At 35.9% G+C, this 70,269-nt stretch overlaps 3 protein-coding genes across 11 annotated transcripts; all 3 read left to right on the plus strand.

Moving 5' to 3' along the window:
* The first annotated feature begins 7,893 nt into the window (after nucleotides 1-7,893).
* LOC140772907 (peroxidase 16-like) lies at nucleotides 7,894-8,671 on the plus strand. Its single transcript, XM_073115160.1, has 3 exons — nucleotides 7,894-7,962; nucleotides 8,083-8,163; nucleotides 8,399-8,671. Exons 1-3 carry the CDS (start codon nucleotides 7,894-7,896, stop codon nucleotides 8,669-8,671), a joined length of 423 nt encoding a protein of 140 aa, XP_072971261.1.
* A 10,630-nt stretch (nucleotides 8,672-19,301) lies between these two features.
* On the plus strand, nucleotides 19,302-27,940 carry LOC140773643 (uncharacterized). 8 transcript variants are annotated; one of them, XM_073116310.1, is made up of 6 exons: nucleotides 19,302-19,462; nucleotides 20,794-20,960; nucleotides 22,337-22,608; nucleotides 23,395-23,510; nucleotides 23,592-23,697; nucleotides 26,933-27,940. In XM_073116310.1, exons 4-6 carry the CDS (start codon nucleotides 23,449-23,451, stop codon nucleotides 27,398-27,400), a joined length of 636 nt encoding a protein of 211 aa, XP_072972411.1. In that variant the 5' UTR covers nucleotides 19,302-19,462; nucleotides 20,794-20,960; nucleotides 22,337-22,608; nucleotides 23,395-23,448; the 3' UTR covers nucleotides 27,401-27,940. The 8 variants fall into 8 exon arrangements, with proteins under 8 accessions (XP_072972411.1, XP_072972412.1, XP_072972410.1 ...); XM_073116311.1 differs by lacking the exon at nucleotides 19,302-19,462 and adding an exon at nucleotides 19,840-19,914; XM_073116309.1 differs by lacking the exon at nucleotides 19,302-19,462 and adding an exon at nucleotides 20,197-20,473.
* Nucleotides 27,941-46,503: 18,563 nt separating this feature from the next.
* On the plus strand, nucleotides 46,504-55,116 carry LOC140773917 (uncharacterized). 2 transcript variants are annotated; one of them, XM_073116702.1, is made up of 10 exons: nucleotides 46,504-46,802; nucleotides 46,901-47,264; nucleotides 50,672-51,134; nucleotides 51,229-51,362; nucleotides 51,451-51,554; nucleotides 51,641-51,868; nucleotides 51,956-52,450; nucleotides 52,965-53,341; nucleotides 54,355-54,448; nucleotides 54,527-55,116. In XM_073116702.1, the coding sequence occupies exons 2-10, from the start codon at nucleotides 47,082-47,084 to the stop codon at nucleotides 54,636-54,638; spliced, it is 2,190 nt and encodes a 729-aa protein (XP_072972803.1). In that variant the 5' UTR covers nucleotides 46,504-46,802; nucleotides 46,901-47,081; the 3' UTR covers nucleotides 54,639-55,116. The 2 variants fall into 2 exon arrangements, with proteins under 2 accessions (XP_072972803.1, XP_072972802.1); XM_073116701.1 differs by having other exon boundaries at nucleotides 50,672-51,130; nucleotides 51,225-51,362.
* Nucleotides 55,117-70,269: the final 15,153 nt, after the last annotated feature.

Raw genomic sequence — 70,269 nt, forward strand, 5'->3', positions numbered from 1 at the left:
TGCAATGGACAAAGCATAGGCTAGTTGGTCCTGATCTAGCTCATTATCATAGCTCAAGATCCATGCTTCGAGAGTCAGGTTGTTAGAATCTAGCCTTAGGCCGAGAGGACCTAAGAACCAAGTAGCTCAAGCAACATGGCAGAAAAACAGCATGTGCTCTACGGTTTCCTAATGTGCGAGATAAACTCGGCATAGCGGGTCAAGGTGGCGCAGCTTGCATTTGAGCATTGCTTGAACTAGGATGGCATGGGACAAACGGTAAGTTAATTATACTATTTAATCATGACTATCTTAGGAGTAAGAGAAAGATAATCTAGGAGAATAAATAAGTTAATTATATTATTTATTTTCCTAGGAGTAGATCTAAGTTAGGAACCATAATTCTATCTCCAACTTATAGTCACCATCACCTCCAACAGCCTCCTTATTATACGGTCGTCCACCACCACCATCGGTTGTCCACCACTCTCCAGTAATCATTGCAATGTCAGATATTTATCAATGTGTCCGATTCTGACCTTTCTCTACTATTTTATTTATATGTTTTCATCTCAACATTCGATTTATATAAAACTAAAACCATTATAAGCTAACTTCCGAGGCTAGGACCATCAAAATTTTTTTATAATTTTTTATGTCATAATTGGTCCAAACCTGATTCGTAATAGTTTCATCTAAATTAAATATCGAAATAAAAAGATATAAATAAAAGAGTGGAACAAGATCAGTTAGGGGCAAAATAGTAAATATTTAACATTGTGGTGATCGTCGGAGGTAGGCGGATGGCCAAGGGTGCTGGTGAATGGTCATAAGATAGGGTGGCTCATAGAGGTGATGACAGTTATGGATTGGAGATAGAATTAGAGCTTCTAACTTAAATCTACTCTTAGAAAAATAAACGATTATGATTAATTTACTACTCTTAGATTATCTTACTCCAAAAATAGTATAAGGATAAAATATAATTCTTAATTCTTCATTAGATGCTTGGATGAATAAATAAAGAAGCTCTGTCACTCTATATATAGAGGTTGGGTACTAAAGACTTATACGACTTAAATTAAGACTTACTTTAGAGGTTTATATAAGTTAATTAAACTTATAATGTGATTCGATCTAATTAGATTCACATCAAAGATGGAGTTCACCGTTATTTAATAGGTGATAAGCTAGCGCTTCTCTAGATACTAGCTTGCCAGCAAGCTCATGCCTATCATTAAATGATTTAACTTCATGAAATCACTATAACATTTTAGTCTCTTTGGCGAGGAAATTGGGAGCGGCGCCGCATGTGACAAACTCAAACCTGAGAAGGAAGGAGAAGCAAACCGCAGAGGCAGAAATATCCAAACCTTACTAGTCAAATGATATATAGTTGAAATAATCTCCTAAAATTTTGTGCATGTCATATATCTGAACATGCTATAACTATGAATATATATACTGGGTTTCTCTAGAATTCACCATGTATCTGACAAAACACATCCCAAAATTAATGCAACTTGTATTTCTGAACATCCTGTAGCTATGAATATATACACATTTGAGTTAAAGCATTGAATTGTTCTATTGGTGCAATTGCTAGCCATACATATACGTTCTGACGTCGAACAACAACAAAATATAAAATTTGGTAGGTGACATTGCAGCCGATGTAGTACGTCTATTCTTCCATCTGCGCCGGGAGAGCGAACCGGCAAAGCGGGCACTGATGGCTCTGCTCCAACCACTTGGACAGGCAAATCTGATGGAAGGCATGGGAACAGGGCATCTTGCTGAGCTCCACTCCGGTCTCGAAATCCTCCAAGCAGATAATGCACTCTGTCTCGCGACACCCCTCTCCGGTACTCCCATATATCACTTTCTCCAGCTTACTGATTGCCGAACTCGTCGCCGGCATTCCTCGGAAACCGGATTCTGTGAACGAAACAGCCAACGCCCGATTGGCCTCCTCTGATTCCTGCGACAGTCGTTGTGGTAATTGGATCCCGAGGAGCTGGGAATCCAAGACCCACCAGGGCTGGGCGTTCATGTAGATCTTTATGTTGGCAACCACCTTGACCTGGCCGCCAGGAGAACGCCGAATATATTGCCAGATCGAATTGCTGATATATTCACAGTAAGGCTCCAGATTGATGCGGGTTGAATCACTGATGTTAGAGAGCATTTGAAAGATGATTTCGCTGACGTTTTGACGGTTGTAAAGACACTCAACGTGTGTGAGGACGAGGAAGCCCCCGACGAGGTAATCGATTGAGGGGTTTGCAGTCCAAACCATTGAGACGATTAGTCGTAGCTCCGAGAAACGCGGCCAGGTTTCCGAGGAAGAGTTGAGAGAGAGTTCGATGCGCTCACCTGGAGGAGAGATGTCTTGCTCCATTGCTCTCAACCTTCGTTCTTCTTTGCTCGAGAGTATGAGAGTTAGGAAGAGAAGGAGAAGAAATTAGCTAGGATCAAACGATACTATTGTCAGTTGCAAAGCTACAGCACATATACCCTTCAGACGCAAGAAATAGTAAATGACTAATTAATCTGACTCCTAATACAATACGGGTTCCTAATTTGATGCGGATTACGATTCTGGCTAGGACTAAGCAGAGATTTCCTTCTTGGGCACAAAGCCATTGTAGAACCGTTCCGATTTTAAGGGTCGACCGATTGAAAGAAATTGCAGCTTATCTAAACAGCATGTGCTCTCTCTCATCGCTTCTCTTTCTATCTTCTTGCAGGATCAAGAAAGCACATAATAACTATAAGCAAAATAGGTATTACAGGTTACCTAAAGAAATATATTAATCATATTAAATAGTGTGGAGTATTTTTTTCGAAGAAAATTATGATTAGCGAATTCTTCTATTTTATTTTATTTTTTTATCTCATATAATGGGATGATAATACGATTTTCTAATTTTTCATCGCTCTATTATTCGTAATTAAAGTTAGTAGCTCGAAGTATTTTTTTGACAACAATAACAATAATTAAATAGAAGCATTAACTCTGTGAAGAAAATTAAATAATTTCCTGATTAAGTGTTTTGATTTGTTGTTGTTGCTTGTATTAAGTTCATAATAATTCAAAATTATACCTAAATATCATTAATATCTCCTATGGCCAATTAGTCATTAATATTATAGGCCCTAACAAGCTTCTAGAGATACATGTCTATATACAAAACTCAAATCATAGAATCTCTCGTAAAGATTAAGTCCAACAAGAAAAAATAGAACAAATAAACTCTAGTAGATTAATAAATCAACTATTCATTGATATCTACGTCATTCTCTTCTAACTCTGAAATATTTTCATCAAAAGGTGGTCAGCATATAGCCTAACGAGTATAATCCAATAATAGTCTAAAAATTTATATAAATTCATGATAAATATACTAATGCATACTTGTAACTATCAATATATTAAAATAAACATGTCCAAATATAATTTGCAATGAACTTTCATATAATCATAAATTGCATAATAGTATCATCACTTAAATCAACTTCTCATTTGACCAAAATAAGCTCACATAGAGTCATAAATAATTATATCTCAAAAAACTTATATAAAGCTATAATCCATATAACAAATATACAAACAAGGAGGAATAGTCAATTAGCGATAATATCATTCGCACATGCTTGACGACGTTGCATATAAACTATTGTCTATGGCTATCAAATTAAGGATCATAATTATAAGCCCATAACTTATCTCCATCATCGTCACTGCTCTAGTAAATTATCGTGCACTTCAAAATCATTGTATACAACAGTAAAAGAGCACATAGCTCAGTGAACACTCGGACTATGCATCATCAGGTACCGTTAGAGCTAAATCCTATATTAGAATTATCTTTCAACTATCATTATAGTCTATTCTTCAAATAAGACAGTGTGATCACATGAATACCACATAGGCTAACAATCCAAGGTGTTGATTGCTAATATAACAATACTATATAATGCATTCCACTCACTCTATATAATATTATATAACACAAACTTTGTTATGCTATATTGAATTATCGAAATTATAATCAAGAGATTGATGATACAAATATGGTCAAATTGGATCGCATTATGAGAATATTGGGCTGGATGGATAGGGCCTATTAATCTATTAATTGATTCATACTTATATAAGCCCTTAAGAAAAATTTAGTTAAGTCATATAAGCTAATAACTAAGTTTAATTAAGTCATGTAAGTCACTAAGGTAATTAAGTCATGTAAGCCTCTAAGGCAAGTACTAATTCGAGTTTTATAAGCCTTTAGGGCTGAGTCTGAATATGACTCACTGTACCCGACCTCTATATATAGAGAGGATAGGCTTTATTCATCTAATCATCTAAGTATCCAAGCATTGAGAAATTATTTTAGTCTTGAATTATCTTAGGAGTAAGAGTAAGATAATCTAAGAATAAAAGTTAATTATAGTCGTTTATTTTCCTACGAGTATATCTAAGTTAGAAACCCTAATTCTACCTCCAACCCAGAGCCACCATTATCTCCAATAGCCACCCAACCTACAGCCGTGCACTACTATCCTTCGACAATCGTCACAATCTTGGATATTTACCATTCTGCCCCGTTATGGTTTTGCTCCACTATTTTAATTATATCTTTTTATCTAGACATCCAATTTTATTGAAGCTAGAGCCATTAGAACCTTTGCTCACGAAAGTACCACCACTTAAATTTTCATAATTTTCTTATGTTCAAATCAGCCCAAATCTGGTTTGTAACATTGATATCAGAGTTGATCCTCTCACCTTCATCCACTTTTCTAAAGATATCTTCTAATGTAGCCATCTAATATATATGAAATTAGATTAATTAGAAAGAATGTTTTTAGAGCTACAACCTATCAAAATTTCATATAAATCCAATGACCAGATCTATTAAAAAGTCTTTTAAAATTCTATATAAACTGTTTAGAAACTGATTTAAATTGGGTCAAACCGGTTCGTATTAAATTAGTATTAGGTCAACATTCCTGGACAATGGTTATCACACTATCCAAGACGAACAAGGAAGGAGTGACCATGGAGGGCTTGGAACTCATATCCTTTCCTATAAGAGTTTCTCCGGCACCCCCTCCACCACTAACAACTATCAACGACAAGCCACTAGCATGGGCAAAAGCATTTTTAAAGAATTTTTGGTCTAGTCGAGTCGAAGGAGTGCTATGAAAGGATCGAGAAGGTGATCCAAACCTTGACAGTAGCTATCCCGGCCCATTACGGCCACCCTGCACAGCCAGCACCACCAGCCATGGTGGAAATAGCCCAACCACAGCCATCAACTTCAAACCACAAAGGAGGTGGAGAGGAGATCCAACTATCAGGCAAAACCCTTCCTTTGGTTGAGGAGGAGCTCCTTCCATCCCAATAGGCCGAGCCTGTTGTCGCAGCAATGTCAAAGCAGCCGACAAAGACGGCCCTCAAGTCGTCTTCCCCATTTGCGATGGGAGTTAAGGCCAAAAACCCTAGCTTCCCACTGATGGCCATCCAGCCACTCTTGGACCTTGCCGCCACATTCGGTTCCTTCCACGGGACCCGCACTTGAGCTAGGCCAGTAGCAGCCGTAGTAGAAGACTATAAGAGCATTGTCGACAACCCTCCTTGCTACACATCAAAATTGTGGCATGTGGCTGCGGGACTGGCATTCTAGTGACCATCGACGCTCACGGCATTATGGGCCGAGCAAGGCCACGTCGGGGGGGGGGGAGGGCTTCAACAGGCCTCGCCACCGCTACGGTTCCACGATAGTGGGACTATGGCCACCAATCATAGCCATCGGGGGTTGAGGAACCGTCGGCAATGCACCATGGTCAACAATGGGCTTCCACCGCCGTCGCATGGATCCGCGGGACGCCGGCCAACACCCTTGCCTAGCCACTACTAGAGCTTATGCTGCCCACAACGGTGCCTCTAGGCTAAAATCTAATTTTAGCCATCGAGTTAGGTTTTGGTCATTAAGTGGGAGAGATGAGGTGCACATATCTCAAGGCATGCTAAATTTTGGCGATCAAATTCGATCAACTTGTGTGAAATAGTTGGGAGGCCATGAACATAACTTGGAGCTCAAGGATAACTAGTGGAATGAACAGGTGGGCCTACGCTATCGAACTAAATCGTATCTACATGTAGACATATGGGCATACAAGCACAACATAAACCGAAAGATCTAGCTCACATATTAGTTACCTTGAGTACAAGATGGTTGGAAGTGTAGTAGATTGATGCAAATTGAGTCAGATTGGATCGCATTATAAGAATATTGGGCTCGATAGATCAATCTTACTTATCTTTTAATTGATTCATACTTATGTAAACCCTTAAGACAAGTCTAATTAAATCATGTAAGTTACTAAGGCAAATTAAATTAAGTTATGTAAGCTACCAAAGCAAGTTTAATTAAGTCATATAAGCATCTAAGATAAGTCATAGTTTTAGTCGTATAATCTATTAGGGCTAGTCCGAGTATAACTCATTGTACCCGACCTCTATATTTAGAGGGCCTAGGCTTTATTCATCCAAGCATCCAAGTAGAAGTAAGTTAATTACAACTATTTATTTTCCTACAAGTTGATACAAGTTAGAAACCCTAATTCTATCTCTAACCCATAACCACCATCGCCTCCAGCAACCACCCTGCCTTACGGCAGTTTACCACCACCCTTCGTCGTCCACCACCCTCCGACGATCGCCGCAACGTTGGATATTTACTGTTCTGCCCCATTTTAGCATTGCTATATTATTTTAATTATATCTTTTTATCTAGACCTCCGATTTAGATGAAATTAGAGAGAGCTATTATAATACTTACGAGGCTACCACTATCCAAATTTTCATAATTTTCTTACGTCTAAATTAATCCAAATCTCATTCGTAATAATTGACTAGTTATTTTGTATTGTTTTTGATATTTTGTTGGTCTAGTAAGTTATTTGAAGTATGAGTTGTTTTATCCTACTCATATATTTATTTTTATTATTTAAAAAGGTCTCAAAATATTTTCATAGTTTGTCTATATGCTAGCCAAATAACACATGCCTATATTTCTATGTGCCGTCATATAGACCTTCTACGGCATATAAACATGACGTAAAAAGCATGTTTACCGTAGTTTAATACGTCGAACGATAATAGTTGCTGGCATATCTAAATGTCAAAATATTAACCTTTTGCAGTATATAAATCTATCGGTTGAAGTAATGCTTCCGACATTTTGTAAATACTGGTACATATATTTTACCTGGCGTGTATCCCAATACCGGTAGATTTATGTTGTCTAGCATCTATAAATATTGTCCATCCAACTTAAACTGATTTAGCTAATCGACAATAAAAATATTAATTGACATTTATAATTGTTGGCTAAAGTATTTGTGCCTCTTATTATTTATGTCATTTAAACCGTCAGAAAAAAAATTTATGGTCGGCGTGTATAAACATTGGAACCAAGTTTTTGGCTAGCGTTTACAATTAAATGCAAGCCAAAACCTTTCCTCACTATGGTTATGGCGTTTGCGTATGCGCTAAGTAAAATTATTACCTGATGTTTGATCAGTTTGTTGTAGCATATAAAACGCTAATAAAATCGTATTATAGCATAGTGTGGTAGGAAGATGGCGGGAGGGCCTAAGGAGCTATTGGACATTTTGTATCTCGTCTATCTGGTTTTTCAGCTCTTTCAATCAAAAAATAAAAATGAAAAAACCTTAAAACCACACACCTCAATCTTTTTCCAGCTGTATATATAGAAACAGCTTTGGTCATCAGGCCTATCTTTCCTCATCTTATCACCCACAGCAAGTACGCAACTGAGTCCGAATTACTATGCCAATATCTGTCCCAATCTCGAGAAAATCGTGCACACCGTCTGCACCCAAATGGCCAACGACAGTGCCATCGTCGCCCCAGGCGTCCTCCGGCTCTTCTTCCTTGATTGCTTCGCTAATGTGAGTCTTGTGATATATATATATATACTTGTATATTACCAATATACCATAGTGCAGTCCTTACAGCTACCTACTTTTTGACGTTTTTCTTATTATTATTCGATCGTTTTATGCATGCAGGGGTGCGATACATCGATGATGTTCAAATCGCCAAATGAAGATGACAGATGGCACCACCCTGACGACAGGTCGCTCACAATTGTGAGGGTCTCAATACCATCATGAGGGCGATGATCGTCGTTGATATTGATCCGCAGTGCACTGACAAGGTGTTTGCGCCGATATACTGGCCATTGCCACTAGAGATGTTGTAAACTAAGTCAGTATAAGCTAAAGAGTGAAACATTAAGTTGTTCACATTCTTCAAGATTTGAAGGACGTTAAAGACGCTTTATGACCTTTGGATTCGTCGTTGACATTCTTACGGTTGCTGCAGACAAGCGGTCCACGATACACAGTTGAGCTCGGGAGACTTGACGGCACAAAAGCCAGTGTCGATCTCCGGCATCCGAAATCCGATTTGGATAAGCTGGGCTCCGGCCAAGTCCTCTACAAGGACTCCAGTTCGAGAACTACCGTCGACTTGTTCGCCTCCGATCAGGCTGCCTTCTTTGACGCATTTGTCACTGCCGTAACGAAGCTTGGGAGGATGGTGATAAAGAATAGCACGGATGAAGAGATCCGGCACGACTGCAGCAAGGTGAACTAGATCTGGATGAGATCAAAGATGATTTCTTGCAAACAGGAATGAGTTGGGGTTCTTGGGATTTCCCTGTTTCCGTTTCTTTTCTTTTTTTTAAATTAAAGGAGAGTACAGTTTTGAGTTGTGTGTGTTAGATATGGTTATATGATCTAGGAATTATTTATTCATTTTTCGGATTTATTTTTGTAAATTAATTTATTTGACCGTATTTGGGAATGGACTTTTTATTTGAAGTTGGAAGGGTACAATTTATCCATCTTATCATTTTTCTTACAAAAGAGAAAAAGAACCATTAATTATTCTGGTGACAAAAAAGAAAAACTTTGCTCATGCACTAATTGCTAGCCACTCCTCTATTCTTATTCTTCACCAAACTTTCTTTATGGGGTTTGGTTGCTAGAAAACTAGGGATAAAGTTAGTTACCGTTAAAAGTATTTCTACTTTTCTAAGAGAAAAGAAAAGAAAAGAAGAGGAAAGGAGTGAATATAATCATATTTGGATACAATAAAATTAAGAAAAGAGAAAGCAAATCTATTTTATTTGGTTTAATGAGAAAAAAGAAGAGAAAATAATATGTTCACTCATTAAAAATAAACCAGTCAAACTATAATATCCATAAGATTAATAAATAAGAGTAACATAAATAATTGTCATTTAATAATTAAACATTATGCATCATTTGTTGTAAGATCTGCTTTTCTTTTTCAGTTAGACAATCTCAAAAGATCAAATAAATAGTATAATAAAATATGGACATATTTAAAATAGTACAAAATAAAAAGATAAAAAAGATCATGAATTGTGTTTCATTAAATTTCATCTTAATCCCAAAAAATAAGGTAAATAGTGTAATAGAATATTGATATATCTAAAATATTAAATTTAAAAGAGAACTTTATAAATAACACTTTATTTTATCCTTTTTAGGGTTCACAACACATCTTTAATGATTTTATACCTAATCCTTCAGTTTTCTACAAAATTTTCACATATCACCTTAGATTAACCTAACAGTAACTAAATAAAATGATACCAGCAATGAAATATTTTATATAATAACTGAGTAATTTATAGAATACATAAGTTATCTATGTTTTTGATACACTTAGTTAGGATTTTATCTAATTAGTTAAATCCAGCTCTGCGTAGTTTCAAAAAACTATTTGTAGAATATTTGACACATATTCAAATAATATCAAACTAATTAGATAAGGTCGACAATCTCTAGATCTACAACTTTGATATTCATGACTTTTCCAGATTCGGAATATATCTATGACAAAACAAAAGCTTAATCCAAAAGATATTGGAAGAAGATAAAGAATACTGGTTTAGTTGGTTTGTTAGGGTTTCATATTGTTTTAGGACTTGTTGGCTAACCTCTACAAATATGTGGATGGCACCCAACTTCATATTGCTATTGGATTATTAATTTCTTGCCTCCTATCTTCTCTCTAGACTTCTCCCTCCTCCCTCTTCACCATCCTTCCACCTCTATCATTGGCAAGGTTTCTCCTCACTTCTAATCTCCCTCGTCTATTGAGTCACCCCTCTTCTTTGGGATCTTGACCACTTTGTTCCTTTCGTATACTTCCCTTAAATACAAAAGTTGTAGATTTGAAAGATACGGATCCAACCTAATTGGTTTCATAATTTTCTAACTACCGAAGAATATCTGACGAATATTTTTCCACGGTTGCGCGGACTGCTTCCTGTAATAAATTCAGATCTGAAGGAATTGTTCCGTAGTCGATCTTTTAGTTCTAGATCCCATCAATTTGGTATCCGAGCTTTAACAAATTGGTATCAGAGTCTAACAGTTCTCTACTATTTTTCTTCAGCCCTTAGAGATAATATATATATATATATATAGAAACCCTCCTACTGAGCTAGCTCCTTCTTCTTCCTCGATCAAGCCAACGCCTCTCACTAGCATTATTCACCGTCTTTCTCGTACAGCCAAAGAAAAATAAAAAACCTAGAAACCCACCACCAAGCTTCACCTTTCTTAGCCACCAAGCTCCATCTCCTCCTCCCCGACTAAGGGAAGATCATATAGCTCTATTAGATAGGATAGAGTGGGGAGAGGGTATTGTAACAATTTAGTAACTAGAATTATATAAATAATATAATAGGGTTAATGTTAGTTCGTCAAAATAATATCAGAATATTAAATAAAAATTATAGAAAAAAAAATCAAGTTACAAAATTTTTAAGGTATAATTTATAAAATTCCCAATATAAAAGGAGTCAATTTGTCTTCTTCCTCTGCTTCGCTTTCTCTCAACTTTTGGAAAAAGGGTGAGCATTAGGACCAATTTTTTTTTATCTCCTTTTCTCTCCCTTTCTCTACTAAATATTCAATTCAAACAAAGAAAATATTATTTTCTCTCTACACAATTTATTTTATCTCTTATTCTCTCTATTTCAAACAGGGTGTTAAAGTTTGGTTCTAGATATTAAATCAAAGAAATGACTTCTAAACCTACCAAAAATATATCTATGTATTTATTTTATTTTTCTTAAAAAAAGAAAGTCATTTGATTGAAGCCTAATTATTTAGCATAATTTTTATATGGAGCTAATTACACTAAGACCTTTAAATTATTATTCATTTTCACATATACTTTATAATTTATTTTTGAGATATATTTATTTTATTTTAGTTATGCCTAAAATTATTTTATCTCGTATAACTTTTTGTACCAAATCAGTGTTTGTACTTTTGATTAAAATGAGATAGTTATATTTTCCATCCAACTTAATGGTACCTGCTCGAATTACTAAAATATCCCTTCATATCAAATATAACAAATAAAATTATCATAATACCCAAATTACCCTTCTCCTTAGTCAGTTTGTCTAACAAATAGAAAGTGAAAGTTCATGGTTTGTTAACTAGATTGGGTCAGCAGTTGATTCAAACATGGGTAATTAATTTACAATATGCTAATGATACTATTATTTTATTGAGAGCTGATCCTTAAGATAAACTTTGAGAAAAGCTCTATTGTGTGTCTACGGAGTAGAAATGAAGAGGGGGATTACTATGGAGCATTATTGGACTACAAGAAGGAATTTTTATCTATTAGGTACCTAGGTTGCCTTCGCACAATAACTAAATTAGAAAACAGGAATGAAAATTAGTGATTGAGAAAGTAAAAAATATAAAACATTGATGGGGTGGAAAAGAAAGCTATTGTCTTTTGAGAGGCAGAATTACCTTACTAAATTGTGTTCTCAGTGTAATCTCTCTGTGCTATATATGTGTCATTTCTATTAAGCCAGTATGGGTGAGTTTGTAGAAAAAGGAGTTTGGGGGATCGATCGAGTATTGTGGATATTGGGGAACTGAACATATTAACATCAATGATCTAATAGTATTAGTAAGGTACCTCGTACCCAGGGAGAATATTGACATCACTAAGTACCCTTGGCTCCCTGGTGATGATCTTCACAATATCACTCTTCCTAACAATATTAGTAAGATTAAAGATCTTATTGATGGTCAAAGTTGGAACTGGGACCTTATCAATGATCTACTTCCCTCTCGGGTTTTGCCTTTATCTCGCAGATCCACTTGAATGACTTTTCTCCCGAAGATCAAGACACCCTTGCTTGGATTGCTGCCAAATTGAGTGTCTTCAGTTGCAAATTTGCCTACTCTACACTCTCAAATGGACATTGGTCTAGCTCAACCTCCTTGAGTAATTCTATGGCATTGTGGAAAGTGATGGAAAACTCATTTGCCATTCCTTGAATCAAAACTTTTATTATCTAGCATTATATCTTGGATGCTCTCCCAATCCTCGGAAGGATTAGTAGGTTTTGTCCAAACGATGGAAGACCCATGCCCTCTTTGTAGAGCTTGTGGAGAAAGAAACTTTGGATCACCTCTTCCTCCACTATCCCTTTTCTGGAGCGGTTTGGCTCGCTTGTCAATTGAGCTTTAAAACTAATCTCTTCCTAGGTTCTTTGGATACCTAGATTACCTTCTTTTATTTGAATACCTCTTAGGAAGATGCAATATATCGCTTCTTGGTTGTTTGGGAAATCTAGAAATCTAGGAACAAAGCTATCTTCAAGTCAAAATCTCCCACTCCAACTTTTGTTATATCAAAAGCAAATGAAGCATCTAGGAAAAATCGTCACCTTGTGCTCCCTTTGTCTGATTTGGATCTAGTTAAATACTCCTTGCAAAGCTCCGTCCCCTTCCAGCACCTCGATACAAGCGATGTAGATGGCCAAAGTTTGAATAGTTACACGAGTGGGATCTCACAATATCATATTCATTATTTTGGGTAGATGCAAGTTGGGAGTTTGGCTATACAAGCGGTATTGGTCTCTTGTGTCAGAGTTAGGAAGGGTATATCTAGGGGTGGCGATCAGATTGGATTAAGCGAGTTACAGCGAGTCAGATTTGGGGTGGATTAACTTTATCCGAACATAAATACGACTTGATTGAAAAACGAGTTGCATTTAGTAAACACAAACACGACCCGATTATTAAATGCGTAACACGACACGATTTATTTAACCCATTTAATACTAACCTATTTAATAAATGGGTCATGTTTAACACGACTCCGTCTAACCCGTTTAACACGACACAAATAATACAATAATATTAACCCAATATAAAATTCAATATTTATTAATTTATTATATATAAATAGTATATTATACAAACAAAATAACATATTTTCAACTTAAAACTCATACAACATAAAAAATATAATTCTAATAATTCACCATAATACAAATCTATATAACGAAGTTTAGAGATTAGGACAAAATTTCAGCTTTATTATATAGAACAAAATTTAGAAAATATCCATACAACAAGTTTTAGTTCTAACTTCAAATCTAACAATCTCATGACAATTAGAGCAAAGCTTAAAACTTACAATTCATTACAAATTATAAATAGTTTTGAAATAAATAAATAATAACATTAAGCTCTCCATTTTATTGTCCAAATATCATGACCTGTTAAAAAAAATAAAAAAGAACATAAATAACTAAGATAAAAGATAGAGAGAAAAGACAATATCATCCATAACTAATATGAGAGCAAGAAAAACAATATCATGACATAGAAATGAAACCCACATATCAATGCATAAAAATTGTAGTAAATCATTGCAGTAATTAAAAAGATATAACAAGTAAACAGTAAATCATTTCGGTCATTATATTGACAATGGCAACATTCTTCCAAATATTTTTGATACTGGCCAGCATGCTTGCTGTACATGATTAACAATAATAGTAGAGTGTAAATTGATCATTGTTCCATGAGTTACAATCAAAGTTAGATGAGTTTGTGTTGATATATCATGTTTAAAATAAGCCACAAACATCTAGTTCATTTTTAATGTAGGTTTCACATGTTCTACACTATCGTATGTTTTAGAAACACCACATACAATTCTCCTAACAGATTCTTGGATTGTACCCCCATGCAAGACCAACTCCTAAACTAGACCAAACCTTAAGATCACATAGAAAAAAGGTTCCTTCTATAAGTTCAACGCATATAACATATGAAAATATAAACTAATAAATCATTAGTAAAGATGTAAAATTCTATCCCTTTAACTATTAGAAATTGTTCTCAATGATAAAAAGCATTAGTATTTACAAAAAAGATTGGAAAAATTGAAATGATTCTTTCTAATAGACAAGGCATTTAAAAAACAGATCACTAACTAAACAAGCTAAAACTATAAGTTGCAAATTCAGCATTTACAAGACTAATAAAGAACAAAGTTAAATTAAGTGGTTCTAAAATATACCATGAATTCAGCTTCAAAACATGATCTAATCAAAGAATTCATCATACAAGCAACAAGTTTCCTTGGTTGCCTCCTCTTGATTATAACATCACTTTCATCTTTTCCTCTACCACCACCAACGGTGTCATTTCTCCAATCTTTTTGTACATTACTTCTATGATGATCTCCCAATTCACTCTCAACCTTCAAGCCATAGAAAATGATAGATTTCCTAGGCTTAGGGCGGGAGATCACCACCTTGCGGACCCTCCATTTTGTGAGACCGACGAGGTTGGTGGCTGTGATGATGGCTTTCTTTAGGGTTCTAGTGAGGTCCTTTCTCTTGATAGCGTTAAGGGAGCAGGATCACTTGGCAATCTTGAGGGTGATGAGAGCTATGCCATTGGCGAGGCTAGGAAGATATTAAAAAAAAAGACTAATGATCTTAGTTTTAGAAAAATATAGAGCTCAAAGTAGACTTTTATTTATTTATTCTAGTATTGCTAGCCTTTGATCCAATACCATTATTATACCTGCTATTAAATACACATGTCCTCATGTGGGTGGAACTTACATGATATTCACATGACCCGTTGGTCAATATTTTAACATAATAAATAGAAGAAAAGCTCATATTTCTATAAATAATATAAATAAAAAGAAGCCCATAACACCATACATCATAATAAGCCCTAAAATTCATATACATAGACAGATGCAATTGTCCATGCAAGGGCTATAAATAAGAAAAAAATAAATGACAATTCTTGGCTAGCTCATCCACAAATTTTGACTCATCTACTAATTTAAAAATATTTTTACTAAAAGATGGTGAGCATAAAGCCTCGCAAGTAATTACTTCTATAGTCTAAAAGTAGTGAAAAGCAAGATGCAATAATTGAGTAAAATTAGTATGCACATCATGATTATAATCAATTCAGTAGTACCACACACTAATTAAGTTTATTTAATGTGCAACTATATTAGCAATCCATAATATGACATGCATCAATTCGGACTATTATGACATCAACTTAAGCTCACATCGAGTTCTGCCTATAGACCATGTCAATACTATACAATTAGATATATATTAGTTCAGAATCTAAAGTGTTTCACTTAGACTCATGCAAAATCACACCAGTAGGCTACCGACAACCCTAGCCAACTCCACCAAAGCCATCCCATAAGCTAATAGAGGCCAACTAAAGGGAGACCTACAACTAGAGGTGGGCAACGATAAGAATGCCCCTCATCGAGGGCAACATCCAAGATGAGATGTTGCTCGGCAACTCTAGACACGAGGGCATTGCTGGATGACACCAAAATATTGGCCACAAGAAAAGGAGACGCCAATGAAAATGGTCAAAAAAACACTAAGACATTGGCAATAGGATGCTATGGGGTATAGCCTCCATTGAGAGTCTAGAATACCCTAGAAGGGTACCCAGTGAAAGAGGATAACAATGGGTAGCTCAACGGATTGGCGTGGTGATGCATGAGGGCACCGACCGGCCAAATTCCTAGAGAGACCGAGAGAAGGAAGATGCGAGAGGAAAAACACTAAATACTTAATTAAACTAAAATTAATTTCAAGAGGTTGAAGGGGACTCACCAATAGCATAAGCCATGGGGGGATCAGCAAGTCTAGGAGCACCTCGACACGTGAGAAAAACGAGCTACTGCTGGCAAGAGGGAGGAAGGAAAAGAAAATAAAAGAAAAAAAGGAAAGAGAGAAAAGAAGAGAAAGGGAGAGAAGGAAAGGGGCTCGCGGTGTGCATGCCTCGCATGTGGCATCCTTGAGTTCAGTGCGCATGTCGATCATGTGCATTCAACATCATGATCATAATCAATATAGTAGTACCACATACTCATCAAGTTCATCTAATATGCAACTACATTAACAATTCTTAACATGACATGCATCATCATGTCCTCAACTACATTAGCAATTTTTTATAAATCACACTCTACATTTTACCTATTTTGTGATTCACACTCTATTTTTAAGAATTTTATAATTTGACCCCTTTTTTATTTCTATAATTCTCATTTAACATCTGACGTTATTTTTACTAACATCCATCAAATTACTAAAATATCCCTAATATTTCACCTTATTTTTTAATATCCCTCCACTATTTATTTCAGCTATCTTCTCCACTATCACTATCGTCATCGCCGTCGCCGCCACCTTTCCCATCTACCTCCCTCCCGCTCCTCCTCTTCCTCTTCTTCTTCTTCTTTGGGAAGGATGAAGAAGAAGCAATTTAGGTATTTAGAAATTTTTTTGTATATTATAACATAATATTTTTTTTAGTACCGTCCAAGTTAATTCAGGGTGTTAAATGATAATTATAAAGAAAAATGAGGGGTTGGGTTATAAAATCCTCAAATACGAGGTGCGAATCACAAAATAGGTAAAATGTAGGGTATAACTTGTAAAAGGCCCTCGTTTATTTTATACAAATTTCATGTCAATTTCAAGGATACTTAGTGCAAATAAATCTAAATAATTATTGTGATCGGAAGTGTGGTTAATTTGCATTAGGATCCAAAGCAAAGCAAGAGGCTTTATTTGGTTGGACCAAGAAACATACCATGAGCACTAAGAGTGTTTTAACCTAACACGGTAATCCGACAAACAATTTAAAATTTTTAAATGAGTTTAAGTTTAGTGTAATCATATCTAGGAATTGATTCACCTGACTTGATTTAATAAAATCATGTTCTAATTTAATATCTTAACATGTTTAACCAACTTAAGTTCGACGTGTTCACAGCCCGCTTATTCAATTTTTGAATCGCTAACTTGACTTGAATATCTCTTTTATTATCTAAGTAACTTATTTATAACGGAAATAAATTTATGTATAATTTAAATAATCGATATAAATTTGAATAGCTCTTGTAATCTTGTTTAAATATAAATGATGATTCTCATAATAAATAGGCCGTTTTCCCTATGTTTAACTTAAATTTGAACCCTGATAAGCATCAGTAACATGCTCAAATCTAGAATAGTCCATAGAAGGAAATAAGTCTTCTAAATGAAGCCCTTAATAAAGTTTCATATAAAAAATTGGTTGAACAAATTTGGTTAACTTTCAGCAGAATGGGATCTTAGTGCAAAATTAATACTGCCAGAAAAAAGGACAAAGCAAGGGAATTATTACAATATTTGATAATATCTAGTAGAAGCTTTGCCAATTAAATCATATTATATGAGTATCTTCCAATTCAAATTTCAATGAGACTAGTTTCTTTAGGACATCGCTGAGTTACAGCTTCTCTAATTATATATTTTATATAATCATTAAAGTCCACATACTTTTCATTGATGTAATAATTTACTAGCTTTATGTGGAAAAAGATAAAAAAATATAAGAAAATATAATAAGCACTAAAGTTTGGCTTGATGAGAAAATATAATAATCATGCCGGCTCGAGCGCGGATCGTATTTGAAATGAGATCGAACTTAGAAAATTATTAATCTTTTTAAAAAATATTATTTTTTAAATCTAAGTAATCACAGTTACATATAAAATTAGATATTAAAAAGATAAGGTTAAATATATTTTGCTCATCTAGATTTATGCCTTAAATTACTATACTATCATGTACTTTAAAAAGCCCCAAATTAATCCATGTATTTACGACTACAACTAGAATGGTAGTTTTTCTATCTAAGTTAAGCGAGCATGCTCAGATAACATCTAAAATTAAATAACAGGTTGAATTTTCTTTATTTTAAATTTTTTTAATAAACTAAAAATACTATTTCCTTTTTATGTATGTGTCAAAGAATACTATTATATTTTGTTCTCTTACTTTTCCCCACATAGCCTCTTCTCAACCATTAATTGTAGATAGTCCCTTCCAAGGTTCTCATATTTAAAAAGCTCCGAACATATGGTAACATGGGGGAGAAAGTGTCAAAGTTGTGCTAGCTATATGATAATTATTATTAAACTTAAGTTTCTATAATGTCTACATCTAGGAAGAAGATAAATAAATAAAAATCAAATCAAAAGCCTTTTTTGTTTTATCTAACAGCACGACTAGTTAATTTGATCATTTGGAACCCGCTCGGTTAATTTAAATAAAAAAATTAATAGTTTCACTTTAATCGTCAGTACATAGATTATCTTTATATTTTTTTAAATATAGAGAATAAAATATATTTAATTTAAAAAGATAATTTAGTCTGCGTAGAAAAGTTACTTAAAGTGATAGATACTATCTAATGTGATTTTCAGTGACAAATATTTTACACGATGAAATATAAACTCCATGAAAGAAGGTATTTGCTTATTCATATGTGTATATATTTGCTAATATTTAACATTCATCTGTTATGAATATTCAAGCATTCTTTTAAAAAATTAAATCTAATGATAATTCCAATGAAATCTTAGGCTGAATTTGAAAATCCTTGTAGATACATCATCTCTTCTATTATGTTTTTATCAATTAATATTGTTTTATATAAACTAAAAAGTTTATTTAATTTTATACAATTTTGTCGAATAGAGTAACTTTGGAAGTAAAATATAATTTCTCCTTTTTTTAAGGAAAAAAAAAAGTGTGTTAATATGTTACAAACCTTTGAAAAATAATTGAGTGAACCCCCCCACTTAGGAAGGAAAAGACGATCCAATCTCAACCTCAGCTATGATCTTTAGTTTTCTTATGCATTTCTTCTGGTTCTTCGCTTGAGCCAGGACAAAAGTCCCAATAGATTCCGCCTCCTCATAACATCCCATGTTACTCGTGCACGAAATAAATGTGTCCATTCCTCGTAGTAAATTGGGATTTCCCCAGAAAAAGAAGAAGAGGGAGAGGGGAGGACAAAAGAGGTGGGGTCTTCCACAAACATGAACAGGGAGAGATGGGTACCATTAAACTAAGACCCCTGACCCATGCGATCCAGTTGTTTGATGTTGGGACCTCACCGAGACGAGGCCTTGGGGATCTGTGGACTTCTTTATGGTGCTCAAAATGCATCTCGAAGACAGGTATGTGAAATGTATGTCAGCTTCCGGAGGGAAGTGATGATAAGTGTTGGTAGTGAGTGGCCTAGTAGGCGCTGTTGCTTCTTCTGTTCCAACTTTTTTCTTTCTTTCCTTTTATTTCTTCTTCTTGTATTTGTATATTTTTTAGTGAATTATACTTTCTTCCCGTGAACTATATAAGTCATTATCTGTTATGTGATGGTGCAGATTGTTTAGTTTTAGTTAATTCAGAGCAGTTTGTGTAATAGATATTGGGTCCATATATTTAGAGGTGAAAGGATTGATTCCAACTCATATTTTTCTGAGGACGCTGGTGCAAAAGTTGACATTTGTGAAAAAAAGATCACTCGTTTCGCAGGAGGAGCTTGTTGGATGGCAGAGTAAGATAGATAATGCTGGAAGAATAAGAATTATTCCAAGTTGCAATTCGGTGTATTGTGGGGTGAAATCTGGAGGTGGGTCCTGAGTTTGGTGCGGTAAAAATTGATTATTCGTTGTCAACATCGCTTCTTTCTTCGAGGAACTAGTACTGCATTGTCCAAAGTCCAAACTTGAGGGAATGATTCCTTCTTTTGATGAGAAAGAAACCCAATCACGCAATACGGGAACCAATGATTCCTTATAGCAAGATATCTTAAAGGAATGATAGGAAGTGACATGTCAATTTTAGATGTTCCACCTTTGGTGTTATCCTTTCCTATTTAATGCAGTTACCATGTACTCCTTTTGATATACTCATCACAGGGGGAAAAAAAATCTCAACTCCTTTAACCCAAATTAGGACTTGCGTCAGGCTTAAAATGACAATTCTACGATATCCACTAACCTGATTGAACGAAAACAGTTGTCCAAAGAGCAGTTTACTTGGTTCTGATGTTAGGAACTCTGGAAAGGGGTGTGAGGACAGTTTTGGATTATGCATCAGTATCTTTAGATATATGGAAGGACATATGTAAGGACTGAACAAGAAGGTAGAAGGGGAAAGAGAAAGCATCAGCTCTCCATGGCATCTTGGTGTCTTCATATCCTCCAATAACTTTCTTTAATATTTTGTTTACATGGCTTACGTAAAGGAGTTAGATTCTCAATGTGTTTTTTAGAGTTTGATATTCTACTTTGATCCTTCCCTGTGGATAGAATATTATAACCATCTGATTCATCATAGGCTTTCCCCCTCCCTTTTACTTGCCTCCTCCCACCTCACAGCCTGTCAACTTGCATTATTTTGTCCTTCGTTTGTTCTTCTCATATCCATTTGATTAGCTATTTATGTGTGAAAAAGAAGCTTTCTAGTATCTGACTATTCTCTGAATCTATCATTTCCTGTTGGTCAGATTTCTCCAATGATTAGGTCCCCGCATCTGCACGATTGTTTGAAATAATTCATTGAAGCAGAAGAGTGGGTGCTAGCTTTGTTTTGCTACTCATAGCCATGACAGATGGAGGAAGAAGGCCCCGTCTGAAGAAAAGATCCGCTAAGCAATGGAGATGGAGCTTGTAGGTGAATAACCTTCTTTTCCTCTTGATCTGTCTTTACTTTGAATCATTTCTCTTGCCCCCCCTTCTGTTTCAGGCCTTATCTAAAACCTGATTACTTGGAAAGTTACAGTTTGTTGCTGCTGTTGTATCCATGTTAACATAGAGGAGTTGTGCTTCTGTGTCTGATTTCGACCATGAGAAAATCTTCTGAAAATTAAGATAAGCTGGACTAAATGTTTGATTCATGTGCTTATGCATTGACACTGTTTTATCAGTAGCATAACTCTAAATTACATTGTGATTTTCCATCAGAATTCTTGGAATCAACAAAAGCTATAACAGTGTATTAATCACGATTTGGACATCTATGAAATCGTTAGTTGCAGATCACATGTTCTCCTGTTGCTATTGTACCTAGATAGGAAAACTTTTATGGGGTTGGTAAGCATCAGAACCAAAAATGGTTTTCTATTATACATCTAAAGTTTGTCTGCAAAAGAGTAACCTAGATTGCCATAGCAATCAGTGACTCTAGGGTTTGTACATTAATGTTAGCTATCAGATCTATATTAACTATAGAGAAAGTATTATAATGGTTATCCCTTCTGATTCTTTACTTTAAAACTTCATTTTATAGAGTTCCTATGTAGATTTCGAAGTATAATTTAATTGGAAATATCCTACTAGAATATCTGATTGATCTTCCTAATCTTTTCATTTCCTATCACTTAAAAGAGAAATTGACACCTTTTATCTTTTAGTTTTTCTAATGTGTTAAGTTTGCAAGAAAATTTCTCTTCTAGTCATTTAAATTTCAAACTGTAGGCTAGAAAGAAAAACCATGGTAGAAAAATTAAAATAAAAAAAATATTATGGCATCTGGAGAGAGCTTGGTCAGTATCTTTTTCATTCCTTGAGCATTTCCTCTTTGAAATAAGATGACTCTGAAAAAAACTTGATGATAGATATGCTCATAGAAAATACTTTCAAACAAAATTTCTCTGTTGCCTTTCCATGTTAAAATAACAAGATGAATGGTTAAACAAAATTCTTCTACTACATCTTTTGGCACTTCCTTCCAAATACATGCAGAGGTAGTTCTTTTATTGAATCCTCTGTCAACTTCCTCACAGAACAAGCTAGTGCAAGTTTGACTGTTTCTGCAGATATGACTTTTGTGATTATGCAGTTATAACTGATCAGGAACCCTAATGGATCAATTACCTTGACCCCAAATAGTTGAAATTACTTATAAAGCCAATGTATAGAATGATTGTCATGCTGTGGCAACAGCATGACATTCACAAGAAATTTATTACATAACAGAAGCAGAATTGCTTTCGCGTTGTCAATTGATGGTCTCAGCTTTCTGACCATATTTTCTCTGATGCACCTCAGGATAAGTTATAAGCAATATCACCTCACTCAGCAAAATTAAGGACTCCACCAACACATTAGCGTAATAGTTTGAAGGTTGAGCTGCAGTACGTGGGGCTTCACCCAGATTCCAGGTGCCAATGTGTCAACTGAGCTAAATCTTGCAGTTGACCGAGGAAAAGGATATATAAGGAGAAATATTGTTCTTCATAACCAAGTCTGCTGAGACTATCATGCTTGCCTACCTTTGTCATCTAAAAGAAGATACATTTCCCATGGGCTCTTCATATCAGGTAGGCAGATTAAGCTAAATATCTTTAACTTAGTGTCCAAGCTCACTAATTCACCCTGTTTTGCAAATTTTTTGTGCTTATATATTCCAATGTAGTTCTACTTCTAATCATAGCTGATAGATTAACATCTGGAACAGATTGTTTTGTCTTAGCAAGAAATAATTTTATCGATGTACTTGAAAATATTGATTATAGTATCATTGATGTATCTCTGATGGTTATTTAGATGTGTATTAATGTAGAACCCACTACAAAAAATCTGGCTCTGACAGTTGAAGATTGATAATAGACAGTTGACCTGCATGCAACAAGTGGACAACAAAAGGTACTATGGGAGTAGTACTATACCATAAACCCTAGAACCCACTATGAAAATCTAGCTCTGACAGAGTCAAGGAGTTATAATAGAGCAATTGACTTACATAAGCAACAGCTGGGGAACAGGAAATACTATGGAAATACTGCTATACTATCCTTAACAGAACATGAATTTAATAAGTTATATGCACTATGCAACCACGAAGTAACTTCTTTGTAGATTCCAACTTTTTCTGGTTTCAAGTTAGCCTTCCAAATTGATTTTCTTGACATAAAACCAGATGGATCATTCTGTATTGTCTGACAGTCAATTTTTTTATAGTTCTCTTCTCTAGTGTTATGTTGCATACCTTCTTTACTTTCACAAGTGAGCAATTAAATATTCAATGTAAGGATTTCTACAAATTAAGTACTTTTACGCTTCTCCCTGCTTATCTGTATGCACAACATGTGTTTTGTACTTCTCAGCAGAAATTATGTAGAGATAAACAAAAAATGTAACGAGGAATCATACATGATGCTATGTCTTCCAGGATTGGAAGGAACAGTACATGGGCTACGCAAGTTTTTCACCTCCTTGAAGAGTAAACATTATATAACAAATATATGCTTAAAAGACTCCAAATTCTTGGGGCTACTCTACAACTATTTAATATTGTGTTCAGGTTTGTTCCTACCAGCTTGGGATCAATGGATAGGTTTCTCAAGCAATATGACAGAGAATCTGCCCGACATACTATTCTGAAGCATGAAGAGATCTTCAGACAACAGGTACGTTGCTCACATATCTATCATTGGTTTTTTTTTTTTTTCTTCTTCCCCATAATTGCCAAATTTCAAAAAGAGAACAGTTTCCTACAAAAAGTACTAATAAATTATGTCACAGAATTCAAATCTGATCCTTTACTTTCAATCTTCAAGTAGTTGAGATTCTAGCTCGATATATTTTCCGTTTTTTTCTTTTGAAAACTCTTGGCTTAAATGTAACCAATCAACCAACCTAAATGGATTGGATGTGTCTATCGGTCAGATTATGATCCTTGTCACTATATAATGGCTAAACAATGTATTATTATATTGGACATGGAAAAAGCATGTGAGCAGTTGAGCTGGGAGGCTATCCACCATAATACTCGCTCCTTCATGAGTTTCCTCCTGAGTAGTGCAGATAGGTTCATGCCTATGCATCCTCACCAAAGTTTTTGTTACTCATTCATGGCCAAACTATCCAATGGACCTCTTAAGAGAGGAATAAGATAAGGTGACCCCTTATCCCCTTATTTATTTATCCTTTTCGTTTAGGTCCTGTCTTATTTAATGAACCGTGGTGCATCATCTGTGCTGATTGGGGTTTCTTTCCTTTTATGATGGTCTCCCTGATCTAACCCATCTGTTGTAACTTTTTCTTCGAAGCCTCGCGCACCAATGCAAAACAGATCCACAAAATCTTTGACCAATATTGTTCCTTGACTAGTGAGAAAGTGGAAATTGAGAAATTTTGTGGGTATTTCCCACCTTGTTTAGATCATCATGTCAAAGATAGAATCTATAGGAAAGTGAGCATCTGTGGACAATTTTCCTTTCACCTACCTTGGTACCAACATATCCTGTATCATATTAAAGTTGATTCCCATAAAGATTGATCCATCACGTGGAGAGTAACTTGGCTAGGCAGAAGCGCGACAATCAATCTATGGATAGGAGGCCTACCCTTAATAATGCTACACTGCAATCCCCAGTTTTTGGCTAGCCTCATCTTGGATCCCTCAATAGGTCTCACATTTTCTATAGTTAGGTTATCAGCTTAGTTGGTAGATTGTAAAAGAATGTTTTACTTTTAATTTAGAGACACAAACAGGCACATGGTAGTTATCTATATACCCTCTTTCATGGTAAAGTCTACTTGTATTCTCATGTCTCTTGAGTTTGCCTTCAACAAATAAAAGCTATCATGATTTAATAGGTATTATCTAGGATAACTATATGCACAATGAATATCATATCAGAAGAAAATCTGGATAACATTCATCATGAAAATCTGCTATTCTAGTGTGTATACCACACACAATTTCAATCAAATATTTGACCAACCTGAATACAAAACGAATTTTGGATGAGGACATGATAACGATGAAGGACACAAGAAGTATAATTATTTTAAAGGATGAAAAGGAAGAGACTTTCGGTTGTTAGAAGTATGGGAATCTAATGTGGCTCGTAAGAGACCTAAAGAAATTTGAATTTTGATCATGGAAGTTTCTAAACTAACCAAACACTTATTAAGTTACTCAGATCTTTCTTTTGTAATTTCGTAATCTTCTAAAGAAAGAATCTGATATACAAATCAAACAAGATTGCTAATCAGATATGATCAATTAAAAGTCTACAGTAAAATTTCACTGTTCTGGCCAAGGTTTGAAAATTCGAGATTAGGATCAGAATCGGCTTTCCGGAAAACTGATATGTATCGGTTGTATCAGTACCCCAGATCGGATTGGACTTTTTTAATTACATAAAATTCTAAACATTATTTAAAAATGTAGAAAAATTCCTAAAAATTTAGAAAATATGACAAAATAATAATAATAATAATAATTACTCACGTATGAACGCTAAAAATTAAACAATAAAATAAAAGTACTAATTTACTCAAAAATTAAAATTTCGATGAATACCGAGCTGGCTCTCATAAATCTCTATAGTCACCATCATTATAATTACCATAAGTTTGTAAATAATGATGTCTAGGATTTGGTGTTCTAAAGAGTGATTGTATTATATAATTCATATTAAATGAATCTAATTTTTCTTTGAGAAAGATAATAATTAATATATGAATCTTATGTTTGAGGATACTAAGGATATTAAGGAGAATAATAATCAGCATATAGATCATGTGATAATTCCAAATAATAAATACTTGATGAACCATAATTCATCAGAGTTCGTTGGAGCCCATTGGAGCTAGATCTCTTCATAATGGATCTGGCCTGGTTTAATTAAAACCGACCAATCCTAGCCAATCCTAGCAAATTGACTTTGATCAGGCCTAGATCGGCTGATCCGACGAACCTTGGTTCTAGCATTTCGTAGTTTTGTTCTTAGATATATTTTGAAGTTCTAGACACTCTGAGGAGTCCTTACATTACTCTTGATTTAAAGGCTTGTTCTTAAAAACATGTATATCATAATGTCTTAGCAAAGTATTTCTGATCTGCCTTTTCATTATTTCTAATTTGACCGTGCAATTTTTGATAAATCCTCAAAATGCCTCAGAGTTTGCTCAAGGTGTATTTGATTACTGAAAGCTACAAGTGTCAAATAAAAAATAGTTACATTTTTCGCAGCCTATAATACCTATTTCTGCACAGCATAGCTAAAAGATTACTAATCTCTATAAATAACTCTAACCAATCTCCTTATTCAATGTTGTTGATGTTTGCATGAAATAGCTGTATAGATTTTGTTCTTTTTTCCGTTCATGTGTATTAGCGCATGTACACATTGTATGATTCTTAAATATTGTTAGATAATTAGTTTACTCAAAAGTTAGGTTGTTAAGTATCAGACCAATAATGTATGTCATATTATAAGATGCCCTCTCATGTGCTATACACCATATAAGAACAGATAATAGAAATATACATATACATATACATTAATACATATCATATCTTTAAGAAGCATAACTAGAACAATGGAACCATTTGATTGCCTATTTGTCCTTTCACACTTTCACTTGACTCCTCATGTCCCAATTATACCTAATAAAAATTACATCCAATGAAGCTTATCAAGTCCTATCTTTTAATTTCCATTTATGCTCAGTTTGACCTCCCAATAGGACCTCATATGAGTAAAATTAAATACATACTTGCTAGGTTGTCCACTGATATGCCTTTTTCTGTAAAATTCTATGCCAAGCCATTGTTTTCTTTCTACATCTTCCTAGATTTTGGGGTTCCTTGATTGCGCTCTGTTGCACCCACTGTGGGTTTGATATCAGGTGCATGAACTCCATCGGATATACAGAGTGCAGAAAATGCTGATGGCTGAATTCAGCAATAAGCACAGTATACTCCACTCTGTTTCAGATGTAACTCATAGACTGGCTACAAGTTCAAGGCCTGACTTTTGGACAAGTGCAGCTACCTCCGAAACCAGCCATGCGTCTCATATCAGTCCCCTAGTGATTTCTGAGTACCATAATTTGCATCTGTATAGTGCAAGCATCTGTTCTGAAGATCCATGGGTTGCCCGGAAGGGCTTTGATCATCAACATCATGCAGATGATGAGTTTACTTCCAGATTTGAAGACAACCAAGATCAGACCAGTGTCTCCAGAAACCACTTGAAAGAAAAGATGTGCAAGGAAGGGTCAGAGTTCTGTACTGATAATAAGAGTGAAATTGATTTGACGTTAAGCATTGGCTATGGTGAAGATAAGAATAAATCAAAGTGTTGGCTCCGATAGAGAAATGCAGAATGCAACTGGTGCATTCGACCAAGAAATTTCACAAAGTCCTCATCTATTGAAGCTTCTGAGTTAAAAGACGGCATGAACTTTGAGGATCTTTCAGGGGAATTATCTTGCCCAGCTTCCATTGCCAAAATGTGATGGATTAAGCTTTGTACCAACACTCTCAACCACCACTCTGCTTGCTTGAAGGATACTGTGTTCTTTGGTTACGGAGCCATGGTGGATCCTATTTACCTTTCTCACTCATTGAGAGGCAAATATCAGTGGTATCAAGTTCTTGAGATTGATTCTCGCTTGCTGAAGCTTAATGAATCAAACAAAAGATTAGATATTGTTTTAATTGGCATTAGTTAGATCACCTCATAATTTTGTTCAAGTTGTTAAAAGTGGTTCTCATTCACAATACTTATTAAAGAGGATAAATTATATGTAGTGGCAAACAGTTTCACAATCGGTTAGAACTTAGAAGATAAGGGTGATTCTGTAAATTAAGTCTCGAATAAATTGCTGTATCTTCCTTACTTTTCATGAAAATGGATGATTTATTTATAGAAAAAGAACATATGACGTTTTGCTTATTTCTTTCCTTAACTATAGAGCTCGTCGGCACTCCTCCTAATAACTTTGCTACTTGCTATCGATCTTGTCGTCGCTCACTGAGTGGCCATTGTTGCTTGCACCCCCATCGGGTGCTCTAGCATGAGAGAAATAGGTCAAGAGAGAGGGTTGTTGCTCGCACCACGTGCTCTAGCATAAAGAGGGAAAAAGGTCGAGAGAGAAAGGATCAGGGCAGTTTGGATTGGGTTGGGTTAGTTGATTAAAAACTTAATGAATTGTGCCGGTCGGTGGTCGGTACGATTCATTCTGTGGCACGGCCATCATTGCCTACAGTGTTGTGTTTTTTTTTTTTTATTTCAATTGCCCTGAAATCTTTCATCTGTGCACGTTCAATAGTATCTAAACCATTAGTAATAGGATTTACTTGAATTCCAAGGAAATAATGTATTTGTTCCGAGATCCTCCATATCTAATTCGAGGTGAAATGCATGCATGAATAAATTCATGAAGCAAGGTGTTACTGAAACCGTTAATTTTATATCAGCAACATAAAGTAGTAAAATTAGGGAATCATGATGCAATGACAAAAAGAGAGGGATCTCAAATACTACAAAAAAAATTCATAGGTTATTAAAAAAACTATCGAATTAATCGATCAAACCTGCAGGCTCTAGGAGTTTGTTTTAAATCTTAAAAAGCTATATTTATTTTGCAAACATGCTTTGGAAGAGAATCATAGAACCATGAAAAAGACGAATCTCCCATTTACGAACTAAGGCAAGGGGGAGGACTGTCCTAATAGTACCAGGTTTGATGGTATCCTTTTGCATTAAACATGCCTTCAATCGATTGAGGGACCCCTCAGCATTGAGTTTTGCTTGAAGACCCATTTACATTTAATAGGAACGGAGCTATTCCTAGTTATTTATTGACGCAGACAACGCCGTGCAATGACCGGAGGACAAGCAGAAGATGTAGCAAATAGCGCAAGGCTCTCAGGAATCAGTGTTCAAATAATCTTTACTGCGTTTGAATGACTGAACCTAAGAGCAAAATAGCCTTCGGAGGCATTTGAACGGGCCTACTTGGTATTCGGACGCCCAATAGCTAAATAGCCCACCCTTCCAGGCCATTTGAATGCTCGACGGATGCGAGTTAAGTTAATTTTCGTGTTTGATTAGTTTTTAGTTTGTTTTCTTTTCTTAAATGACTAGTTTTGCTTTTGCTGACTTGATAAGGAATATATTTTCTTCTTTTCTCTCTTTTCTCTCTAGATCAGCCAAAGTGACCTTTTTCACCTTTATTCTCACTGTGATATTGCTTGATAAGGCTCCGTTGGACAGGAACCTATCAACATTCTATAATATGCATGTCAGGTTGGCGAGGAACTAAGAGTCCAAGTGTTGTTTTGGTGGAGCGCCTCCCAAATCCTCATGCATTGCTTGAGTCCATCCTGCATCCATGTATCAAGGCTGCTCGTAGACTCTTATTAAAGATGAGCATATCTAGGATTTGGTTTTATATCCACTTGCTTTAGCTCGTGTCATTATGCACTGAATAGGACCCTGCCGAAGTATATGAGAGTGGAATAGTTGAATTATGAGATGGAAAAGCTTCTAAGTTGGGGTTAGTGGACCCAGAAGAGGAATGAGATGACTCTGGATCAATACCATGTAGTGAGATAGACTCAAGAGAAGTTGAGGGTGTTGGCATATCTGGAGGCATGTTTTATGCTGGGGTGGTGTCAAGAGAAACTTGTGGTGTATTATCAGTGTCGGGTATATCGAAAACTACAGGCGACATTGGAGACATGGTTGCATTATCCTGCATCGTAGAGGTGTTAAACATAGCTGAAATAAGAAGTGTGAGTGAGTCACCAGAAGAGCTGGCATCTTACCATTCTGTGAAAAGTAGAAGAAAACCCAATAGGTGATGAGTGAGAATGCAAGGTTGCAGGATTCTTGAAGGGAAAGTTTTCTTCATAAAAAACATGTCGTGAGATACATATAGGAGAGTTATTGGGCTAAACTTCAAAGATATGGATAATATTTTTCATCAAGGAAGTATAATCTGAATGCCTACAATAGAGCTTGAAAAATGGTGAGTACTCATTGCTTTGTGTGACTGAGGGTAAGCGATTGATTAGAAAAATTATAGTTGAGAATGCTACGACCCAAAAACGTTTAGGCATGCCACTATGAAATAACATAGTGAGACCTAATGCACAAATTGGTAGGATGACGATGCACTGGGGACACCATTTTGTTGTGGCATTTGAGTACAGGAAACTTGAATATCTTGATTCTGTAGAAATTTCTGAAAAGCATTGCTAGTAAACTCTTCACCACCATTAGATTAAAACACTTTAATTTTCTTTGAGAATTGACGGTCAATAAATTTAGCAAATGAATAGAAGGAAGTAAAATATATAGATTTACAGGTATATATAAACCACATATATCTACTAAAACCATTAACTAGAATAGCATAATTAGAGAATTTGTCAACGGAATTGATTGGTGCTAGACCTAGAGATTACAATGAAAATTTTAGAGTAAATCATAGTTTTTATTAGATGAATTAAGAAAAGGAAGGCCACTAAATTTCTCAAGTTGACATCTTTCACATATCGATGAGTTTTTCATTTTGCCAAGAACTTTAAAGTTTGAACAGCAATAGCTTGTGAGTAACCTAGCCTTTGGTGCCAAATATTGTGGCAGGCAAACTGAAATGGCACTAAAAGGTCAGCCTCTGGCGAGATTGAGATGGTGTAGAGGTTATCCCTCTTGTGCCCTTTCAGTGGTATTTGACTTGTGGCCTTGTCCTTTATAGTGAAACCAGCACCAAAAGATTCACAATTAATGCGATAATCTCTACTTATTGACCTACCGATAAAAGATTTTTTCAAGATTAGGGACTAATAAAACATTATCAAGTTTAATAATATTAGAATTATTGCATATTAGTGCTTCACCAATATGTATAATTGGCAATAAATTATCGTTATTTACTATTACATTATCAAAACCTTTATATAAATGTATATCATTTAGCATACCTGGGTTAGATGTCATGTGTGCAGTGCACCAGTGTAAGTCATCCACTCTTAATCAGCAATATTATAATTGAGTGTTAACACAGCTAGTGCTTAAGGCATATCATTGGGTTGATATGCATTGTTAAATCAATGCTAATATTTTGATGCTTCATATCCATGCTTTTCACATATTTGACATATGATATATGATTTCATTCTTTGTTTTGTGGTTGCTGTGATTTGAATTGTAGAAAGAGCAGCATGATTGTTTTGGTTTGTTGGATGAAATATCTTACCTTTTGAGAAAACATCATTGTGTTTGGAGCATTCTCCTTGTTGGTTAGGCTGATTAGAGCTCTTGAATTTTTGACCATAAGATGCAAAATATTTACTCGGCTCAATGCTATGAAGATTTGTACGAGTTTCATAGGAGGGCATTAGTGGTTTGAGCATGCTTATAGTAAATAGTTCATACTTGGTGGTAAGACTATTGAGGAGTGAGATAATCTTCATTTTATCATGCTCTATACTTCCAATTACAGCCAAGTTATCACACACACTTTTAAATTGTCTTAGATAATTACTAAGTAGAGTTGACGAATCCTTATGCATGTACCTAAGCTGTAGTTGAAGCTGAAATTCCTATTCCTGCAACACCTGCACACATTGAGAGCCATCCATACTTCGACAGATGTCTCTAAGGCAATTATCAAGCTTGGAGCCTCTTCTGTGAGGGTTCTAATAATCCATCCACGTAATAATTGATTTGATTTTCTCCATCTGACATATTTTAGGTTTGCCTCTTTGGGCTCATCATTAGATATATGCTTCAGGACAAGAGATATATGGAGAAAGCATGAGGTTTTCACTAGTGAGGCACCCCACAAGATTTTGGCTGTCAGCCAGACCAAGCACTTGCTCACGCCATAATGGATAATTGCCATGCTTTAACTGAAGAGTGACAAAATTTTCCATATAGAAAGAGGATAAAGAAATATAAGTAATGTTAGATCTTTCATATTTGTTTGATATATATATATATATAGCTTCTTGGAAAAGTGTAGGTTTTTAATGTTGATTGATTCTTGATGTACTTAATCTACTTTTCGAACCATTCTACTCCAAAGTGATCAAGTTTTTGACTTTTTTAAGTTTACCGCCAATTTTTTTTTAAGTGTCTAATTCACTTCAAACTAAAATGTGAGACAATGTGAGTTCGCCACATTAGCAAAACCTAGCAGCTATCTTTAAATATAAGTTGCTTTCCGATTCAATGACTTGTATAGAAATTTAAAAAAGTAAATTGCTAATGATTCTGTAGTATGATTTAGTGATTTTGTCAACATGATAAAACCCACATAGTTTCATACTTAAATTTTAAAGTGTAATAAACATGTAGAAAAAGTTTGGGAGTTCTAATTTGGTCTGGATGATTAGCTCCAGTATTATGACTTGCATTGTTAGGTAAGATGATTGATAGGGATGTGTTACAAACTAAATTTGAATTGATCCGAACGTATAAAAATTTAGGTGGAGGTAGCCTCGTGAGTTAGGATTTTAATAGCTTTGATTTCACCTAAATCGGATGTCAAGATGAAAAGTTAAAAATAAAATAGTGGAAATAAGTCAGAGAGGGTAGAACGGTAAATATCCGACGTTGTTGCGATCGTTGGAGGGTGGTGGACGGCTAAGGGTAGTGATGGATGGCCGTATTGTAGGGTGGCTGTTGGAGGTAGGAGGCGGCTAGGATTTGGAAGGTTGAAATATTTCTACGACTATGATATACTTCTAGAAAGATTAAGCGACCTAACAACTAAATAAAAGATAAAGACAAAAATAATAACTGGCTAAATTCAGATTTCTTCCAATGATAATTACCGACGTATATCCACACCTATTTATAGGAGTAAAATATCTAACAGATCGGATCTATATGTAGATTATCCGATTTATTTAAATTCAAAATAATAAGATAAAGCTAAGTAACTAAATTAACTCGGCTCGACTTGACTCAACTTAACCAATTTGGCCGGATTGTAACAATCTACAACATTTCGTCATTTCCGACAACATATCTTTAAGGTGACTAGTCTCTTATGTCCTTGTACTCATACAACTTGTCGTGCCAATTAGTGGATTTGGGTTCGTCTTCCTCGAGTCCGCCTAGGAACATGATGTGAGCTAGTTGTCGCTTGCATTTATGATCCGAGGCTAATCGGTCATTACAGTAAAAATACAAGTTTTTTTCTCAGCACTCTTCCAAGTCATTGGGTACAAAACGGCACGTGATTATCTGTCGATTAGGCTAAGCCGTTGGTGAAGGCTAAGTCAGGGTAGATGTCATCTTTAGTGGACCGTGGGCTTGCGCCGTCTTTCTTCTCTCGTCTTTACGAATCTAGTTCATCTGATCCAACTTAGACTCTATCAGAACAGCTAAGGAGAAGGTCTCGTTAGAAGTAGTGAGCTTCAAAGCCTTGACCTTAGCCTGAATGTCAGGCCTGAGCCCACTAATGAAGATACTCTTCAAGGCCGAATTAGACCAATTAGTGACTCGATTGCATATCCGCTCGAACTCCTCCTAGTAAGCTCAAACTATTGTTGACTAGGTCAACTTAGTCATCATGGCCTGAAAGTTTTCATACTAGGTCGGACCAAACCAAGCACAGATCGCATCTACAAAGTCCTGCCAAGACTCAAATAAGAGTGTAAATGAGCCGAGCCTGAGTGAGCCGGCTTAGGCACAGGCTCAGCTCGAAATTACTTTCGAGTCTCATAATTTTGCTGGCGAGGAGGAGGCTGACGGAGAGGAGGATGTGGCGCCATGGTGGTGGCTTGCCGATGGAGGCCGATGGAGAGGGAGGAGGTGGTGGCGCGTGGGGTGAGGCTATGAGTGATGATCGGGTGGATGAGGGTGAAGGTGAAGGTGAGGGTAGGGTGGGTGAGGATAAGGAAGGTGACGCGATGGGGAGGGTGACGTGATGGGTGATGGTGGGCGAGCATGATGGATGGGTTACGGGTGAGGGTGAGGATGGGTTAGTGACAAACACGTGACAATATTTCTTTATGCCACATATCCTTAGTTATAGCTAGTCAGGCTATTGAGCCTATCAAGCCGAGCCTGAGCGAGCTGGCTCCAGCTTTGGCTTGGCTCGATATTAATTTCGAGCCTATTACAGCGGCTCGGGCTTGGCTTAGCTCTGACCGAGTCGAGCCAGACTCGAGCTTCACTTGAGCCAAGCCCAAGCTGTTCGTCAAGCCCAACATCCCTAGACTCAAATGGTCGAGTCTGCTCAACCAATTGGTACAACCTAATTGCCATGCCCTCTAAGTGGAATGAGACTAGCTCGACCTTCTAGTGGTCAAGCGTGCCATGGTAGGTGAAAAACTGCTCCGCTAGATAGGTCCAGCCTAGCGAGTTTCCTCTAAATTTTTTTGAAAAATCAAGTTTGATGGTCCAAGCTTGGATCCCAAAATGTGGTTTGTCATCACGAGCGAAGTGACCTTGGGGCCGAGGCTGGTCTCATGGGTCATAGGCCCACGGGTTCAGCTCATGTCGCCTCTGCCCTACATGTAGGTTCAACTCAATCTGATGACATGGGCCCACTGGTTCATTTCACCATTCTTCTTTAGACTCATAGTCATGCTCGAGGTCTTGTTCATGGGTTCCAAATTAGTTCACACGAGTTGGTCGAACCAATTCGCGAAAATTTGGCCTTCCTCAAAAATCATGCGCTTCATCTCCTTCGTTCCAATAACCTAACCCTAACCCTAAGGTTGAATTTGGAATTCATCCAAGGGGCGCCACCACAGGGTGCATGGGGGGCGGTGGCAGCTAGGTTCGGTCGGGGGTTGCCGCTAGCTGGTCCTCGCGGCGGTGGAGGGCCGAACTCGAGGTCGGGCTTGAGATAGTGCAATGACGGCCATTAGTGTGTTTGGCAGGTCCATTGGCCCCTGACTGCTACGGAAGGGACTAGTAGCCCCACTACAGGGGAGCAGCTACAACGGTAAGCCACAGCAAAGCCACCCTGACATAAGGGTAGCTTCCCGTAGCTGTGGCTATCGGATTCGGCCACCTTACTATCTTTGGTGGCTGTGGTGGCCACTATTGGCCGGTAGTTGGTCCGGGGAAGTCAGCCGTGGGCGTGGGAGCGTCGAACCCGTAGCCACCATCTTCGAGTTTGCTACAGCGTGAACTACCGTCGTTGGCGATCTTCCAATCGATGCCGGTATGAACGATGACCTAGACTCAAGAGCGGGGGTCCTATGGGAGGGATCGGACGTGGCGATGGGGGCCGTGAGCGTCTGGCTAGCCGCTAGTGGGAAGCTAGGGTTTTCGGTCCTAACTTCCACAACTAGTGGGGAAGACAACTCGGGGGCGATCTCTATCGGCTGCTCCAGCGTCACCACGGCGGCTGTCGTGGAGGGACCTACACCGCTGGTGAAGAAGTCATAGTTGTCGTGGTTTGGGGCTTCTCTCGACCACCCTCACGGTATGAGTTTTCTAGCCACGATTGAGCAAATTTCGTCGTGGCCGATAGTGCTACGTCATAGGTTGGTGGAGGGCGACTAGTAAGGCCTTCGTCAAGGCCTAGATTGAGTCATTGAGGGCGGTTTGGATCTCCTTCGTGTTCTCCTTCGACTCGACCAAAAATGCTTTAAAAAAAGCTTTTGCCCATGTTGGTGGCTCGTCATCGATAGTTGCTGGGGTTGGATAGGCGCTAGATCAACTCCCACATGAATGGAGATGAGATCATAGTCCTCCATGGTCAATCCCTCCTTGTTGGCCTTGGAACGCGTGTTAACTATCTTTCAAGAAACGTCGGCTCTAATACCAATGTTACAAACCAGATCTGACTATTCGGACATAAGAAAATTTTGAAAATTTAGATGGAGGTAGCTTCGTGACCTAGGGTTCTAAAGGCTCTCGTTTCACCTAAATCGGAGGTTAGGATGAAAAGTTAAAAATAAAATAGCGGAGATAGGTCAAAGAGGGCAAACAGTAAATATCCGACATTGTGACGGCCGTCGGAGGGTGATGGACGGCCAAGGGTGGTCGTGGATGGCCGTATTATGGGGTGGCTGCTGGAGGTAGGAGGTGGTTAAGGTTTGAAAGGTTGGGATGTTTTTACGCCTTTGATCTACTCCTAGAAAGATAAAATGATCTAACGGTTAGATAAAAGATAAGGACGAAAATAATAACTGGCTAAATTTAGATTTCTTCTAATGATAATTATTAGCACATGTCCACCCCTATTTATAGGTATAAAATTTCTAGCAGATCGGATCCACATGTGAATTATCCGATTTATTTAAAATTCAAAATATTAAGATAAAACTAAGTAATCAACTTGACTCGACTTAACCAATATGGTCAGATTGTAAAAAAATGTGAGTATATTGTTTAATATCCATTACTTATGGGGAAGATGGCCACCTAAGAGAAAAATTAATAAAGAGACAGATTTACCGTTACAAAGTGAAAGAGTAATATGTACTATCATATTAGTAGATACTTCTAATTAATTTTAGAGATAATTCTGCATAAACCCTTTAAACTATATATCATTATTTTCACAATTTTCTAAATTTTTATATAACCCACATAAACTCCCCTAAACTAAGAAAAATATCTATGTATATCCTCTTGAACTAAGAGAAAAAAAGGATTGGGATGAAGATGAAGATCTTAAAGGGGGAAACAATATTACAATTGAACCTGAGCAATAGTTAGGAATATGAAGATGTTTTTACAATCCAGTCTTGTATTAATTGAATAGGGACCTCATATTTATAATTGACCATGTTACGAACCAGATCTGGATTGATCTAGATGTAAGAAAATTATGAAAATTATAAAAATTTAGATTCTGATAGGCTCAGAAGTTAGAGTTCTAATGGTTTTGGTTTCATATAAATTAAAAGTCGATATGAAAAGATATAAATAAAATAGTAGAGGAAGGTCAGAACGGGACAGATTGATAAATATCTAATGTTATGGCAGTTGTTGAAGGCTGACAGATAGCCAAGGGTGGTGATAGACAACCGTATAATAGGGTGGCTACTGGAGGAAAGCGATGGTTATGATTTAAATGTAAAATTATGATTCTATGTTAGATCTACTTCTAGGCAAATAAACGACTATGATTTATTTTAGTCTACTCAGATTATCTTACATTTACTCATAAGATAGTCTAAGGCTAAAACATAATTCTTAATTCTTCATTGTATGTTTGGATACTTGGATGAATAAACAAAGAAGCCCACCCAACCCTCTATACATAGAGATTGGGTATAATGAGTCATACTCGAATTTAGCCTTAAAAACTTATACAACTCGAGCTAAAACTTACCTTATAGGCTTACATGAATTAATTGAATTTGTCATAGTGGCTTACATGACTTGATTGAATTTATCTTAATAGCTTACATGACTTAATTAGACTTGTTTTAAAGACTTACATGACAAAACTAGACTTATCTTAAGGGCTTGCATAAGAGATAAACATAAATCAATGAAAAGATAAATAGACTCGATCCATTGAGCTTAATGTCCTCATGATTCGATTTGATCTGGTTCGTATAATCCACTACGCTTTCAACTACCTTGTCCTTAAGGTGTCTGGTAGTTTCTATACCTTTCGTCGCTCTCGAACTACATGTCCTCGATCTCCATGTGAGTCTTGTCTATCATATAGAGGATGGCCCACACGATGGGTTCTGCTCTAGGGCTCACTTGTTTGAGCAATAGTCTATCCTAATCATAGGTGGCTTGTGACAAATTCTAACCACTGGTGGTTCGAGCTAGGGTCTTAGTGCATGCAGTTTAGGCCATGGTTTGAATGCAATTGGTCTAAGAAAAATGCTTATAGTAGTAGCTTGGATCGAAAGTGCTTGGATCACCAAATGTGGACAGTTAGAGTTTTTTGCCCTAGCTTCCACTGTGGGCGGGGAAGACAATGTTGCAACCATTGCTGGGGCTTGCCCCGGTACTGCTACGATGGAGGGTTCGATCTGTAAAGATGGAGGGTGTCCACTACAACTGGAGGAGGGATAATTGCCACGGTTTGGATGGTTTTCACGATTTCACCATTATTAGTACTTGAAGGTGGAGGTGGCACCTATTCCACGGTGGTCGGTGGTTGGTGGCTGTTGCAACACAGGGTGGTGGTAACAAGCCTAGATAGCTATTATCAAGGCTTGGAGAGCCTTCCCGATCCTTTTGGAGCTCTTCCTGATGGATCCAACGACATCGTTAAAAAATTCCCACAGGCTTGGAGAGACTCCAGTAGCTCGTAGTCGACTGTTGGTGATGGTGGCAAGGGCGCCAGAGAAATTTTCACAAGAATGGAGATGAGTTCCTGGTCCTCTATGGTCAATCCCTCCTCGTTCGTCTTGGATTGTGTAAACTATCATTCGAGCAGCGTCGGCTTTGATATGAATGTTACAGACCAGATTTGAATCGAGTCAGAGGTAAAAAAATTATGAAAATTTAAGTAGTGGTAGCCTTAGAAGTTAGGGTTCTAATGTGTTTGATTTCACATAAATTGGAGGTCAAGATGAAAAGATATAAATAAAATAGTAGAGGAATGTCAAAACAAGACAGATTAATAAATATCCAATGTTGCGGAGGTTGTCAGAAGGTGGCGAACGACCAAAGGTGATTGTAGACATCTGTATAGTAGGGTAGCTACTGAAGGAAGATAGTGGCTATGAGTTGAATGTAGAATTAGGGCTCTATGTTAGATCTACTCCTAGGCAAATAAACGACTATGATTTATTTAGTTCTACTCATAAATTATCTTGCTCTTACTGATAAGATAGTCTAAGGCTAAAACATAATTCTTAATTCTTCATTGCATGTTTGGATACTTGGATGAATAAACAAAGAAGTCCAACCCCCCATATATAGAGATCGGATATAATAAGTCATACTCGAATTTAACCCTAAAAACTTATACGATTTGAACTAAAACTTACCTTAGAAACTTATATGACTTAATTGAACTTATCATAGTGACTTACATGATTTGATTAAACTTGTCTTAGTGTCTTACATAACTTAAGTAAACTTATCTTAAGGACTTACATGACATAAGCTTTAGAGATAAATATATATAAATCAATTATAAAATAAATAGAGTCAATTCATTGAGCCTAATATTTTCATGATTCAATTCAATTTGACCCGGTTCGTATCAAACAATGCGTATAGGGGTGAAGACAGGTCGGATTAACTCCGACCCAACCCGCTATCCGACCCGACTCGGATCGGATTCGGATAAAAAATTTCTATCCGATTCGGATTCGGATTCGGATTCGGATAAGGATAGAATTTTTGAAAAAAAATCGGATACGGGTCGGATATATTTTTCGGATTCGAATACGGATATCGGATATCCGTTTACCTGCATATTTTTTAAAATGATTTACAGTTTTTAGTTTGCTTATTTAAATAGTAAATATTAATATTATTACTAATAATACGTTATATATTATTTTTAGAGATTAATTTCTCTAATTTTATATATTTGACATACAAAAAAATTATTTGTTGTAAAACTCTTAATAATTTTGAAAAATCCCCTAGACACACGTATGTATCTAAATACTAGGCAATGATATCGCTCATTCGCTTAAGTAAAAGTCCGAAGAAATATTAAGAATGAAAGCAAAGATGAACGCCAAGATTTTAACGTGGAAAAACCCAAAACAGAAAAAAAAGGCCACGGATCCAAACTCGGATCAAAATCAATCACTATGATAGTAGTAGTTACAAGATTGACTCACAAAACAACCCGTCGATCCAAACGACTTTGTTCCTCTCAGTCTTGATCACTAGAACCCACGATTCACTGCTTCTCGTGATTGAAGTTTAATCTCAGTAGCCCTCAAAATTGATCTTTCGTCTAGATAGCCCTTAAGACGAAAGATTAAATTCTTGTAAATGAGTAGAACCTTGTTCGTTGAAGAACCGATGTAGCCTCAAGAAGTCTCTTTCAATAATGCTTCTTCAACTACCCTAGAGATAGGGCATCACAATCCTTATAAATGATCTTCAAGATAGAGCCAAATCTAAGTCTTATCTGTACTCACGAAAATCCAATAAATTGCAAACTTCATAGGTGCGTTTGAACGCGGCCTGAGTTCGTTCGAACGGCCTGACTTAATCTCAGGTGCGTTCGAACGGGCCCAACTACGTTCGAACGCGACAACTTGAATCCTTCAGGTTGCGTTCGAACGCGTTTGTGAACGCTGCTCTCGGTCTGTGTAAACGCAGTACCCGCGTTCGAACGCGTTTGTGAATGCACCGCGTTCGAACGCGTTTGTGAACGCGGTGTGAACTCAACAGCTTTTCTCCACTAATCTTGCAATTCTTCAAACCAGAGATATTCTAGACTTGTGTAAAGCTTATATACATGAAAAAATATACTTAAAATATTTTGTACACAATTGCCAACAAATAAAAACCTAACAATCTCCCCCTTTGGCAATTTGTGACAAAACACCTAACATCGCATGAAGAAGGAATGCACGATCCAGACTAATACTAGAATCTCGAGTCTTAGGGGTGACATTGTACAGACAAAAAAGGTGAAGCATGCGAGCCACGGATGTCAGCTTCGCATACGGCATCATGTTTCCCTTTCAACGTTCCCCTTTGATCAGTACAGTACCAGCATATTGATTGACATCAGGAAGTGGAGCAGACGTTGGATACTGGAACCCACCATCAGGAAGACGAAGTTCAGCGCGAATAACATCTGAGTCCAAGTATACAGACACACCACGAACAGTAGAACGTATACAGTGATCTAAAACCGTGGCATTACTATAAAATTCCCAAACAACTTCCACATAAGCAGTCCCGCTCATCCGACACACAGATAACCATCCACGCTCAGTAAAGATCTGTTCAATCCCCAATTCAGAAAAATCTGAAATAACCACAGGTCTTTTATAGATAACAGGACGAGTGTCAAAATTGTGTTTGTAGCGTCCGGTAGCCGTTGATGAAGAAAATTTTGGAGCCAAAGACGGTGACGAATGCGGCCTTGGTTTCTTGGTCCCTGTCACTTTTTTAGGCATTTTTGAGAAAGAAACAAGTTGCAAAATTCAATACAAGCCCAAAGCAACCAAAAAAAAAAAGCAAGAATTTCAAAAAAATTTAGAAACCATGAAGGCCCTAAATGAAACCCATCTTTCTCTTGAAAACTCAAAGATATCACGTTCAATCTCACAAGAAACATCAAGGTGTTAACATTATCAAAACGTGAAAACGCACAAAATCAATCAAGATCAATAGACTTTGGAAATGCACTTCTAGAAATTCAAAATATATTCAAGACATAAAATATGACAATCAAATGAAATAAGTCATATACAGATCAATCAAGTCATCAAAAGTATATTATAATCAATTCTAATGCATCACTCAAATTTAAATTAATCTTGATTGATCATAACGATACGCATATGCAAGATGAGCATAGATAACATGAACTAATCTTCTTAAACAACTTTCCTATATAAACAATGAAGCAACACAGTAGTCAAACCGACTTAGTATTAAAATTTTGCACTTTTCGACTTATTCTCCATAATATAACAGGAATTTTTCCTATATTTTTTTTAAAAAAATAGGTGCAATGATGGCTTTCACACATGAGTAGATAGCCCTTTTCTTGTAGTACAAATCAAACAAAGTGCAAGAAGAAATTCACATCTATTATTTTTTTGAATTTGCAAATAATGTACTGAGTCAAACTGGACTCTAAACAAGACGGTTTTCACACTAACTCATTGTAGCCATTTTCATTGATCTTTTATGAACAAATTTTTGATGACTAAGCATGAGGTCAAACTATGCAAATCAAGGTTAATATGAGCTATTTAAAAAAATAATTCATGATATCATGCTCACTCAAGAATACACATACGTTATGAGTGCATTAAGTTTAGTTTCATTATAATAGAAGTCGAAGAAGTGACAAAATCAAAATTGATACAATATATTACAAGATGACAAAATTGACTATAATAACTCATAATCAAGAGAAAAATCATATTTTTATGTCAAGAGTATATTATTGAACCTAGGAGTACATCAATTTTTTTTTTATGACAAAAACTCTCGGCAAATTTGAAACTTAAAACCAAGGAAAATTTCAGAGTAAAAGAAAACCTAAAAAAACGAAACGAAAGAAACTCACAAACTAAAAAGAACACAAATCCCAATAAAATCAGTCTAAAGCACAAATCCCTAAAGAAGTACGAAGATACTCAAATCTCTGTAAATCCAAAGGTTTTGTAAATAAATCACCCAACTGTTTCTCTGTCTCAACATGTTCTAGTGCTATTGTTTTGTCTTCAACTAACTCGCGTATAAAATGATGTCGGATATCAATATGTTTTGTACGCGAGTGTTGAACATGATTTTTCGATATATTAATAGCACTCATGTTGTCACAATAAAGCACCATAGTATCTTTTTCAATGCCATAATCCTTGACCATCTATTTCATCTATAGTAACTGAGAACAACAACTCCCTGCTGCAATGTACTCGACCTCCGCAGTAAATAAATATATCGAGTTTTGTTTCTTACTGTACTAAGCAACCAGATTGTTTCCAACATAAAAACATCCACCTGAAGTACCTTTTCTATCATCACATGAACCTGCCCAATCAGAATCCGTGTATCCTGATATGATAGCACCCAAATCATAAGTAAACCAGATACCTAAATCAACTGTGCCACTAATATATTTTATAATACGTTTCACAGCAAACAAATGTGTCTCCTTAGGTTCAGACTGAAACTTAGCACACACATCGACACTAAATGCAATGTCAGGTCTACTAGTAGTTAAGTACAAAAGACTATCAATCATGCTCCTATATAGTGTCTAATCAACAATTTTTCTGAAGTGTCTTTTTCTAGTTTGGTAGTTATACTCATAGGAGTTCTAGCATGTTTTGCATTGTTACATTTCAGATTATATGAAGTTCTAACAACATAGCAATTATCAGATGTTCTAGATCTAAAACATATAACATTACCATCATGATCTAGAATAGTACAATCATTTTTGGAGAATTTTACCTCATAACCTTCATCACAAAATTGACTGATGCTTAGTAGATTTGTTTTCAAGCCCTTAACATAAAAAACATTTTCAAGAATACGAATCCCTAGAGTACTTACCTTTCCTTTACCTATTACCTTGGATGAGTTACCATCTCCAAATGTCACAACTCCCCCTTCATGTTCTTCGAGATTAGAAAATAAGGATTTGCCGCCTGACATATGTCTTGAACAGCCACTGTCTAAATACCACAAATCAGAATTTAAAGCTTTCAAGGTAGTATGTACAATATAACATTTCAAGTCACTTTTCTTGATCCATATGGCATTTGTTTTCATCCCATAAATGAAAGCACTTCTAGGTTTTTGCAAAAATTTGCAATGGGGTCGAATATGCCCTAGAATGCAGCAATGATAGCATATCGGAACAAACCCTTTTCTACTCACCTTTCGTCGAGGAGTGTGACTAGAGTTTACCTTTGGTACCGTTGAAGATTCACTAGTTTGTAGATTCAACTTCAGTTTAGAAAGATTCATCCAGGATTGCTTTGAAAATGCGATTGATGGCTTCAGGTATTCTTCCTTTTGTATACCTGCAGAAACAAAAACAGTTTTATTATTATTTGAATTACCAGTATATCCAACACCATACCTGTCTTTTCCAGAGATTTGAGCTTTTAGAATTTCATCCAGTTTGTTCTTCCCTTTTAGAAATGTAACTTCCTTATGCAATCGCTCTAGTTCAATTTCATCAGTCTTCATTTTATTTTTCGCATTGTCAAGTTGTTCAGAAAGGTCTTTGACACGTTCAAGCTCCAATTTGTACTTCTCCTCAAATTGAATTCTTTCTGGTTCCATTACCTTGAGTCGTTGAAGTAGTCTAAGATTGCTTTTCTTGAGTTTAAACGACTCCAGGTACAAGTCATTATATGCCTTTTGAATTTCAGATTCATCTTCCTTAGCTGGTAGCATATCAAAATCATCTGTACTATCAGTATCAATAACAGAGTAAGTATTAAGTAGAGAAGAGGCAAAGGCTACAAAGTTTTCTTCGTTCTTTTCAGAATCATTATTAGATTCATCTGAGTCATCCCAAGTAACTTTCATAGTTTTGCCCTTCCTCTTAAGATGATTAGGGCATTCCTGTGTGATGTGTCCAAAACCAGAACATTCAAAACATTGAACTTTATTCTCAGAATTCTTATTTTTCTGTTTGACATTGTTGTTGCTCACACCTGTATTCGAACTCACAGAATTCTTCTTTTTCACAAAAGCTTTGCTTTTTTCAAATTTTTCAGCATTCAACTTGTTTGGCTTCTGAAAGAATTTATTGAACTTTTTGACAAACATAGCCAACATCTCAACATCTAAATCACCTTCATCATCATATTCCTCTAAATTTTGTTCAACAGTGGATAGAGCCATCCCTTTGGACTTCCTCGGTTTTGAAAGACTAGACTCAAATGTTTGTAGATTTCCTACCAATTGTTTAACTTTCATAGAGTTAATGTCCTTACTTTCCTCAATAGCTATAACTTTTGCTTGAAACCTTTCTGGAAGAGACCTAAGGATCTTACGGACAATTCTGTTTTTAAGAATTTTCTCTCGTAGGTTGAAACTGGAGTTGACTATATCACTCAGCTTTGCATAGAACTCATCAAATGTTTCATTCTCCTCCATACGTAGGGTTTCAAAACTAGTAGTCAACCTCTGAAGTTTTGAAAGTTTTACGGCCATAGTTTCTTCATGAGTTGTTTCTAAGATCGGCCAGGCTTCTCTTGCTATTTCACAAGTAGAAATTCTTCTAAATTCTTCCGAGGAAACACAACTAAAAATTACATTTATTATTTTGCTATTCCAATCAACTTTTTCATAATCTGTCTTATCCCATGATTCAATCAGTTTCTCAATAAACTCATCATTCACCATGTATATTGGTGGACTCCAACCGTTCACAATGGCCATCCATACTCGCTTTTCTATAGACTTCAAATAAGCTCTCATCCTAGCTTTCCAATATCCATAATTTGATCCATCTAGAATAGGAGGTCTAATAGATGAGGGTCCATCTCTATGAAAACCCATGCCTATATGATCTCTCTCAAAGGGTGAGAGAACCTGCTCTGATACCAATTGAAAAAACCCCTAGACACACATATGTATCTAAACACTAGGCAATGATATTGCTCGTTCGCTTAAGTAAAAGTCCGAAGAAATATTAAGAATGAAAGCAAAGATGAACGCCAAGATTTTAACATGGAAAAACCCAAAACGGGAAAAGAAAACCACAGATCCAAACTCGGATCAAAACCAATCACTATGATAGTAGCAGTTACAAGACTGACTCACAAAATAACCCGTCGATTCAAACGACTTTGTTCCTCTCAATCTTGATCGCTAGAACCCATGATTCACTGCTTCTCGTGATTGAAGTTTAATCTCAGTAGCCCTCGAGATTGATCTTTCGTCTAGATAGCCCTTAAGACGAAAGATTAAATTCTTATAGATGAGTAGAACCTTGTTCGTTGAAGAACCGATGTAGCCTCAAGAAATCTCCTTCAATAATGCTTCTTCAACTACCCTATAGATAGGGCATCACAATTCTTATATATGATCTTCAAGATAGAGCCAAATCCAAGTCTTATCCGTACTCACGAAAATCCAATAAATTGCAAACTTCATAGGTGCGTTCGAACGCGGCCTGGGTTCGTTCGAACGGCCTGACTTAATCTCAGGTGCGTTCGAACGCAACAGCTTGAATTCTTCAGGTTGCGTTCGAACACGTTTGTGAACGTTGCTATCGGTCTGTGTGAACGCAGTACCCGCGTTCGGACGCGTTTGTGAATGCACCGCGTTCGAACGCTTTTGTGAACACACCGCGTTCGAACGCGGTGTGAACTCAACAGCTTTTCTCCACTAATCTTGCAATTCTTCAAACCAGAGATATTCTAGACTTGTGTAAAGCTCATATACATGAAAAAATACACTTAGAATATTTTGTACACAATTGCCAACAAATAAAAACCTAACAATTTTGTATTAATTATATTTAAATAAAATATTATAATTATTTTAAATTCAATCAATATCCGTTTAAGATCCGATCATTTATCCGAAAATTATCCGTATCCGTTTAGTTAGGATATGGTTTTAAATTTTGCTATCCGTCCAATATCCGTATCCGAATTAAAAATACGGATCCGGATATGAGTTGAGCACTATCCGATCCGTATCCGATCCGTTTTCACCCATACACGCATATCATCTCATCTCCTTTCGACCTATCCCATAAGTCAGCGTGTGCTACACACGTGATGATAGTTGATGTCTGATTCTGATCAATCAGGCATGAGAACGATATCCTCGATATATATAAATACTGCAATTTTTGTTCTGCTAGAACACCCTCACCAAATCTCTATTAAATGAGCTTTGACCAATCTAGTAGGATTGGATGGTTATCTTACTTGATTTCCTCATTAATTTCTGCTATTTTAGTTTTCCAGCTTTCCATTCTGCGGTGATTCTGATCATTACACTCGGAGACGGCAATCGATATGTCAACTCAGGAATCAGAGAGCTTCACATTCAGGTAGAAACGGGGGTGAGGAAGGCTGCTCCCATAGAATTAATCAAGGCCAAGGTGACCACCATTGTTCACGCGTAAGAGACATGGGAAATAAGGAAGGAGATGGGGAATTGTTGGATAATTTCAAGTGAGAGAACAACTACAAGTATCCCTGTTAATTTTTGTTTTGTATTAATTGAATCTCAATAACTCTATTACGTCTAACTTTATTTATGAGTTAATTAGGGACATGAGTAATTGTGGGCAATCTAACTCCCCCGAGCCATACAGACTGTGGCTAGGCTAGCCTCCTCTCCGCTTCGCTGCTCCTTCGTTTCCCTCTTTTCGATCTCACCCAGATTGGCTTATAATTTCTCGAGCCTCCCCTTCAAGATTCGTTCTTCTTCTTGGTCCGGATCTTCCAAGGATGACTCACAGGAAGAAATGCAGGATTTGGTGGCCAGACAAGCTTGCTCGTGTCGAACCCTCTTCGGATCTTTTACTGTTCGGGTGGTACATGACATGCGGGAGCTCCGTTGATGCCGTTGTTGCTACCGCAGTTCCTATGCTAAAGATCTCGGCTTGTTTTCCACGATGCGAAGATCTTAAGGTAATTTGAATGCTTAGATTCGTATCCGCGATAACAATGTTTATGGTTAGAGTATTTTTCTGTTATGTGTGAAGAGTCTGACAGTAAGCTGGCTCGTATTGGCATTAGATCATTTCTTGCGTTTAGGAGGGAGACGATGTAGCCCACTCGTATAGAATTTACAGTAGTAGAAGGGAGGAAGCTAGGGCTCGGTCTTCTAGTCAGTTTTGATGATTCATTTGCCAAAGAACCAAGTTTTGAACACTCTTCGATGATTTGTAGCCTTCCTTGTCATAGTAAGAGAGCTTGAAGACTTCGAAAATTTGATAAATTACTTTTCAACCTTTTCCTTTTTATAATTTGAATTCTGTTTTAATTCTTTCTTTTCAGCTTTTGTCAATTCTATAATCATTTAAGCTAGAAGACTAGGAGCAGAGGCTGTAAATTAGTCTGCGATTGAGAGATGTTGAGTGATTAGTCTAAATTTTCTAGTTTTTGTGCTTAATAGATTGGTCCACATGTTAATGTCAACCAATTGGCATCAATGTTCATTTAGTCACTTGAATTTTATTTACTATAGGTGAGCGTCCGCGGTAATCTGCTAATTTGATTCTGGTCTCTTTACTAATTCAACAGATAAACGGCAGCACTGTGCCATGTATAGTACATCTTGAGGGCTTTTATGGCATTATCATCTTATAGCCTGGAGGATATAGATATCTCGAGAGTATATGGACCTTATGAAATTATTTGATCCTTTCCTTGCTGCTCATAGTTTTATACTGCATATATTTTGTATATGTTATTATATGCTTGGCTTCTTTATCATTTCTGAACAACAAAAGAAATATATAGAACTTCAAATTTATGGAATAGAGTGACTGTAGTAGCAAAGATTGAAGGTGAGATAGGTCCCAAAAGACATACTATTTTCTGTTTAAGATAATTTGAAGAAAAATCCTTCGGTCAATGACCTTAGGGTTGCATTTGTTTACCATTATTTTGAAATGGTTGGCATGTTAAGCTACCTATCTTACACCTTTGACCTATCAAAAGATAGTCCTGTCATTTCACCATCATTTGACATTGATTCCAATTAATGAAGTCCTTACTTCTAATATGGAATCCAGTTCAATGGCTCTTGTGTTTACCTGACTTTAACATTTGGATGTTAAGAAAAGGAGTCCTCATTCCATGGCAGGAATGGTGTGCCTTGGCACTGAACTGTTCCCAAGCCAAGGACAAGAGGTTAGACATTTGTTTCTATTTACCTACAATAGATTGAACTGATCCAATATATTTCTATTGCAAAAATGGTGTTTGCAACAGCCAATGAAAATCTTCTTAGAGATCAGGCTACCGATTGAGAACGTGTAGTGCTTGCGAGACTCATTTTCTTCTCCATATTGATCATGGAATTTCTGAGGTGTGGTAGTTCCTTTACCCTAGCATAATATTTTCAATGTTCCATTATCCTTCTTGATGGATGAATATAATTAGTGTACTGCAGCAGTCTGGTCTCATGAGGTTAATACCATTCCTATACTCTTAGGTATGATTTATTCCTTTAATAGTGGTTCAATCAAAGCCATTTGTCATTATTAGACTAGATAGACATATAGACTTTGCGCTTCAAGTTCAGAATTTGGGGTTTGAGTACAAGATCGATTTGGTTTATCTTGGCACTTATACTTTAATACAATGTTTGGTGTTTGTTTATGCTTCGACTACAGGCTTATTGAATTGGTACATAGCATCTTTGTCATATTTTCTTTATGCATTGCAAGTTTGCAACCTCTAGATTGCCTTGTTATTCATAGAAGTTGATAAGTGCCATGTATAGGTTCACAGTTTTATTTTTTAGATCTTCCGTGTCCTTGTAACCTTCACTTCAATCTCATGTTTATTATACTTGATAACTTCTGCTTTTTTACAAGGACATATAACGTTAAGTTTTCATATACCAGTGTTGTAGTAGAAGTTGATATTGGCTTTTCTGTTTAATGTATTTATCTTTTTAAGTCTGATTTTGTAATTGTTTACCTCTTTGATCTTTCTTTTTTCTTGTTATTCTCAGTTTAATTTTCCCAAGTTGCATCTTATTGTTTTCTTTCCTCTTTGAATGCTTGTATTATAAGCTCTACTTATGGATTTAAAATGTAGTAGTCATAATTATCTATGATGGATGCCAGCCTTGCTGTTTAATCATATTATAATCATGGTTTTGAGTTTTGGGCCAAAATCGTTCAGTTTCAGCCAAAATGTATCAGCTTTGCCATGACTGACCAGAAACTCAACCCGAGCTGGTAAGCTAATTGGTTTCGGGTGTTGGAGTTGTAGCTACCTCAAGTATTTGGTTCTATAGATATTTCATTATGCTAAATGTCTGACAAAATGTCATAATTTCTGTTATTATTCTGAATTTTTTTTCTAGTTATTGCTAGTTCTGAATTATGTCAGTTCTTATACATTAAGAGATGGAGTGCAAGTGAAACTTCTGAAACTAGAGGTACAACTGCTAGAATTTGCTGAAACTCTGATTTTTCTATTTATTTTTATTTTTATTTTTAAAGAGTGGGAAATCGAAATAAAAAACTTTGGATGTTTGGACCTTGGCCCCAATGCCTCTTTGAGCACACAATTGGCTTTTTTTGACTCCCGTTGTTGTATCATGAAATGCTTCCTAGATGCTTGCACATTTCTTTTTGTTTCCCTTTCTCCATAAGTGGAAATTCTTTTGGGTCTGGAACGCATACTTCTAACCTAGGCAGCTAGCTGTTAACAAAAGAAACAATCAATAGTTCCAGCCTAACATTACAGTCTGGTAATGTAAAAGATGATAATTTCCATGGATTCAAGTATCAGCTGATCCCAATCTGTATCGCCGAAACGGATTAATCGATATGGCTGATTTAGTCGATCCCCACTCCGAATTGCTTGAAATGGAAGGCCGATACAGCTGATATGGCCGATATGTGTCGTTTTTTCAAGCACCCGATCCTGATTCTAAAACTGATACTTAGAACCTTGATAATTTTTTTTCTGATTTATACAACTTGCATTGAACTTCATCTAAATGTTCAACTTACAAGTTTCCGTCAGGATATGTTAATCAGTTGAACACTGAATAATTAACCCAAGTATATATTGAGAGACACATTGCATCCATTTGACAGGTTTCTATATATCATATGTGTGATTGATTGTTTTCCATTACGTAGTTGGTGTCGATACATTTTGCAGTGTGGCCAATCAAGGTACATCAGGGACAATTGTTCTGATCAGTAATGCCATTACCATTGAAGCTGAAACATTTTAGATATGATTGCAAGTTTGCAACCATGCTGAAGCTCGTGAACTTTTGTTAAATTTTGCATTCATATTGTCTTTAAGATCACTTTTCAGTCTTAGGTTCTTTTATGACACAGGAAATGCTTCATTTTGCAAATGGGAAAATGCCTCTGCAACTTCAAGAGACTTCAGCTTTTGCTATTCTTGGACAATGTGTTGCAGATCCTTATGCAGACTCAGAATTGGTCGATCAAAATAAGAACCTGCTTTCTGGAAGCAAGTTTAAGCAACAACAATGTATTGGACCGGCACAAAATTTTTCCTTAAAAGACAAGAATTTGGACAGCATGGATGGTCAATGTCATGAGAAATCTTGTGCAGGAGCAGCATCTGATTATAATCATAGAAGATGGAAATGTGGTTGCAAAGCATTAGAAGGTCTTATAGAACATCATACAAACTCATCAATAAGAAGTGGTAACTGGATCCAGCTACTGTATAGATCTAAAAGAATGTTGGGTGAAGAGTCCAAAGTAATACCGGAGCTGCATCACATACATCTAAATGGTGATACAATTGCAGCCTGTGATGCTCACGTATGTAAGTCGAGAAAACTTTGCTTCTTTTTTCCCTGCATAAAGTACCTCAGTGCTTGATGTGATAATTCTAATTCTTCTTGGTTAATTGTAGGTAGTAATATATGACCAGCCAAGTTATGGTAGAAATCATTTGTCTTTGAGCTCTTGGGGTTTCTCTTTGCAAGTGAGGTCACCCTCCAAGAAACCAAATTGGATAAATGACCTTCAGAAGAAACCATTTCTTGATTTGGTAATTATGTCAAACTTGTTCATTAGATCAGTACTCTTTCCAGTATGTTTGCAGCTAGTTAGGTTTGTTCCTCCAAACTGACTTGCAGGATTCAGTTATATTGGCGCTTAACTGTTCAAATGCTGCTAGTGTACTTTTGGACCATCGTATTGGTATCGTTAATCCTGTGATCCATTTCTTCTGTAAACCCATGTAATTTCTCTTTCTTGGAAGCTTTTACTTGGATGACACCATGGGTTCCTCTCCTGAGTCCTGACTTTGATTTAATTCCTATTCAGACTAGTTGTCTTCATAGAGATGGTTTGGCATTTTGTGGCAGTGATTGTGGCTTCAATCTCCAGTATTACTTACCTCTTCCTTCAATTCTTCTACAATTATCTGAGTCGCCGATCTCAAACATTCTTCTTTGTACTAGAAAAGATGTTTCAAAACACATGGAAAAATGTGCACATACGCAGTTGTCAGATTCTTTATTGGCCAATTTTCCTTCAAGATACTAGTTTCAGGTAAATGAAAAATGTGTACAAGATCGCCCAGCAATTTATATTGGATCTCGACTTTTCTTAGTGTCACACATTTCGTCTTATCTGCAGTTCACAGTCAAATATTGAATATGCACATAAAGCTGCCCTCCAGAAGCACTTCAACTGGTCTAGTGTTGGTGTGGATGTTATGCTAGGCATTGTTTTTGGAGTATTATTATTGATTAATGCTGATGCTATCTGGTTGAAGATTCTTGCTGTTGTTCACTACATGACGGACAATGCGTTACGTTCTGGTTGTGTGTGGTTAATGGGTGTTCCTGCTGGCTTTAAGCTGAACACTGAGCTAGCAGAGCTTCTTGGCATGATTTCACTCAATGCAGTTCAAATTTTCTCTACCCTTTGGTCTTTTATGTCTACTTCCCTGAGATATATCATTGAGGGGCTTGCATTATCAGGAATTGTTTTTGGTCTAACTGTGCCAGCCGCTTTGTGCATAGACCTGCTCAAGCTTGCAACTTTGCATGTTACAACTCTTCATTGGTTAATCTCTTTTCTGTATTCACAACAGCTACAGGCTTTGGCATCATTGTGGCGCCTTTTCAGGTATTAGTTTCATTGCTACACAAGAGGCTAGCAAATTGAGTAATTTCTTGTTGGTGAACCTGCTGTTACCTCATTTATACTGTCTCATAGGAACCATTGATCTGTTGAATACCCCATATCTGTGAGAAGGCAGCTATCATTTAGTGCTTTGATCAGAAGAATTTTCATAATGAAGTGGTGATAATATAGTAATTCTCATGACTTGTGGATATACTTCATAACTTTATGGTAATATGCATATTAGAGTTCTCATGCCTCTAACCTCAAGAATGTATGCATTCTCATTTCCTCTTTATTATGGTAGTAGTAAATAGTGACTGAATGGCAAAAGTAATTGGTAAGGAAGGCCAGTTGAAGCCATAATTCAATGAGCAGCACTCCCCTTGGTGCAGAAATTGATCTGTGTATTTGGATAAGCCATTAATGGAGTCATGCCTGAAGTCCTAAGCTATTTTGGTCTTTCAAATTTCCGTTTTTTAATGAGCTATGACTAATTTAGAAATTTTATTTGCAGAGGACGGAAGTGGAACCCACTTCGGGAAAGGTTAGATAGCTATGACTACACGGTTGAACAACATGTAGTGGGTTCATTGTTCTTTACACCCTTCCTACTTCTTTTACCAACAACATCCGTATTCTACATTTTCTTCACCATCTTGAGAACCATGATAACTTTCGTCTGCATCTTGATTGAGATAATGATATCTGTCCTTCATGCTGTGCCTTATGCTGAAATATTACTGTGGTTCACAAGGAGGAGCAGATTTCCCTCTGGAATATGGTTTGAGTCCATATCAGTTCCATCTATGTATAGTCATGCAGATTATGGACAGTCAGATGAAGGATCAGAAACTTTGCTTTCACTTCTACATAGTAACTACGCTACAATTGGTAAAGTGCCACTGTACCTTTCACTAAATTGTGTTCTACCCTTTTCATTCCCTGTACAGACTCCATCCTTATTTTTCTCTGGAATCCCTCGAAGCAGTATGTACACTATTTCTGTAGAGAGTTTTTTTTCCTGACCTATATTAAGATATTATTGTTTGATATTCATCGATAGTCTCTCAGTAAACCCAATAACCATCATACACATGATAGGTTTAATCCCCTCACTATCCATGTATAGCTCTTGTGAAGCTTGTTAGTCAATTATGCTGTCCGCAATCATTCTTGGACTGTTATTTGTGTTATTTAGATACTTCTGAAGCTGCTAACTGCATGGCCAATTTCACTTTTCACTATACTATATTAGAAGTATCAGTTCCATTCTTACTAAATTTTCTTAGTTTACCTTGATGCATCTCACTGACGTGTAAGAAGGCAGACCTTGTTGAAGGTCTCTATTTACGATAGCTTCGTTTATGTTGATAGGCATTAGGGAAATTAAGATATTCTCGTGTCCTTTAGCAATTCTTTCTATATATTTTATTAATATTTTGAGCAATATTCTCCAACATCACAATGTACACATTAAGTACCATTATATAACATTGTTTCACTGATTTGTAAATTTATAACCATCAGAACTTGGAAGATATGCTTTTTCTTTATATTTGGCATCTTCAATCAACACATTTTTCCTGCTATTTTCAGTGAATTAAATGGTAACTTTTCTTATTTGGGTCTATGTAAGACATATAAGATCAACCTACTGAAACCCTGCTTTAATTATGCTGTCTCACTCATTACACCCTTGAGAGATGTGGCAATTTGTGAGGGCCACAGATAAAAAAAAATCACCTGCTGTCTTGTGGCGTGTTAATGGAGACTAAGGTGTCTTGACTAGATACAGATGTGTTACTAGCATTTCATTTGTATCAGAAACAATATATTGGAAAGACTTTCTAGTGACAAGTACTATTATAAAGTGAAAGAACTGACATGGAGACAAACAATTGCAGGGCAAGTCATTGGGCCACATTACAGTAAAACATTTCATGGGGTTGCCTCCTCTTTTGGCAAATCATTGGCATATGGGTTCCTAAGCGGTCAAAGGTCATTGCATGAAATTATTCTATTCTCTGTTTGACCGTTCTTTTCTTTTGCTAACCAACTTTTGAACTTCTGTTGCAGAATTCCATCAACTTTGCACACCAATCTACCTCCCTCACTGCCTTGGATCCGTATTGGCTTCAGAGAGTACTGGACGCTATGCCGCAGTTCTATGCTCTCTGGCAGATTATAGTAGTGATGTCAAAAAAAAAATGTGTGTGGCATCCAGCTGCAGCTCAATAACACTAAGATTTTCTATCAAATTCATCTTTTGTGATTCTTTTACTACAATTCATTTAGAAGGCATTACTCATTGTGATGGTAAAGGCTTGCCTCATAACTTAGAATTATGGGTTCAAGTCGAGGAAATAACCAGCTGAGTAGTAAGAGTAAAGCTGTTCTCTCTAAACCCCACCTTGGCAGGAGTCCTGTGGATCGGTTCAATGTTTTTATTGTTTGGTCCTTCCTAAACATGCTTAACATCTCAGTGATTCTTACTGACCTTTAAATTGAATTTGAGAAACACCTGAAATTTTGTTGTACCTAGCTTTTCAGAGCTCCGACATTGATCGGCCTAGAAATTTTAATTTTTTTGGCAGATTGTATCTAATGTTGGAATATTATGTACCTATACTGAGAGATTATTAACTAATTCACTTGTGTTCTTTTTCTTTTCAGTTTGTTGCATGATTGGTGTTTAAGAGTTTCGCGGAAAACTCGTACCGGCAACCACAATAAACCTTCTATATTGCAGCCATTTTCATGTTAGTTAGCTTTCTGTGGTTCTTATTCCTTGATAAAATTCTCTAACCAAACGTACCAGTGCTCTAGACTGCTTGCTCAATCCGAAGAAAATGAGAGAGACAACTATGGTTGCAAGATTAGAAGACAAAAAAGCATATACTGATTAAATTTGGCTTGAAACTCTCATGTCCAAAAAGTATAGCCATACCAGTTTCTAAAAGTTCGAATGCAACACATTACTTGAAGATCTATGCCTATTCATTGAAGTATATTATAAATCTTCTTATAAGTGGAACTGAGAGATCTGCTCAAGAATAAAGCCTAGGTGAATGAGAAAAAGAATTTTACACTAAATAGTACTTGAAGATCTCGATATCAAGTCGTCCCCCAAAAAAAAACATGGTAAAGAAGGAAGTGGACATCTGAACAGGGTCTGGTTTGATCATCCAATCCACAAGTGGTTTTAGGCCCACTTTCGGCCGAATAGGTTATGGTTAAGTTCAGTCATACTTGGGTCAATATCGAGTCATCAAAACTCCGACATACTCTCAGCAAACTCAAAAAATTATTTTTGATTTTTCGTACAAACGGTTTGAAAACTATCTTTATATATATATATATATACACACCAAACCATATATCCATATATCCAAATTGTTAACGTTAACGTTTATTTGACTCGGTAAGTAACTTGGTTGATGTAAATAACAAACTAGATAAGATCATATAAACCGTTCAAAAACTTGGCAGCTTATTATTGTAAGTCACTAATATAGTCAGTGATTTTTAATATAGTTAACAAAATGCAATGCAATATTTCCTACCAAATAAGCTAAGTGGTTAAGCTATATATTCATATCATAATTGGTCTCTAATTATGAGATTTTGTTACGGACCAGATTTGGAATGATCTGGACATAACAAAATTATAATATTTTTATAAGTTATAGCCTCGTGAGTTATTGTTTTAATGGTTTTTGTTTCATGTGAATCGAAGGTTGCAGTGAAAAATTAAAATTAAAATAATGGAGGAAGGTCATAACTATACAAATTGGTAATTATTCGATATTGCAATGGTCGTCGTAAGGCCAAGGGTGATGGTGGACGGTTGTAGGGTAGGGTGGCTTATGGAGGTGATGGTGGCTATGATTTGGAGGTTTAATTAGGGTTCTAAGTTAAATATACTTATAGAAAAATAAACAACTATAATTAATTTACTTCTACTCCTAGATTATCTTACTCTTACTCCTAAGATAAATTCAATGATAAAATAATTTCTTAATAATTAGATGATTAAACAAAAAAGTCTAGCCCCTCTATATATAAAGATCGGGTACAATGAGTCCTATTTGGACTAGCCCTAATAGCTAACACGACTCAATGCCAGTTTTAATATTAAGCTTTTATTAACTAACTTAGGCTTGCAAATTCCTAGATCGCCTTATTGCATCAGTCTACATAGTTGATCCTAGCTACGAAGGTATAAATGGCGAGTACCCACCAAAAGTCTCTCATAAGAGTTTCAAGTTTCCTCATAGTAGATATAAGAAGGATAGAGGTGGCCATGTAGTATAAAGGATTAGAGCTACGAACTGACTTAGCACAAGTCTTTCAGCATGAGATATGTAAACGTTAGATCTACATCAAGTTAACCTATACAATATCTTTTGATTTTTTTTACATTTCTATTATATCCTTGAGGATATTAACCGTTAAATCTTTATCAAGCTGATTAATAAACAGTTACTTCTACGGTACAGAAAGCGCTCTATTTATATTTGTATCAACATAATATGGTGGTTAATTTTATTATCTAGTAACTACATATATATATATATATATATATATATATATATATATTCATAGAAAAAATATATGTTATTTACATAAATATTCTTTTTGTTACTTAGGAATAAGGTTTATTATAAAATAGGTATTCCTTCTTGTTTTTTTCCAAAATAAGATCGTTTTTATAGGAATAACTATTTATATGTTAGTTTGTAGTTTGGAATAAAGATATAATAATTATCTTTAATGTGATATAAAGGGATAAATTTTTTTTCAAAAAACAAATATGTTTAATTTTTTTATGAAATTATTGTGAATACCCTTTGGTTTGATATAAAATAGGTCAATGAGATAGATATTAAGGAATAAATTAATTATTGGGTTAGTGGGTGTATAAGATGTAATTTTGGTGAATAGTATTTATATTCTAAAATTAAATTATTATAATATTTAATTGTTATTCTAAATAAGAATTTATATTTTAGAATAAAAAAAAATTATTCATCAAGTGAACATAGGCTTAAGTCTTGAAAATAAGAATAGGATGATGTCTCGGACCTCTGGCACACTCCAATGCTTTATTTTAAAGGTCCATTTCAGATTGCCCCCACCAAGTCCTTTGGATCTCAATTCCAAACAGTCAATAGACTCGTAAAAATGATAGTTTGTGAAACAGAAAACAAATATATTGGAGAATTTAAAAGCAACTCATATGTACAGAGAAGGGTAATAGCACATCTAGTTTGTTCTCTCTAAGCATATCTCACATATAGTACTAGTATTTAGAGTTACAAAGCAAAAGTAAATTCACCAGACACTACAAAAGATAAATTGGACTGCATTCTTTCAAACATAATCACTTTGTCATCTAAAAGTTGTCCATCTGCCAAGAATCACCAATGAATTTGCCATTATTTCCTTCTTTCCTTTTGTTTTAATCTTTTTAAATGTTTGGACCACTATCCTGTTAGGATTTAAACATTTGTATGTATAGTTCAGTCACATGTGTTCTGCCAGGATATTCATCTACGTATACTTTTACTGCCCAATATAGAGATGCACTCAATTTTTTTTAATAATAATGTTAGTAAATCCATAAGGCCAATGGATACTCTCAAGGGCAAATTAGTACTTATCAAATGTGAGAAGACATAAAATAATAAACTTTATTATTATTTTACAAGTGAACGGGCAAGTTTGGAGGGAAGTAGCTAGGGAGCAGATTGGAAGCAGACACCGTTCACCGGCTAATCCCTAAGGAATATATAACTAATACAAGATAAGGGAGAGGACTTCTTTTTTAAGAGAGATAAATTGCAGATCAGATCTCAACAACCTTTATTGTTAAAAAAATATTGGTCTTAATTAAAACAAATGCCAAAGTATCCTATCATAGAAGAGAGATGAAATAATCATGCACCGCAAAAGGGTACGAGTAGTACAACCAACAATAGCAGAGCTGCAAGCATTATTAGCGAAGGTGATCATGTAAAGCCATAGAAAAGGACAGTGCGGTGCCTGTGCATGGCGACGCCACCGACGCAGACGAATTAATCCAACCAATTTTTTAGCTTGGCTGGACATGTGCCCGCAATCCCCAGTGTTCTCCTCTTCTCTGATGAGAGTTTTCACTGCATTCGCCCTTCCTCTGTCCTCTCTCCCTTCTTACCGAGTGCTCTTTTCCCTTTACCTCCTCATACACCCTGATTATTCTCACCTTCCCTCTCCCCGGCCACGTCTTCCTTCGCTTTGTCATATTAAACTCAGAGGCTATTAAATATAAAATATAAAAATTATTCCAAACTAATGGATTTAGTTTTTATAGCTTACATTGAGTTTAACATAGTACCAAAGCTAGAGATCATAAGTTCAAATCCTTATATGCTCGTCTTTGTTTGAAAATATAAAACTCAATATATTTAAAGTAAATCTGCTCTTGAGCTTATCAAAATGTCTTAACCCAAAAATAAGAGGGAGTGCTAAATATGAAATATAAAAATTATCGTTCTATAATAATATAAGTTTTTAGAGTAATTAGTGAGTTAACACAGACAGAAAACTTGGAGGAAAAGCTATTTCAAAAAATTTCAGTGTGAGAATGGGAACTCTTATGTTCCTTGGTTTTTCATTTCACTATTTAATAAATTTGTACAAATTGCAAAATTTGGAATAGTATTCTAAGATATCTCAAGTATAGTAACTAAGCCTTCTAAATATGTGACAACTTGAGAGAATAATGTGATTCTGAGATCCTTCAAGCTCAGGGTGGGATATCTCGAACCATGAACTTGCCTTGAAGTGACAAGAATCGAGGACTCGAGAGGGATTTGGTGAAGACGTGCATGAATGATTTGTATATGGAATGTGGACCACACGGCTGGTACCATTGAGAACATGTTCTTGAACAAAGTGAACATCAATTACAATACGTTTGGTGCAGCTGTGGAACACTGTATTCTTGGACTTGTATATGGCGCTACTATTGTCACAATGTAAGATAGGAGGAGATATCAAGGTGACACGAAGTAGCCAAAGTAAATAAAGAAATCATAATATCTTAGCAAAGGTGGAGGCAAGTGCTCGATATTCTGCCTCAGAGCTAGGAAGAGAGACTGTTGCTTGTTTCTTTGCTCCCCATGAGATTAAGTTAGGCCCAAGTAGCATAGCCAGTAGTTGATCGGTGACTATCCGGGCACCCAACCCAATCTACATCTAAGAATGCCAGCAAAGATAGTGATTTTGTATTTTGAAAATGAAGTCCATGAGTAATAGTTCTATTAACATAGTAAAATTTTTGTTTCACTACTTCTACATGGGCAATGGTGGGCTTATGCATAAATTGGCAGACATAGCTTAGTGCAAAAGCTAAGTCAAGTCAGCTAAGATGTAACGATCCCCTAAGTGGTTTGACTGTCATAGGATACTTGTAAAGTGAGTGCTGGCTCGAGAGGGTGGCCACGCGTGGAGGTGGAAGGGGTGGTTGTAGCACTTGGTGATGATGGTGATGGTCGGTGGCGAGCTAGGGTTAGTGAAAGCTAATTACCAACTACTCCTAATGCAAGAAAATAGTTCATTCATCAATTTGTGCTTCAATAGGTATAGGCGGCTATCCTAATCAAATTACAAACTCGACTCAGTTTTTAGACTCAACTCGGTTGACCCCTAGCTCACTGAGCTCGAGTCTGACTAGCTCTTATGCAATCAAGTGCAAAATAAAGGTTAGACTATTGGGTCTAGTTGGTTATAATTAACTTAACTATACAATAATCTAAATCTAGTAAAAATAAAACTCATAGTCCTTATTATAAACAGCAAGTCTTCAAACCCAACGTTCCCTCGCTCCTCGCTCTAGCTTGATCTAGGTCGGACCGTAACATAAGAGTGAGATACTAAATGATCCCACCATTTGACGATAAACAATTAGGTTAGGAAGGAGACCCAATCCATGAGTAGATAGTTGGAGACCAGCAATCATAAAGCTATTAGCAAGCTCGCACCCAAATAGTCCTAACCGCTCAAGCAACTGAAGAGCATAACGAGCCTAAGAGATAGTAAGAGATGAGTGGGTCTGACGAACTTATATCCCCAAGAAATCGTTAAGCGGCCCTATATCCTTCATAGAGAAAGCTTGTGAGAGTTGTGAGATAAACCTCTGAAGTAGTGACAGATGGCTCCTAGTGATAATAAGATCATCCACGTAGAGTAGAAGAAACATAGTGTGCGGACCATTGTGCCACATATAGAAGGAAATATCATGTGAGTACCTTGTGTATCCAAGCTAAAGTAGAAATGTTATAAACTTATAATACCAAGCCAATGGTGGCGTGGAGCTTGTTTAAGACCAAAGAGGGCCTTGTGTAAATGACATACTTGAGATGGTGAGTTACATCAACAAGCTGGTGGGTATTGTAAGTAAATAGTTTCGTGAAGCTTGCCATGAAGAAAGACATCTTTGACAATCCAACTATTGTAGGGGCTAGCCAAGGGAGACAGTCAAGGATAGTACAAGATGGGTGGTTTCGAGTTTTACTACTAGGCTATAAGTTTCATCATAGCCGAATCCTAGATATTGATTATACCCTTTAGCCACTAAACAAGCCTTGTACCTTTCAATCATTTCATTGGTAGCAAACTTGAGTTGATAGACAAACTTGTAATCCGCAACATTCACATACAGATTGTAGCCGACCAAAGACCAAGTTTGGTTGTGGAGCAACCCTTGATAGTCATCGCCCATGGCTGCTGTTAGGTTTTTTAATTGTTGGCAATTGTGTACAAAATATTCTAAGTGTATTTTTTACATGTATATGAGTTTTACACAAGTCTAGAAAATCTCTGGTTCGAAGAATTGCAAAATTATTGAAGCAAAGTTGATGAGATCAAGTCATACCAACGAAGTTTGAAAATCTTGGACTTTCGTGAGTATGGATAAGACTCGGATTTGGCTCTATCTTGAAGATCATGAGTACGGATAAGACTCGGATTTGACTCTATCTTGAATATCATATATAAGGATTGTGAAACCCTATCTCTAGGGTGGTTGAAGAAGCATTATTAAAGGAAACTTCTTGAGGCTACATCGGTTCTTCAACGAACAAGATTCTACTCATCTACAAGAATTTAATCTTTCGTCTTAAGGGCTATCTAGACGAAAGATCAATCTCAAGGGCTATTGAGATTGGACTTCAATCACGAGAAGCAGTGAATGGTGGGTTCTAGCGATCAAGACTGAGAGGAACAAAGTCGTTTGGATCGATGGGTTGTTTTGTGAGTCAGTCTTGTAACTGCTACTATCATAGTGATTGGTTTTGATCCGAGTTTGGATCCGTAGTTTTTTTCCCGTTTTGGGTTTTTCCACGTTAAAATCTTGGCGTTCATCTCTGCTTTCGTTCTTAATATTTCTTCGGACTTTTACTTAAGCGAACGAACGATATCATTGCCTAAAGGTTAGATACGTACGTGTGTCTAGGAGTTTTTTCAACTGCAACGCACTTTGAATCAGCAACCTCTTTATAAGTACATGGTAGGAGGAAAAGCACTAGCTAGAGGGTGACGAGTGGCATGTAAGACTTTTTGGGCATCGAATCCCATCACAAGATTGTGTGACCATGGGGTGGATGTTGGTGACAGTGGATGGAGGAGCCACAATGTTAGGATCAATTGGGGTAGAGTGGATGATGAGCATGTTCGACATGTGCAAGGGGTCAACTACAGCTATGGATGGTGGTAACTCATGCTAGGTGACTTATTGAGGTGGCTTGGTCGAAAGGTAGCAATAGAAAGAGACTCCAAGTTGATTGGCAAGCTTTTGAGAATTGACGCTGTAATTTTGAGAATTGACATTATAGAGTGTTGGCGCTTGAATGCCTATCTATTTTGATGATAAGGAAGAAGTGGGTGCAAAGTTTGCCTTATCAAGGGTCACATAGCAAGAAAAATGCACTAGACATTTTTCAAATTAAGTTTGCTACGTCTAAAAGGTTGTAAGTAGGAGTAATCTTGGACCTAGTAGCCTATAATTATTAGAAATGTCTTTCTCTCCCATTTCAAAAGAATTTTTGAATCCTCTTCCCCTCCATTAGATATTGATCATTGTGCTAATATTTTGCATTTTATACACCAAGTTCCTCAAGAGGCACTTTACACTCTAAACTATTCACTCTGCTTCTAAAATTGAATCTGATATCAAAGATCTAGGCCCAGACAAGGCACCGAGCCCCGATGGTCTGACTGCTCAATTTTTCCATATGTTTTGACCTTTCTATAAGCAGGTTGCTTGCTCTTCTCTAATGTTCTTCTCCATTGCAATTTTGATCTAGAGACAAACACAAACATCATTCTTAAACAGAAGAAGAAGCACACAATAACTACCGGTGGCTACCGACCTATCGATCTTTGTAAAACTATTTATTAGTTGTACCGATATTGTATATATTTGTATTTCATTATATTATATGTTGATTCACATAATAAATATTGGATTATATTTTGCTTATATATTTGTCATAACTTGATGGTTTTTTGTAGTCTGTTTGGGTCCTACTAGATTATGTAATGGTCTAGTATTGTTATTGTAAGTTTAGAAATATATATATAAGCTAATATGTTTATGTGAATTGTAATATTATACCTGGGATGGATTATCATAAGTACATATTTATCTCCATGTGAAGGGCCATTCCTCTCATCATCTGTGTTGTGCATGCCATGTGGGTGTGTGAGCTTTCAAGTTCGCTATTTTTCTAGAACTCACTCTGCTAATTTGTAATAAGTCATCAGTGAACATCGTGTGAGATTTCAAGCACACCTCTTCCTCATTTAACTCCCATTGAAACCTATTGTGAATGACTTTGTAATCCAAAAAAAAAAATAGAGAGAATGTTAGATCCACTTATAAAGATGTACGTTTAAAGGGAGCGGGAGCAACCTTGCCAAAGTCCTCGCAATAGCTTAAAACTTCTTGCTTTCCCATTTATAACAACTGCCTGGGAAGAAGAAGAGATGCAGTTGTAGATAAGCTTAGTGAAATGCTCAAAGAAACTATGGAGAGATAGGCATTTATGAATGAAGCCTCATTCCACTTGGTCAAAAGCTGACCAACCTTGATAACAAAAGGATCCCTTGGAACTCTTGAAATATTTTAGAAAAGTCATGTAAATCTTAAGTACAAAGTTGTATTAGGTTTAGTAAAGTACTTTGCCATGAATTTATTGGATGAACTCCTAGTAGTCAACAGTCAACATTGAAAAAAACTCTAGGGCAAACCCTAATCTCAATTATAAAACCTTCAACTAGTAAACTTGACGATGAATAAAGAAAGCTAAAAAGTAAACAACACAAACAAGCACAATTTATATGAAAAATCCAAAACTAGGATAAAAACCATAGATTCTTTATGCTAGAATCAAATCAACCACTAATCAAAAGCAAGTATAAGAATTGCTTATAGATTACCTGCTGAAACCCATAGTTATATCTAAAGATCTCTTGTTCGCTAGATCTCACGATAAGTTGCTTCTAGCAATTGATGACACTGATCTCTTCAACCCTTGAGATCAAACCGAATCTTGTCTCAGTAACCGTCGAGACAAGTTGCACAACACTGCAACGATCAAGAATAATTTTTAAACACTCAAAACCTATAGCTTCTTAATCAACAAAGAATTTCCACTCAAATGTTTTCAAAGCTTCAATTCCCATTCTCCAAAACCTTCATATCTTCTAGGCTCTTAAGACTTATATAGATTTCTAAGGATAGATGAGAAACCTAGTTTAAATTGGCCCAAGATTGATCAACTTTGTAAGTGCATTCGAATGCACAAAGAGCCGTTCGAACGCACATACCATAAGTAGTCCAAACAACCAAGGCTGTTCAAATGCTCGCAAGGCGTGTTCAAACACCAATTAAATTCCACTTCTCTTGGGAACACGTGTTCGAACGTTTTTCGTGCCGTTCGAACACCTATTGAATGCCACTGCTCTCGAAAAAACCCGTTCGAACACTTATGGTGCTGTTCGAATGCCTATTAAATGTCATTGCTCTCGAAAAAACACGTTTGAACGCTTCTTGTATCGTTTGAATGCTAGTTGAATGCCATGCTCTCGAGATAACATGTTCGAACACTTCTGGTTCCGTTCGAATGCCTATCGAACTGCTCTTCTTAGGATATTGCATTCGAACATTGGATGAAGGTATGTCTTGCAAGTTCATTCGAACGCCTCCAAAGGACGTTCAAATGCCTAAATACTAGAACATTGTGATTGTGACTTTTAAGCAATTCTATTATATTATGCACTTCACAAAAATCTATCGATACAAATAAAATAGAATTTTGTTTACTTAATTACCAATAAAATAAAGTTACAATCTCCCCATTTGGCAATTTAGTAACAAAAACCTATAACCTTAAAATAAATGTCTAAAATACAATAGCCTATAGAGCATGATACAAAAGATTCAAAATTAAACAATTTGCAATAAGCCTGCACTTATCACATCAAAAACACTAGATACCATGTGAAACACGTGTGGATAAAAATGGTAATTAACATCCACTCACATTAAGAACAAAATCTAAAGGCACAGAAATATCAGTACTCAACATTTAAACAAATACTTTTCATGAGCACATAACATCCATATTATCAAAAGTGTTTAAGTGAAAAGTACTTAAACAAAGAAGTAAGAACAAAAAACACATGAATCCTAAGGTAATATAATTGGACCCCCTTCAAATGTCAGATGTCTCCCCCTTTTTTATTACAAAAGTGTCAAAAACATATCACCGCTGAGGAGGAAAATACCAATACATGTTAATGCAGAAAGTCTAAAGATCAGCAAACTAACATTCTTATGAATGTTCTGAATCTGAGCTATAATCTCGATAGAGAAGGTATCAAATTTCTGCTCCAACAGATCCAACTGAGTATTAATAGTAGAAGACTCCTTGATTTCTGTAGATTCATGCTTAGTGGGGAGGTTGTCAGCAGTCATAGAACCATAAGAAAGGCATGTAGAATGGACTGTGCTCCTGCTGAGTGTAGCAAGTCCCAATGGACCCAAGGGACAGACCACAGCCTTAGAGGGTTCAAAAGGCACACCGTGCCAGATACACAAATCTGTAATAAAAATGCCAAAAGGCGAACTCTCCATAGAAGCCAAGGACTTGACCGTAGCCTCAATACAATGATATATCACATGAGACAAATTAACAAGTATGCCTATACTAATGACATGTATTAGATATGCACGTTGCTTGTCAAGTTGAGTCTTTTGTGCCTTAGGAGTAATGTTAAAAACACAAATTAAATTTAGAATTCAGAATTATGTAGTTCTCATTCAATGATGCCTAGCTTATCATATTTCTACCCCAATCCATATTTGGTCCCACAATTTCTTTAACCATATCTTGAATGTCTGGTTCTGAGTTTTTTTCTTAAGGAAACTCGCCCGAAAGTATAGGGAGAGAAAAAAAATCTGTAATAGTTTCTAAATAAAGTACAAACTCTATCCCATGAACAACTGTCTCAATTAGTTCTCACACCACATCATTTGAGTAAAATTTTCGAACAATCTCAACACAAGTAGTTCCAAAAACTTTCAAAATGTTCAGCCAATTTTTCTCCCTAAAAACATATCAAGTCGTAGCTTGGAAAATTTAGAAATTTGGACTAGTCGTTTAGCAAGAACCAGGAGATTTGCAAAGTATTTTTGAAATCTTTCTATCTTTTCAGGAGAGAAAAACCTAGGTCTTTTGGATGAAGGCATAGTCCGAGCACTCTTACCATAATGTTTTGAAGCTAACATCTTTGTTCCAGGCATGATTTAAAAAAAAATGAATGAATGGTAGAGAAATAAGATACTAGATAATATAAACAGTTAAGTATGATCATACAAAATTTTTTTTAAAAAAATAATGATGGATCGAAAAAAAAAATGAGGAAGATCTAGTCTACATGATCAACAAAACAATGGCTCGCAAACATAATATGTAGTAAATTAAAGTGATAAGCATGCTTTCATATGAAATTTTTTTGAAAAGAATCATTTTATAGAAGAGTAAGATCAAAATCATGAAAAAAGCCCCCAAAAAATATGTAATTGAAAGAGAAAGAGAGGAGATCTTACCTTCTCAAGAATTCCAAGTAGTAAATCACCAATGATTCGCAAAGCAAATCTTCAAAATCGGCAAGAAAATGATGAAGGAAAAGGGAAAAGTGAAAACTTTTCAGGAAGAGGAAGTGAAAAGATAGCCCTAGGGTTTAATTTTAACCCTGGAGCATTCGAACGCCCAATATTGCGTTCGAACGCCTCACAAGTTGGCGTCCCCTCAAGTTCACTTATATTTTTTTTATTAAATAGATCAATGTAAATTGTATTTTCAGGAATTTAAAACAAAGAACATTTAAAGGGTTAATGTAAGGCAAAAGTAAAAGCTAATCCGAAAGAAATAATTTGTGCTCAGCCATAATTCATATTTGAAACAAAGACCTACACACAAGCATAAGTCAACTCAAGGTAAGGGAAAATAAAAAATACCCCTCAAGCTCTAAGATTAGATTTATTATTATTATTTTATTTGTTGTAATCAATAGCAGCTTTCACTCAGCGTGAGAGATAGTCCTTTACTTGTACAAAAAAATAGAGATTAGTTCTCCCCCTCAAGGGCATAATAATTTTTGAAATAGAATGTCAAATTGGACATATAATAAATAAGACGGCTTTCACACTCTTCACTAGGTAGTCTTTTCTATTGATCTACACTGTCAAACTGGATAATGTTTTTCTTAACTAAACCAAAGGATTAAGAGTGTACGGAATACATGATTGGCCAAGATAACTCATGTTAATTAATTTTTAAATCAATGAGCAAATATGAGTAGATCTAAGTTTCCATTAACTTTTGCAAAAATGATCATAGATAAGAAGAGTGTATAAAAGAAATCTTGCTCGACATTAATCCAATAATTGTTCAAGGTCGCAAATTAACACAAAATGCAATCCACAAGATGGAAGTTCTGTCAAAAAAAATTGAACAAATTTTTAAAAAATAAATAAATAAATAAATAATATATAGAAATAGAAATTACTAAAATATGCAAACCCCTAGAGATTTCTTAAGATATTTAAATCTTTGGATATCTAGAGGTTTGGTGAAAATATCACTGAGCTGTAACTTTGTTTTTATGTATTCTAAAGTAATAATAATTCTCCTCTACCAAATCACGAAACAAGGTAATGGTTCCTTGGTCAATCCCGTAATCTTTGCCTATTTGTTTTATTTATAACAACTATGTACAACAACTACTGGTAACTATGTACTCGGCCTCTATAGTAGATAATGAAATAACATTCTTTTTACTGTGCCAAGTAACTAAATTATTTTCGACATAAAAACACCCCCTAGAAGTGTTTTTTTTTGTCATCTTAAGAACTGGCCCAATCTACATCTGAATAACCAATAATAGAAGAGCTATCTAAAGTGTACCAAATTCCAAAATTTGTTATTCCATTCACATATTTGATAATACGTTTAACCACAATCAAATGAGATTCTTTAGGACAAGATTGATACCTTGCACAAATTCCAACGCTAAAGGATATATCTGGCCTACTAGCAGTTAAGTATAGAAGATTCCCTATCATACTTCTATATAAATTTTGACTCACATTTTGACTAGAATTGTCTTTGCAAAGTTGTGCTAGTACTCATTAGTGTTCTCGCATATTTTGAAAAAGTCAACCCAAAATTTTTTACCAAATTTCAAGCATATTTTGATTGGGAGATAAAGATACCATCATCAATTTGGACTACCTGAAGTTCTAGAAAGAACTTCAATTCTCCCATCATAATCATTTCAAATTTTTTTTTCATTAGAGTGGCAAACTTTTAAGCAATATCAATACTAGTAGCACCAAAATAATATTATCAACATATATCTATGCGACAACAATATTTTTTCAATCCTTCATAATAAACAAAATTTTATTAACTGCCCCTTGAGTGAAGCTAGAATCAATCAAATATTCTATCAGTTTTTCATGTCAAACTCTAGGTGCCTGTTAATCTATAGAGGGCTTTCTTCAATTTGTAAACATGTAAGGGGTAGTGAGGGTACTCAAATCCCTTAGATTGTTCAACAAAGACTTCTTAATTTAGAGTACTATTCAAAAAGGTACTTTTGACATTCATTTAAAACAATTTAAATTTTATATAACAAGCAAAAGCAAATAAAATTTGTATAGATTCTAGTCTTGCTATGGGTGCAAAAGTTTCATCAAAGTCTATGTTTTCTACTTAAGTATATCTCTGGGCAACTAATTTAGCATTGTTCCAAATGATTATACCATGCCATTAGTCTTATTTTTGAAAATCCACTTGGTACCTATTATGTTCACATCATTAGGTCTAGGAACTAGCATCCAAACATCATTATACACAAATTGTTCAAATTCTTCATGCATAGCATTAACCCAAGAATCATCTAGCAAAGCTTTCTTAACATCCTTGGGTCTATAACACAGAAATGTTACCTCATTGTGCATTTGATTCTAGATTTTCATAGGTTCCCGAACACCTCCAATTACTTGTGTCAATGATGATTGAGCATCACACGAGCAGATGGCTCCAATTAAATTTGATCTTGATGTACTTCAATTTTGGGTGGTTCGACTTCTTCTTTACTTATATCCTGTAGCTCCACCTCAGCCATATCGGTAAATGCAAAATCAAAATCAAAAGAGGAATTAGACAAGTCCATATTTGTATCCTCAACAATAACATTAGATGACTCCATAACAGCAGATGTATCTAAAATTGAACATTCTATAAGCTCTATTATTAATAGAATAACCTAAAAATATCCCCTCACTGCTTCTTGAATTAAACTTGGTTAAGTGTGTGCGATCTCGATGAATATAACACTTACTCCCAAAAACTCTAAAATATTTCACATTAGGCTTTTTTCTATTCCAAATTTCATAAGTAGTTTGTTTTGTTTCAGGCCTAAATAAACTCAATTAATCACATACACAAGATATTCATGACATCGGCCCAAAATCTTTAAGGAATATTTTTTGCATGCATCATAACATGTGCCATCTCTTGCACAACACAATATTTTCTTTTTATAATACCATTTTGCTAAGGAGTTTTTGGAGCAAAAAAATTCATGTTTAATACCATGGAAATAATAAAATATGGTGTATTATTTATTCTCAAATTCTCTTCCATGATCTACACGAATTCTAACAATCTTGGAATCTTCTTTATTTTGAAGTCGCAAGCACAAAGATTTAAAAACATCAAAAGTATCAGATTTTTCTCTTAAGAAAGCGACCCAAGTCAATCTAGAAAAATCATCTACAAAAGAAAAATATATTTCTTCCCACCTATACTTTCAGTTTTAATTGGGCCCATAAGATCCATATGTAATAACTCCATAGGTCTTTTGATCGTGAAAAAGTCAATCTTTTTATGTGAGAACTTGATCTATTTTCCTAACTGACAAGGTCCGCGTATGCCTTTCTTTGTCACATTCAATTTTGGTATATCTCTAATAGAATCAAACTTAGTCAACTTAGATAAATCATTTTCACATGACCTAACCTTTGATGCCATAATACAAAATCATGCAAAGATGCAGAATTGTATTTCACAAGAGTATTTAAACACCATAGCAATTATCCATAGTCAAATACTAATTTTTTGAAAAGTGTACTTCATGATGATCATCATACATTTGACTAATGCTTAAGAGATTTGCCTTTAAACTCTCCACATAAAGAATAT

This window comes from Typha angustifolia, chromosome 13 (assembly GCF_048772165.1).
Source record: "Typha angustifolia cultivar Huaian chromosome 13, ASM4877216v1, whole genome shotgun sequence".
In the NCBI taxonomy this organism is placed as follows: Eukaryota; Viridiplantae; Streptophyta; class Magnoliopsida; order Poales; family Typhaceae; genus Typha; species Typha angustifolia.

Bases quoted from the DNA above. Each gene is read 5' to 3' on its own strand.
- LOC140772907 (XM_073115160.1), top strand. From the start codon at position 7,894: ATGGCCAACGACAGTGCCATCGTCGCCCCAGGCGTCCTCCGGCTCTTC. The intron at 7,963-8,082 runs GTGAGTCTTGTG...TTATGCATGCAG, and splicing joins TCCTTGATTGCTTCGCTAAT to GGGTGCGATACATCGATGAT. The intron at 8,164-8,398 runs GTGAGGGTCTCA...CGGTTGCTGCAG, and splicing joins ACGACAGGTCGCTCACAATT to ACAAGCGGTCCACGATACAC.
- LOC140773643 (XM_073116310.1), top strand. From the start codon at position 23,449: ATGTCTTCCAGGATTGGAAGGAACAGTACATGGGCTACGCAAGTTTTT. The intron at 23,511-23,591 runs GTAAACATTATA...TATTGTGTTCAG, and splicing joins GTTTTTCACCTCCTTGAAGA to GTTTGTTCCTACCAGCTTGG. The intron at 23,698-26,932 runs GTACGTTGCTCA...GTTTGATATCAG, and splicing joins AAGAGATCTTCAGACAACAG to GTGCATGAACTCCATCGGAT.
- LOC140773917 (XM_073116702.1), top strand. From the start codon at position 47,082: ATGACTCACAGGAAGAAATGCAGGATTTGGTGGCCAGACAAGCTTGCT. The intron at 51,135-51,228 runs GTAAGTCGAGAA...AATTGTAGGTAG, and splicing joins AGCCTGTGATGCTCACGTAT to TAATATATGACCAGCCAAGT. The intron at 51,555-51,640 runs GTAATTTCTCTT...ATTCCTATTCAG, and splicing joins CATTTCTTCTGTAAACCCAT to ACTAGTTGTCTTCATAGAGA.